General features: G+C 34.7%; 1 protein-coding gene, 1 non-coding gene and 1 pseudogene across 2 annotated transcripts; 2 read left to right on the forward strand and 1 right to left on the reverse strand.

The window, feature by feature from the left end:
• Positions 1-7,671: 7,671 nt before the first annotated feature.
• Positions 7,672-10,560, reverse strand: LOC147382414 (uncharacterized; annotated as a pseudogene).
• A 16,509-nt stretch (positions 10,561-27,069) lies between these two features.
• Positions 27,070-52,718, forward strand: LOC147382415 (protein CYTOSOLIC ABA RECEPTOR KINASE 5-like). The gene is made up of 8 exons (XM_086427344.1): positions 27,070-27,393; positions 27,950-28,079; positions 30,404-30,657; positions 30,831-30,957; positions 31,041-31,314; positions 48,247-48,379; positions 52,175-52,261; positions 52,337-52,718. The coding sequence occupies exons 2-8, from the start codon at positions 27,998-28,000 to the stop codon at positions 52,460-52,462; spliced, it is 1,083 nt and encodes a 360-aa protein (XP_086283470.1). The 5' UTR covers positions 27,070-27,393; positions 27,950-27,997; the 3' UTR covers positions 52,463-52,718.
• LOC147382416 (small nucleolar RNA Z43) lies at positions 31,433-31,533 on the forward strand. Its single transcript, XR_015174121.1, has one exon. It is a non-coding gene; the product is annotated as a small nucleolar RNA Z43 (small nucleolar RNA).
• Positions 52,719-72,089: the final 19,371 nt, after the last annotated feature.

Here is a 72,089-nt window from a genome sequence, read left to right on the forward strand (position 1 = left end):
CTATTGCTCGAGAGAAAAAGAGAGAATCAATCAAACCCCTTAAACCCCAAAATTCAATAAATTAGTTCATCATCAAAAATCCAAATCGAATTCATCGTCATAAACCTTGTTCTAACAAATATCAACATTGCCAACTCTGTTAAACCTCTTCACATCTCCGAGATCATTGAAGTTCTCAATCTCAGTTCCAACTACTGATCTATATAGAAAATGTAAAGCCAAAGTAAGAACCCAGATCATAGCTTCTTTTATATGGGGAATCTTCAGTCTAAAATTTTGGGACAACTCAAACAGGGCTAGAGATATGGAGTGAGGGTTTCAATGGAGAGAAGATTGATCTTGCAGAGTGAGAGAGAAGAGTTGAGTTAAAAGAAAATCGGAGAAGAGAAACTCACCGTGAGATTAATGACAGATGGTGAGGACTCGATCACAGGAGGACAGCAGCAGTGACCCCTCTTTGTTAGCCAAGTATGAGAAGAGAAAGGGTTAGGGTACTGTTTTGAGGACAAATGGCATGGGATTTGTTTAATTCATGTGGGTTAAAATTGTCTTTTCACTATATTTTTTGTTAGATTGCTCCCCGCTAGAGAGAATTGGCGAAGCACTTCTTTTGAGTTTTTCATCAATGAGTAATTTTTGCTCTTGCGTGAAGTAGAAGTCGAGAATTGAAATCAATCCAAATGACCGCCCTGCTCGCTTTTGTCTCCGTGGAGGAGCAAAAGCTGAGAAAACTTGTATCCAAACGCATACTTAGTACCCAAGTTTGAGAATAGGGGGATGCTCTATTTACTGTTGAGACGGAGTGTACTCGCCTATCTAATGCTCCTATCATTGATGATGATGAGTAGCTGCTTGTGAAGTAGAGAGGGAGTCTTCAAAAAGAAATTTTGGGACTTTACTTCTTTTTATTAAGCTTATTTTTTATTTATTTATTTTTTTACTGTATAGGACTTAGGAAATTATGACATTAATAAAATTTCCTTCTTTCCTTATACAAGAATATTTTTTTTGTTAATGTGGTTGAACCTGAAATAACTTTACAGACTGCCTACGTACCCAAAATGGGATCAAACTATAACGTAGTTCAGATGGATAATGCTCTAAGTTTTGCCTAGATCGCCCTCTTGGATTTTCAATCTAGCGAGCTTTTTCAAAAAAAAAATTGAACTTTTCACAGTTTCAACTCATGCGGGTCAAGAGTATCATGTAGTTTAAACTTGTACGATAATGAGCATTGTCAAACAATTTAGGTTCGTGCCGAGGAGTATTGTTAAACAGTTTAAGCTCATGCTGGGGAATATTATCAAACAGTTTAGGTTCGTCTTAGGGAGTATCATTCTTTTAAGCATAGTATCATTTAAGCATAGTAGTGCCATTGATGCCTCGTATCACTTTTCATCTTAAAGCTCTAGATGATCAAAGAACTCCTTTAACAAGGCGATTTCCTATAGCTTCATAGTGATTAGATCATCTTTTTTAATGGATGTCCCTCTATCGTCATGAGTGACCATGAACATTTCTTCGATGTGGTCTGGCAAAGTGTTGGCACGAGTGAGTTCGTTGGTATTGAACTATAGTTCATCGCTAGCACATCTCTCGACAAAGATTTTCTTCAAAAGACGACAATTTGACGTGGGGTGTCCTGACCAACGGTGAAACTTATAGTATTGAGGGCTAACCTACTCCATCGACGTTGCCTCTTGACTGATGAACGACATTCTGACTGCGCCGTCCTTAATCCATGCTACAAGGGAAATCAGGTATCACTTATTCTTTCCTATTGTTTTCCTTTCTAAGGAAATTACACTCCCATGTATTTGTTCTCTTCTGTTGCTTGTTTAACACATAAACTTGGTGTTTGAATCTTTTCTCTATCATTTCCCATTCTATTGACTTCTAAAATTTAAGCACAAGTGCTTTCTCTTACGACATTGGGACTAAGGTAACGGTTCTCTTGACTGTTTCATGCAATTAAGAGAAACTGACTAGCCTTAAATTCTCGGTAAGGTCCTGATAGGGAAACAATATCCCCATGATGCACATCTCGACTAGTCATGATTTGGCAATTTGCTTGTAGCAATCCATAACGCCCTTTGCGGAATCTCCTCACATAGACATTCAAGTGTTATTTCTCCTCTTGGCACATCTGACTGAGGTCGACACCCATAACTTGTTAGCAGACAATGAAAAACTTCTGATGAAAACGTCTGCCAACTGCCTCCATGACTGGACTGATTTGGTCAACAAGTGATTGTACAAAGTGTACATTTTCCCAGTCAAAGATTTTGAGAACCATTGCAACTGTAGTTGTCGTCTACAGCATAGCCCCCAAACGTTTCCAAGAATGATGACACATGTTCCCTTACATTTCCTTTCCCATCATACATAGGGAATATTAGTATTGCATATCCCTTTGGGTACGACTTCTGCTAAAGTGTGCTTAGGTATGGGGAATCGTAGTCATAAGAGTACTTTTCTTCCTTCTACGCTATTTCCCATTCTAACAGTTGTGTCAGCTCTGTGACCATCACAAATCCTTGTGACTATGTCAGCAGGGTAACTTGCCACGCATGTGCTATTTGCCCGTTGGGCGACGCAAGCACTTTTGTTCCGTGTGTAGTCGTTGACGTGGACACCCCTTGCATCTCCTACTTCGCTTAGAACAGTAGGTTGTTGCGAAGTGCTCGATGCTTGTGGCAATCTCCTTGGAAATTAGAGTATTTTCACGTTGGCTCTTGTTATTCCTTATAGCAGTTCCCCCAGAGGCCCCAATGTTGTCAGGAGAAATTTCAATGTAGTCTCCAACTGTTCATGAGTCGTAGCTTTAGCTGTGTTGGCCATAATGTTATCATGGTCTTCATCTCTCTCCGCATTAGTCATACTTTGTGATGGGTCACCTCGATTCCTATGACATACCATTCCCGTATTCCATCCTCAATGGAGTCGCCAAATGTTCACGTGAAGAATTGTCCATAGATAAGGACTTAGAATACGTGGCTAGATTTGGGGGTTGGTTAGGACTAGGAGACAGTGAAACCAAACACATGGCCCTCAATGCACGTCTGTCCGGGAATGGAAACAAGATTGTATGTTTGTTTCAACCACAAATGAGAGTGGTAAGGCTAGGTGATGGCGAGGGAGAGACAAAGATAGAGAAAGAGATCTTGAGTGAGTTTGGGCAGAGTACCAACTCTAGAGCTTGAGATGTTTGTCCCATCAATGGGACTGCTTGGTTTAAATAGAGGATCCTTCCCTCTTTCTGCTTGCTTGAGCAATGGGTACCAGCTTGGACGTCAATGGTAGGTAGGATATGTCATTGTTTGGGGTTGACTTGCTTTGATAGAGTTGTCAACCTTGGACAATGGATCTTCCTTTACGCTGTGTTTGGATTGAGAAAAAGGAAGGGAAGACAAACTCATGAAGGGAAGAGAAGACTAGTTTCTCTTCACCCTGTTTGGATTGAAAGAGAAGAGAAGAGAAATAATCAAATTTCTCCTATCTGGTTAGGATTCATTAGAGAAGAGAAGAGAAATTATTCTTGTTAAATGACTATTATACCCTTCATAGTCTAAAGAGTAAAGTTCTATTTGTACAATGATACAAAATATAAACACTTAAACTCATTTATAAAGAATATGATAAATATTCAACTTCTAATCAAATATCATACCAAGAATTTATTTTAGTCCAAATGACTATTATACCCTTCATAGTCTACAAATAACCATTGCACTTAAATTGATAGCAACTTTCTTTATTTACGAAAATTTATTTAAGGGACTCACAGAAGGATTTTTTACTGTCAAACTCACCACTATTTACTGACGGGTACACTTTTTATTTACTATTGAACTCAATGCTTTTTTAATTACTATCAAGTTCATCGTTAATCCACCCATTTCCAATTTTTGAGTTTTTTCGACTAAAGAACCAAGCCAGTTCTAATTTACCTCTTGAGGATAAGAAAGGAATAAAAAATCGACTATGGCATTACTATTACAGCAATCCTCGGTGCCAATGTCACTCTCATCGATAATATATTTATCATAATGGTTGTCACAATACTAATTAGATAGACATGCTATAAAGACGTTGCACTTTGGACTTTTTCCATATTGGAGATGCATCGACACTTACACATCCAAATATACATCCTAACATTAGAGATAGTGCTATCATCTTTTTTTAGTGATTTTCTATTATGAAAGACTTCCAAGAATGCTGGCAATCTATCCTCCATAAACTAATTTATTAAGATGCAACCATGGTTTGATATAAGAAATCTACAGTTATTATGGTGAATAAAAATGTTTTCTTTTACTCCGTATATATTTCTTTCCTTAGTTTCAGTTATAATTTTTTTTGAGTTAAATATACTAAAAATAGCAGGATAGTAGGCCCCTGAGAGCTATGTTGGACACTGATACACATGTCAGTTCCCTTGGTAGCAGGACAATCAAATGAAATGATATCACTGATTCATTGAGAATGCCAGCAAAATGCTTCAAAATAGAAGTCATACAAATTGATCAATGTTACATAACCAAAAAACATTCTAGGCATTAGATGCTTGTGCACGTCTTGCACAAGCCCATTCTTGATCCCAAGGGCTAAAGTGTTTAAATTAGACAAGTTGGTTCAACTTGGTTGATTTGACCAGTTACCAAAGATGCCAAAAACAAATAGCTAATGCAACTAAGATAAAACCTGACCCATTGCATAAATATTTTCCAACACGGCGATAAATGAAAAAAATGAGAGACAAGGTATTATCGTCAAGTTGTTATTTTTTATCATCATAACAAGCTCCAAAAGCTAGATTTCTTTTAAGAGGTCTCTGTAAAACTATTGTTTCACATAAAGTGTTCTCAGTAAACAAAATACAACATATAGGGACTTTGAACATCCAATTTGGTATTGTCCAACCAATTACTTGGCTTTTATTGAGGGGGACCCATAACAGTTATCAACACCAAAAACACCATTTGAGGAAAAATCGATTTTGAGGGGAGTTGTCCTACTCGACTATTTGGTGTGACATCTTCATTTGTGTAATAACTAAAATCTATCTCCCCATATAAACAAGCAAACTACCATTTGATAAGTTTTAGTCTGCCAAAATGTCATTTTGGCTCACATCTTCTGCCAAAGCAAACTACCAGTATTGTTCTAATAATGGTAGCACATCTGACACGATATAATATTTTGTATCCATCTCTCCATATCATCGTAAGCCATAATTTAAGATTTTGTCCCAACTACACCATTTTGAACCATACTAACCAAACACAATTAACTTCATTAAAAACCATCACAATATGTTGACCATGAACAACTTTTGGGGCAGCAAAAAATTACCTAACATACTCATGACCCCATGAACCAATATTTCCCTTTGAACCCAACAATCTATATTTAAGGCTCTCCTGCTAAAGTCAACAAATGAAAACTATCTCTCTAATTGGTTTGACAACAAAAAATATATACAATTTTTCTTTTGTAGATATGATAATTGAAGATAAGAAGAATAAATAAATTAAAAAGGAACCTTGAATGAAAAAAAAAGAAGAAAAAAAGTCTCAATTATTAGATAAAAGTAAGTTATCACCAAATTGAGTTTCTACACAAAGATAATAATAATAAGAGATGGACTCTAAGAAGTAAACTTTTGTACCCTTTCTCCTTCTACAGACGTAGTCAAGACCAAGACTGAAAGTATGTTCGTAAGGTATCTCTGCAATTCAAATAAAAAAGTGGATCAAATAAATGGAAGAATAATCCAAATAAGTTTATAACCAACCCATGTAGTTAAACAATCCAAATTTACCTTAACTATATTTTGTACTTCCCTTCCTTGTCGTCCCTTGGAAATGGCTTACATACAAGCAATAAAGAAAAAGTTGGTGATAGTTAATATCGAGAGAGTACAAAATGTACAATGAAAAAGTATGGAAAGTACTAACACATTTAAAATAATGAGAAACACATGTTTTGTTTTGCCTACTAACACTTGTGTCCAATACAAATCTTTTTCTTAGAGTTACAACTTCATTTAGGCTATCTCTTGCTCGTTCAGGCCCATCTGGAATATATTGACTAATATACAAAGGATAAACCTTTAGTATCTGAGACACGGCTTGAATGAATTAGACCATAATTCAACTGAATACCAGAAATTTAAAATAAAATCAACATTAATTAAGTCATATCTCTAAAATTTTCTCAAAATATTAATCAAGTTATATCACAAAAAACATCACCAAAGTATTAAACAAGTCACATCACAAAAGCATCTCCAAAGTATTAATCAAGTTACATCACAAAAAGTGTTAACAAACTAAATCAAGAATCTCTAGCACTATTTAACATTGTCATCAAGTATTGCATACGCCTCTCAGTCGGGTTACCAAAAAACGCCCTCATTATTCTTGATTTTTCGATGAGAAAAGAGTAGGTACGATCAAGTAAGTCTGAATCAATTTCTAACCTTACCAACTCATAAAAAATTTTCTCCTTTGAGTAAACGCATGCTCGAGTCCTCTGAAGAATCTCATTTTTCACCTTTAAGAATTTCATTTCCTTTTTTTATTGCAAATGCAATCTCTTTCATTGAATCCTCAATTCCCGCATAATCTGTTGAAGATAATGCCTTTCTCTTCTTGGATTGTGAGAAACTTGCAGACTTGTTAGAAACTGATTCATAAGGAGTTGTTGGTCGACCTTCTTCATGCATATCTTATGAACCTTCAAAGCCCTCCAAATAGATATCATCATTTATCACTATATGATCAATATCATCAATAAGCGTTTTATCATGCCCACTCGCTTCCATCCCCCCACCTGTCTACATCTCATAATTTAATCGCTTCACTTTTTCGAATGCAATTTCAGCACATTTTCCTATTACTCTATCATTTTCAAAGAGTTTTGTTAGTTTTTCATAGTGAGGTAAAGGTGTATTCATCAACTTCTTTGCTTCAGGTTTTGCCTACAACAATAAAGAAAAAAAAACTTCAAAACATTATGGCATATTAATAAGCAAATTAAAGTGACATAGTTTAAATTAGTAATAAAATTTAACCTCAATTAAAGCATTCCAAACTTCAGGCTCATCATCCATCATCTTTATCTCTTGATTCCATGCAAAACCACTTAGGCCAGTCTTGAAAATATCATAGCACTCATTGAAGTTTTTTTTTAATTATTTTCATGTGGTTCTTCTTGAGTTGCTTATTAAATTCATACCCAAGCCTTTCATTCAATTCAAACACAATTATGTCGTATGCCATAATTGTGAAAGTCCCATTAACTTTGTTTCCATTGTCATTTTGGTGAACAAACGCGTCTATGAGAACTGCATCCATTTGCTCATTCCATTTTCAAGCTTGTTCCTTATCTGTTTTGTAATACCTGCTTAATAAATAATTATATTAATTAAAACATAATTTGTAACATAGTGAGTTATTGTGCAAACAAGATAATACATTTAAAACGAATATTTAATATTAAATAAGTTCCTAGTCAAAATTTTAACCAATACTTGAACATAGTCTTACAATACAATCATCCAACTATAATTTTGCATGTAAAGAAAAAAAAATAAAAAATCACACTTGATTCAGTAGATAATCACTTCATATGGTAACTATTATGTTATCCCTTAAAATTGCTCTAGTCTAGAGTCTTCATCATCATTCTCTCGAAAATGAACACTTCTTGAGATTCAGACTCATTCATGATTTCTCTATTTACTTCAACAATAAGACGCTCATCAGGATCAACACCCATTAAGAAATTTTAGAGAATACAATATGCTAAAATTATCTTTGATTACTTGTCAATTGAGTAAGTAGGTTCTATCGTACTTCTTAAAATAGAAAATCTTTTCTTCAATACTCCAAAACATCTTTCAATTGCATTGCATAAGGATGCATGTCGATGATTAAATAACTCTAGAGGATTTTGTGGCGTATGTGTAGAATATTCTTTCAAGTGGTAATGCACACCTCTGTAAGGTATCATAAGTCCACTCCTAAGCATATATCCAGCATCAACAAGGTAATATTTACCTATTAAGATTGAAAGTCATTACTACAATGGTATTTTTAATTAGATAAAAGAAATATATATTAATAGTTAAATAGATTACCGTTAGGAATTTTTAAATTATCTTATTTTGTTAGTGCATTTTTAATTATCCTTAGATTCGATGCAGTCCCTTTCCATTCAGGTAAGACGTATGTGAATTTTAAGTCAAAACTACATGCTGCCAATACATTTTGTGTTGGATATTCCTTCATTCCACGATATCTTGGTGCATATGTATTAGAAACTTTCACATGAATATGTGTTCCTGAAAGCGTCATCGATCCGCAGTGTGCGTGGATCCGCTTTTGACTCTTGAGGTTTGGGAGTCGCCACCTAGTTATTATGGTCTAGGAACCAAACTGACTCTAACATGGATAAAAAGAACTAATCTACCATAAAAAATCTGAATTCGGGGATCAAGTTACGGGGTTGGAAGGTGTTAGGCACCAACCCCGCCCGGCCAAAGCCGGTCTCTACTAACTTCCCAAATATCACATTGCTAAAACCTAGATAAAAATAAATAAGAATAAAAATTCACCTTTCCGATGGCAAGGACTTGGTTCCCTCAGATCTGACAAAAGAGCTCCTTGTACCGTGCTCCCTTGCTTCGTTCTGTCTCCGGATTTGACTTCGGATCTCCTAGATCAAGGTATCTCCTTGTTTCTGAATCTGAACTCTTCAAGTTTGTTGCGGATTTGGGGGTGTTTTTGGAGGGCTTTTAAGTGTTTTCTAGACTAAAATTGAAGGAGGGATGTTAGGTAAGGAGTTGGGGCTCCAAAACCAAGGTTTATGGGAGGCTAGGGGGGCTTTTAGACCTACTTCTCTTAGGGTTTATGATTTGATACGAAAATAGGGTGTGAGCACCTCTATTTATAGATGTTTTTAGGGGGTTGATTTGGATAGAGTTAATATTTAATTAGAGATCTTTTAATTAGAGTTGTGTTTTAGTTAGACTTGTTTTAGGTAGAATTATGTTTTAATTAGAATTGTTTTAGGTAGAATTATTTTTAAGTTAGAACTCTATTAGATAGAATTGTTTTTAAGTTAGAATTCTATTATGACTTTTGGTCTTATTTGATTGACTTTTAATGTTTTGACTTTAGTCTTAATTGATTGACTTTTAATATTTTGACTTCAGTCTTGCTTAATTGACTTTAATTTTGACTTTAATCTCACTTGATTGACTTTAATACTTTGACTACAGTCTTGCTTGATTAACTTTAAATTTTTAGAGAACCCTCCTCTAAAATATATTTAATTCTTTGGACCCCCAAATGGAGGGGTCCTTAAAGAAATATCCCACGAACCCTCAACAATTTTGCCTGAGAGTCCGATTAATCGATTTTTAAGGTTCAAAATTTTAAATTAATTTCATTAATGTTTAAATTTAATTATTTAATATTTTATTTATTAATTTCGGAATTTTTTATCATGAAAATTGTGAAATTATCGTTTTGCCCCCGGAGAGGACTTTTCACGTTTTAAGTCGGTTTTTTATGTTCCAGGATGTTTTAGAATCGATTTTTCGTAAGAAATTCAATGGAAATATTAGTTTGTGTCATTTATGAAGTTTTTTTGTGTGAAATGATTGTAAACTTTATGAGGGGCATTTTCATAATTTTGTCAAATTCTGTTAAAATTGGCGAAATGATTTATTTGTTTTTGATTTGTTATTTTATGTGTTTGAGAGAGTTTTTCTAAGCGTAACGTAGGCTCTAGGGTTGTTTTGATGTTAGGGGTATTTTGGTAATTTGGTCAATTTTTAGTGATTTTTATCGTGAAGTTTCTTTTTGGTCTGCAAGATGATGGTTTCTATGTTTCTGGGTCGTATCTTCCTAGCGTAGCGTGGTTTCTAAGGTTTTGTCAGTTCGAGATACCTCATCTGGATTTCTGAAACACATCTGGTAACAAAATAAAGCAATGGAATACACATCCATCATTGGGAATCATTGCAATCGGGTTGAAGAGTTGATTAATCAGGCGAGTGCAAAAATGGGGTGTCTACAGTTCCATAAAATGCATCTATGCAATTCTCATATTAATGTAATATATCAAATTCTATTACAAAAATAATATTTTTACTATATAAATGAAATTTATATAAAAAGAAGTAATAATTATGTTTACCTTAAAGTATGGGTAGAATCTACGATTGTTGAATATTTCTAGAGAAACTTCTGATCCATCAGGTTGTTTAAGATAGAGTTTAGCTAATGATACTATGGTTCGTAGAACACGATGAAAATGACAACTTATAGTCTTACTAGAACGACGGAAAAAAAATGAAATGGTGCGGTTCCTTACATTTTGTGACAATATGTGAAGAAATTTGGTAACTTGATCTTTAACTGTAGCTTGTCGAGTGTGAGTAAATCGACTAGATGTTTGAAGCAGATTGCATAAATTTTCAAAAGCTTTAGGCCCCATCCGTATAATATCACGACATTTTTCATTAGTCCGAAGTTCGTTCATCAATTATTGTCTCACATACTCTCTTTCTAAATTGTTCGACATTATATAGTGATTTACATAATTTCTAGACTTAGACTACTTAACTAAATAGGCAGCCACAAGACAAACCATGTGTGCAGTCATACGACGCTTTCGATCCCATTCCACAATAATTTTTTCTAAATTTGACAACGATGAAAAAAATCTTCATAAAACAAATCATTCAATTCTTCCTCTCTATCCATCTAAATACTACAATAATTACAATAGTAATTATAACAACTATGTAGTAACTAACCGTACACATATATGTCTACATTATAACACGAGAAATTTTTTAATCCATATAGGTGAGGTGAACAGGTACAATCTATATGTTTATGCCCCTTTTTTAATGAAAATTAAAACATGGTATACAATCAAAGAGAACCCAAAGAAAAAAAATCAAAATTCGATAACACCATCACAAAGGAGATCCCTTACACCAAAGGTTGTTAAATTTGATAATGCAAAGTATTGGACTATTGGATGGGTTTAGTCGATTATGGTAAAACCATCATTTAAAGGAGAAGAGATTTTATATTTAGTAATAAAAAAGTAGCAAGCCTTTTTACTAATAGAGGGTATGAAATTAGCAAGAATAGGAGTCGAAATAAGAACCAATTTATTGGATGAATTTTCTAATACACGTTCAATGAAATATATAAATAAAAAAGAAAACTGACCTTTGTTGCTCTTTCGGAGATATTTTCAATAGGAAGTTGAGATATAGGGGATTCCTTGAACTTCAATTAGTTGTACACGATAACACCACAAAGAGCTATAAAAAAAGTTAAATGTACATGTGAACCATTAAAAATGGTACAAAGGTGGGGGTTTTACAAAGAAATTCAACACAAAAACAAGTACCGATTGCATAACCAATAGTATTCAATTAAATAATTATTAACTTAAGAAATATAATTATTGAAAGGACAATCAATATACAGTTTTTCAAAATACCAACAACCAGGATGGTGACTACCTTAGTGTCATAATATTACAATAGAGCTGTTATTGGCACCCTAACTTTTACTTATTACATTCCAATTAAAAATAAACAAAATAAGTGAATGGTTGAGAAGATTAGGATGCCAATATAAGGTTTTTTTTTGTTGCTAGATTTGTTTTTACTCAATTCAGTTCCTTCCACACAAAAAAAAAAAAAAAATGAATATGTTCCTTCCACAAAACCAATGAATATGTTTTATGTTATTCGTATTTATGGAAAATTCAATTTTGGATTTAACAAACAACATTTACTGCTTTTCATTTTTTGTTTGTTTGTTTGTTTTGGTTGTCTGAAATATGAATGACAATTCAATCACTAGTCAGATTGTGCAAATTTATTCAATTGTTGGTAAGGTCTATGAAGTTTTGGTTCTCAGAGTAAATGTAACAATAGTGTTTATAAGACCACACATTATAAGTACCAAGTCTCTTATGTCTATTGTGAGAGTCAGGTACTTACTGTGTTACTTTTTCTTATATTACACTATAACACTTGATAAAATTTCTTCAAGATCTACCATATTGATTGCACATGGTGATGCAATGATATTTATGGATAATGGAACATTAGTCAAAAAAGGAAATATATCATAACAGAAATTATAGGAATTTTAAGGGTTTTATTACAATCAAAAGACTTGATAGCTATACATATGTAAAGGTGGGACTTCACCCAAAATTATATAGGTCCAACATTATCTTTACACCATCAATCTATTATATTATTTCTTGGGTGGTATCACAATGATGGGCAACAACGATCATGAATACCTTTTCTCGAAGACATTCAGGTAAGGACTCTATGGTGTAAAAATTATTTGAGTCAATATCATTGCTAATGAGTCATGCCAACTTTTAATTCTGCTGCAAATACAGGTGCAATGCAATTTTGATAAACTTAATGTCACATAATTGGTAGTAAATGACGTTCTACCATGGGTTGCTGAAAGCAAGTAATTAGCAATTTTCACATCATAAAAATAGAATCCTAGTAATAAGTGTTTCTATAGAGATTGACGATTGACCAAAATCATTGGTGATTTTCATAAATCATAATGCATAAAGAAAATTTTCAAAATACAATGAAGTCTAGATCTTTGTTACATTTTTCAGATTCTATAGAGATATTTTAGTCTAAATTCACATTAATCACAATCCTTATTTTAGGTAAAAAAAACTAGAAAATGAAGTACAAAAGTAAAGGCATGTTTATTAAGATCCATATAGATTTACCTCAGAATGACTTGGATAGAATTTCAAATATATACCTAAAACAAGTTTGAACCCAATCTAAATGATGAGTTGATCTTCAATCCTTGACAGTTTGGAAGGACTGCAAACACACAAATAAAGATAATTTTAAATATTAATGAACAAATTGAGTTGATATGTAACACCCCGTATTTTTAACTCGTATCTCGAGGAGATCTGATAGTATTTATTTAAAGAATATTTTAGAAAGGAAACTTAGAGTCAAGTACCCGGATTATGCTATGTTCATTTTTATTGAAGATCGACTTCGCCATTAGATTCAAAACGATCAAAATATATACTTTAGCCTATAAGCAAGCTTGAATTCAAGTTCAGACAGAAAAGTTGACAAATCCTCGAATTTCGCATTACGTAGGACCTCAAAATAGTAGAATTTTTTTAGAGTGAGAATCAGGAAGATTCGACCACACCATTAGGACCGCAACGAAAAATTATTCAAAACGGTATACTCGTTTGTCATTTTTCGAGTTCAGATAGTCAAGTTACGGTCGAAACTAGAAATAATAAGGAAATTACAAGTATGCCCTCACCCTTGTTATAAAAGAAAATTTATTTTCTTTTAAATCACTTTCTTTCTTCTCCAAAGCACCCAAACTCAGATTTTTCTTAAATCTAAGGTTTCTCTTCTCTTCTCCTCAAGATCCGTTAAGAACGAAGGACCGTTAAACTTCGACGAAGAAAACAAAGTTGTCGGCTACGACAATAGCTAAAACCTCACCCTCCTTGTTACCCATTCTCATTTGTTTTCCCCATCCTCCATCAAAATTCAGCCGTGTGGTTCGAGTGAATCTTAACACATCTTCATCGAGAGTTCCATCGAGTAAGAGTTAGATCCACCATTCATTGTGGAAGCAAATGAGTGTCGTCGTCAAAGGGGTTGCAAACCCTAGCTCACTTTGCATCAAACTCAATTCAACACCAACTCCTTCACCACCAACCTTGATCATTGGGCAAGTTTATCACCTTTGGCGTCTACAAACAAGTAGGGAACTTTCAATTCCTATTGGTAACTTTAGAGTTATGAAAATGTGCATTTAGGTTGTTTCCATAAAACTTATTGTTTGTTTTAAATCATGGAAATCCTTGTTTGAATTGAAATTCATGCTAGAAATATGGATTTGATGTGTTTTATCTATGTTTTTGATGTTGAATTCGTGGGTGGGTTGAAAGGTTTGAGGAATGGAACAAAAATCCAAAAAAGGGATCGAAAAATCCAAAAATCGCGAGTGAGGTTCAGGCTGTAGGCAGGAAGGGTCGGTGCCACCAACACCTGCCGAAGGCATTCTGTCGGTCCCACCGACAGAATGAGGTTTCTGCCACCAACGAAACCAAGAAGCCGTCGAAAATTTTGTTCTGTCGGCAGATTTCGTCGGTCCCACCGACACTTGCCGATGAGTATTTTGTCGGTTCTGCCACCGACAACTACCGACTGAAACAATTCTCTTCAGAACTGTGTTCTGACTCTTAGCTTGACCTCCTCACCCCTTATACACTATTTCTCACCCTTCATTTCATTAAAAACATTTAAGTAAATGTTCCATTTACTTTAAGTTCTTTAATGAAATTAAGGTTTTACCCACCATTTCGGAACAATGGGAATGGGTTTAAGATCAAAATCTCAAAAGATCAAAATCCGAATTTTGGTTTCAAGAATAAAACGTAATTTTTGACATTTTCGGCAAGTTTTCAAAATGAAATAACTTTCGCGTTCCTTTGAATTAGATTACAAAAACTATATGGTGTCGAATCTCATGATCGAGACTTTCATTTCGAAAAATCCATTTTCTATTTCGCGAACTTTGAAAAATTGAGTTTCCGACACTTAGCCAAATTTTCATCAGCTTTCCTTGTTTTTAACAGCTTTGGTCTCGTGCATCGTCGGGACCTTACTTTTGAATAAACTTTGATGGTTTTCAATGGAAAAATCAAAAGAATGACTTTGAAAGATTGAAAATAGATGATTGATTTGAAAATATGAAAAGTGAGAAGGTTGAGAGAATGAAAAAAGGGAATGAACGGTAAAATGTCAGAATCACGCCCGAGGGGTGATGTCTGTATTTGACATTGTATGTTGTATGTAGGTTGGTGAAAGGATATCTAGGTTATTAATGAAAGGATTGCATGTTTATTTCCGATTATGTTAGAGCGTGCGCTGAGGACTGTTGTTTATTTTTAGGCCGGGTGACCACAGTTGCATGGTAGGAACTGGATATCCGTTCTCAACCCTATTTTGTTAATTTCTCTTTTGTTTTAAATGAAAAATAATATATATATATATATATGTAACTATTTTGTGAGTTGTTAAAGGGTCTGTGAATGTCTGAAGGGATAATGTGTCACATCATCCAGAGGGGTGCACTATCCTGACATGTACGGTAGGGACCACCAAGCTCATACGTGGTATGGGACACGTATGAGAGTGGAGTCACAACTGGAATCCGGATTCATTCCTCTCTTATCTTTATAAGTGAACGTGTATTGTAAAGGTGGTCTTATACGAGTGGAGTGTCTTTTGGGAATCACATCCACGCCTGATAGGCATATACGAAGATGATTGGTCAGTGATCACTAACAATCTAGTAGTAGTCGAACGTTCTGACACATCGAAAAGAGACCCATTGTTTACGGTCACGTCAAACGGCCAGCCTGAGCCAAATAAATGGTCACCCGTGTGGTAAGTGCAGCAACCGACTACAAAATCAGGAACTAAAAGTCAGATTTATGTTGTAACATCATGTCCCGACTGGGAGCGATCCAGTCGTGAATCCCAACGTTCAAATTCCAGTACTTCACCACTTGTATTATGTATCTATTGTTATATTTTGAACTATAAACTGAAAAGCATGTTTGTTATTTTAATGTTGCCAACTGTATTTGCATAAAATGGAATTTGTATAATGAGTATGGAATATTGATACTATGTGTTACTTTTAAATTGTTTAGTTGCTCATCCCTGACTATATGTACCAGTTAAATCATAGTTTCTATTGTAAAACTTGCATGTTTTGAAATAATGTAGTATGATTATTCGATCACGTTAGGTGAGGTTACTAGTAGGAATTGTTTGTGGACATATTGGGTAACCCTTGTTACTCACCCTTTCCTTCCATTTTTTTTTAGTTGTAGAGCCTATGCTTGGGGAGGCGAGTGTTGAGCCATCCGCCGATGAGCATCTAGTTGGTCAGATCGATGACCAGTGTCCCTTATCCAGTGAGTGTCATGACTATTTCTACTAAAAGTCTGTTCGTCCTAGGAGAGGTCTATGTTTTTTGGTCAAGTGATAGGGCTATGTTAGAGTGAAGATAGACTTTGTAATCCTGTATAACTTTATACTTTTTTGCGCAACTCTGATCTTGCCTCTTTTGTTGTTTATAAAATCTATTGTCTTTCGTTCTTTAGTCATTGTGGATTCGTTGCTTTATTTAGTCATTGTGGATTCGTTGCTTTATACAAGATTGTTTGGTATTGTTTATCAGGTTTGAGTTCCGTGAAACGCTAACATAAACAGAGGAGACCATGCCGAAATTTCGAGGCGCCACCTAGTGCCTCGAGGCAGTTTTGAGATTTGTGTTAGCGTTTGGCAGGGCGCAACATGATAAACATGAAATAGAAACCGAACTAGAAATCTAACAAGATGTTGAACATAGACCAAATTGTATACAAACAAATATTTAACTGAAGGTTCAAGACTAATAAATAGAGATTAAGACAATCAAGTTATATCTAGATTATCACTACACAAAATAGATATAATTAACGTTTAACGGTTGGAAGGTTAAAGAAATTAGATATATATATATATATATATATATAATACTAAATATGGAAAATATTAGGTTCTATAAGAATTTAAAAAACTGCATCAACCCCAAAAAAGAAAATTTCAAGGAAACACACAACTAAAAAAACATCTTTAAAAAAAACCCAATAATTTTGTAACAAATCCCTTATCCCCATTACTTTACCTTACATCTTAAAGAAAATTAAAAAAAAAAACAAAAAACAAAAAACAAAAAAAAAAAGAGGCATGTTATGTTGTAGAGTTTGGGTATGTAAAAAAATGATTAACTAATTTTAAGAGATAGTATTCCTCTTAAGTAAATGAAAATATGTGAGTGTTGATACAACAACTTGGGTTCAAACACTGATTTCACCTGTTAATTACTGATCACAAATCTCGTTTACCTAACAAATAAAACAAAAATCAAATAAATGTATACTTCACTTTTATAATAAAATAGAAAATCAAATAAGATGTCATCCAAGTTAATGATGAGGGAATTATCGTTCTTTAAAGTCCTTCGATTTTTGTATTATAAGGAAGAAGTTCTAAATACACTAGAAGTTACACTATTTTTTTCTCTAAAGTATGCTTCATTTTATGGTGGTAAGACCCTGACTTAGTCCCCACCACTGCTTATACTCATCCAAGAACAAAAAATAAAAATAAATAATAATAATAATAATAATAATAATTACAAAAGTATGAGATAATCAGACATGTGACTGGAATGCCTAACTTATATGTGCAAACAGTAACTAAGGCAAGAAGACAGCCAACAGTCCTATGGTAACTTTGTGCCTCCAAATAAAAGCTCAGGTACAACAAGTTCGGCTCTCCTTTCACCTGTTTAATCCAAAAAATAATAAATATTAGCATTAGAAGCTACCAACCAAATGAAAACAAGATAGAATGACACCTAGAATTCCACTATAATCGCAGAACTTGAATTTGATTAAAAAATAATTCGAACCTAACTAGAAACAAAAATTGATTAACACCTAGAATATCGAAAATAAAAAAAAATTTGTAAAAAAAACATATCTAAAAATATGAAGTGGAGAAAGAGATCTTACAATGAATTTAAACTTGAAATTGGATTAATTTCTTTTAGGCACTACAACAAATAAGAAAAGTATTTTTCTGAATACACTATAAATAACTTGAATTGTCTCCTAACTTATCAATCATTCTAAAGCAAGTCCATAATGCATCTAAAGCAAATAAGTAACACGAAAATAAGTAGAATGTCAAATCTAAAAAGCATTGATGAGCTCGAAGTTCACATAGTTAATATGTGTTGGTTGGGTTTCATGATCTGAGTCTGAAGTGTAGAATCTATAAAAAAATCTATAAAAAGTTTAAAATTCTATTTTATTAGCTATAAAATTCCTCCCAAAATTAGTGAATTTTTTTTTAGATTTCATCAATTGTAGAGAGCCTTCACTGATACCAAATCAACAATCTATTTTATTAAGCAAAACCAGAATCTCTAAACTTTCAACTACAAATTTCCAACCACCAAACACTCATAAACTTCCAAAATTTACAGAAAAGAAATTCTAATCCAAATCAACAAACACATTTTTAAGCACAACCTAGATTACCAAACACAATTTTGGACTAAACCCACAACCTCAAAGTGGGTTTGTAATCCGTCAAACCAACTTAGCTATGGGTCTAGGCCTGAATTAGCCAAATAATTTCATAGTGCCAATACATGTTGGACCTATCTTTATGAATCCAAATCCATGAACAATTCACACTCTAGTTGTTCTAATGTAGAATCCAATTGCAGAAAAATATAGCTATCTAGAAAAGTATATCCAATATCAAATTTTCTTGATTTTCAAGAAAAAATAGATCTGGGTTTTCAAAAGAATTACCTTCTTGATGACCTTGAGATCGAAGATGATGATTTCCCACTGTTAAAAAAAAATCAGAAGGTGTGATGATTTTTGAAAAAAGAAGAAGAAAAGGAAGGTGTGTGGTGTTGAAGAGAGAAATGTGTGCCATTGAAGAAGGTCTCTTGAAGAAAACCAGAAAAATGAGAAAGAGAGAGGATACCTCAAGTCGTCTCCTACTCGAGTTTAACTCCTTCATTCTACATCTCTAGGATTTTTGAAATCAGATTAAATTTATTTTTGAGGGTTTTTGAAAAAAGAAGAAGAAGCGAAATGTGTGTGACGTTGAAGAGGGCTTCTTGAAGAAGAGAAATGTGTGTGACATTGAAGAGGGTTTCTTGAAGAAAATCAGAAGAATGAGATACAGCGGTCGTCTCCTACTCGAGTTCGAGTTCGGCTCCGTCGTTCTGTACACCTCTAGGGTTTCTGAAATCAGGTTAATTTGTTTTATTACTTGGGGTATAAGTAGTAATAAATGGTTTGTCAATATAAATAAATTTTGGAAATTAAAAAAAAAATGAGGGCAAATTTTGAATATAAAATGTGCTCTCTTTCCTCGTCTCTCCATTTTTGGAGGGAACAAAATTTTCAATTTTTTCCCTTCCCTTCATTTTTCTTCTTCTCTCTCTTCACTTAATAATCCAAACAGGAGAAAGGAAGAGAAAATAACAAATTTTCTCTTCCCTTCCCTTCTCTCAATCCTAACACAACGTTAAGGTTGACAAAAAGGGATGTCAGCCTTATCACAACGATAGGTTCCCTAGGGACTAATAGAGGGAAAGGAAGGTGTTAGCCTTGCCGACAATCCCATCAAGAGGGTTGTTAGCCTGACTGACATCCTTCAGGAGATTGTGATCCCTAGGCGCTGTCACCCACAGTCCTTGACACTGGCTTGCTCCTTGTTTCATGACCACCAAACCTACACCTTGAAGCTCCCCCCTTTTTGTGACTTTATGCCTTGCCTTAGGCGTAACACATTGCCATGTCATGGGTCCGAAAGGGCATCTTGTGGCGTCTGTTATAGCGTTGACACTTGCTAATGGGGTTGATCCCTTGTACGTGTGCCATGTTGGCACCAACTATTATCCTCGAGATATGTGGTTAAGAACACCTATTAATAAATATTTTTATAACGATTTTTGTATTATATTTATATTATAGTTATTATAAAAGTCAAATTAAAATAATTTTTTTTATATTTTCATATGCCACTCAAATAATGTAAAATAATTTTCTGTGAAAATTTTCATGATGTCCTCAAAGGGTGAAAAATGATTTAACAAAACAAATCATTTGCCTGCAACGAAACACTCTCTTAGGTGCTATTTGTTAAAGCTGAACAAATAAGTACTGAATGATAATAAGTGCTGAAACTGTATAAACGTTGAATTTAAGTGCTGAAATTATTGTTTGTTTATTGATCTGAATTGTGCTGAACTAATTCAAATTAAGCGCTGTGATCATATAAAACTGTTTGTTACTTAATGCTGAAAACTGGTAAATTGACTATATTACCCTTTCAACCGTTGTAATCACAGAATACTGTCTGTTTGACTATTTTAACTGTTACTTTATATCACACATAATAAAAAAACATATATGTAAAAGATAATCTAGTCAGTTATTTTAAATTACAAACACAATTCATTGTACCCAAATTTTGAATTACATATAATTCTATTCATCTTTTTTTAGATCTAATTTTTCTTTCAAATTCTTGCATAGTTGTACAATGTTTGTCTAAATTTCCTCAATCGCTCTATTTTTGCATTCAACTTTTGTTTTATCTTCCTTCACGTTTGTTGATGAAACAATATTCGGTTCCTCGTACCACGCGAATAAGCCACAACCATTGTGTACTGCCTATAATAAAAATAACATAAAAATTAAATGTATTAATTCATTATATGACATTAAATTAAATTATTTTTTGTGTTATACCACCATTAACTAATATCTTACCGTTGATTTATGACAAAAATAAAATCTCCGTCCTTTGTTACCATTTTTGTTGGATGTAGTTGTTAATAGCTTGCATGGTCCACATCCACATTTACACCATCTCAATTCATCCAACCAAATCCAAAATCCACATCCCTTGTTATTTCCAATCTAAAATAGACAAACAAATAAATATTATATTTTAGATAATAACATGTGATTTCAAATGAAATGTCATATAAAAAAATTATAAAATTACCGCATTTGAACATTTTATATATAAACGATCTAGATTTCTTGAAGTTCTTGATATACAAACTTGGCAATGGCCTTCACCACACGCACATGAGATTTTACATCCATCTAAATGAACAATACAATATTATAAATAAAACAAGTAATAAGCATAGAAATAAACATGAAAATAAACATACATCGACATAAATTTAAATGTTTGCAAGGACTTGTATTCTAATAACAAACAAACTAGAAAATAAAGATACATTCACAGCAAACAAAATGTTTAAACATAAATTCAAGTAACATAATTCACTTAAAATACAAATTCACATATCACATAAATTCAAGGATTTGCATTGATAAGTTGATTCGCAATTTGGTCGCGTAAATCAATCATGAACGCCCGTTCATTTTGCCCATAGAAATGATTGATCTCATGAAGCTCATCTCCATCGTCAGCCATATTTAGAGGAACATCATCATTTTCAAATTGTTCAAATAGCTCATCCGTCATTGAAATCCTACGAAGGAAATTGTGAATTGCCATAGATGCAATCACTATATTCCTTTGTATTGGAAAAGTAAATGGCGCCATCCTTTTTAAAATTAGGAAACGTGCTTTTAGAACTCCGAAAGACCTCTCTATTACATTCCTCAACATGGCATGTGAATGATTGAATATCTCTTATTTACCCCTGGCTCTCCCATGATGAAAATCAGGCAACCAATATCGAATGTTACGATATGGTGCCATAAATCCACGTGTATGCGTATAAGCAGCATCAACAAGATAATATTTATCTACATAAAAAAAAATCACAATAAGCTTATAAAATGTAATGACTAATCCCTAATATAAAATAAATAAAGATTATTTTTACCAGGTGGATGTATTGAAAATCTATTTGTAGGGTCAGAAATTGTCTCCATTAAGATCCATGAATCATATGCCACTCATTCCCAGTCGGCTTGGACGTACGTGAAAATCATATAAAAATTACAAATAGCCATAACATTTTGATAGCATTTGGATTTTCCTCTTCCTCTATAAGGTATTTGTTTATCTGCTGGAATACACGTGTGGATGAGTGTTCTATCTAACGCACCAATTGCCCCATTCATAATTTAATAACATCAATGTTAGTTATTTAATGATATATATATATATATATATATATATATATATATATAGATAATTATTATGTAATCCTTTATGTAAAATATACCTTGAATATTTGTCTAAGACGTCTGTAACTTCTAATTTCCTCCATAGATCCGTCAAGAGATGAAACAGTAATCATTTTTTTTGAAAAGTGTAATATTGCAATTAACACTTTATGAAAGTATTTGTTGATGGTTTGAAATGAATGTTGGAATCGATTTTTAACTAATCGATACCTACTATTATGACCTATTACAATAAAAAACATTGCAATCATCTCTGATACTCTAACATGTCTACTATCTTGAAGCCATCCTCGATCTTCAAATAAATGACAAAGGCTAATGAATGCACTCTTCTCCATCCTCAATAATTCATAATAATTTGAAGAAGGTCTATCTAGAAGTTCCTTCATAAATTCTGCACTAGATAGTAGTGATACATTCGCAGGTTCATGTGTGATAGATAATTGTTTCAGACTTTCCAATAATAACATCAGTATTACTAATAATATTTTCCTTCTTTATGGTGTCATAAGCATTGGATGCATAGCTGTTTCCAAATAAGAATACAAACTATAATAAGAACACAATACACCAACAAAATTTTATAATAAAAATATATCCATCCACCAACAAAATATTATATAAGTAAAAAACATCTATCAGAATAATGTTCATACCAAGGTCATTTATAAAAGTAATACATAACTCATACTCATAAAAAACATTGTACTATATAATAATGTTGATACAAAGATCATTCATAAAAGTAACATAGTTCATTTAAACAAAACTCTTTAACCAAGACAACTGCTCATCTTCATCATCCAGCACCATCCATGTTTCACGATACTCTTTCGATCTGATAAACGTGTTGAGCGTAAGATTATAAAGATGACTCCCTTTCTCCAAATTAGTCATTTGTTTCAATATCTTAATACACTCGGTAACAGACGGCGCATTGTCAGGTTCTTTTCCAAGTACAGTGATAAGGGATTGTACAGTACTTTGTAGCTCAGCAAAATCATTATTTTTTCGATGCTTACTGGTTGAAGAACTACGAACAAATTCTTGATGATCTTGACTTGTATCTTGGATATTTGGAGCAGTAGGTATGGTCATTTCCTCTTCCTCGTTAAATGCATCCAAATTTTGTGCACTATCATCTTCCAAATTTGTAGATGCAACAGAATCTACAGGCAATATTGTACGATGTGGACCCCATCCACTGTTTCCATTTGCCAAGGTACACTAAAAAAAAATAACCAACTTCTTTACATCCTTCAATGAATTCGTACGAAATTGTTTCGCAATAGGGTATTTCTGTGACATGAAATATATTTAGCCTAATTAAAATGTTTCATCCACAATTTGAAATAAAAATAGAAAAAAAATAGTTTTAAAATTTGCCTTAATGAAGTCGTCCCATTTATCATCTGGCCAATTGAAGGTATTCGTCTCAGCGTTGTATCCATGACCAGTGGTGGTTGTAAGTTTTACCCAAATATCGTAGAGCTTTTTTAGATAATTCAATTCATTCTTTAGTTGTCGTTGAGTCAACTCTTCTTTTGTAATATTTTTTATCTCAGTAATTATCCTTATCCAACAATGGGATTTCAAGCTCCCTCCTGACTTCCCACCTTGATTGACTTCTTCAATGCATAGATTGATAAACAAATTCTTAAGCTCGTTGTCCAATTTGCTCTTTTTTCTTTAGGAGGCATATCTAGTCAATAACAAATATTTCAAATGTTTGATTAAACAAAAAAAATCGCATTAAAAGCAATAATGATAGAAACATGAAGTGCTTCCAACAAGTATAAACCTCTCTGTGAATAAAGGTCTTACACATAACAAGAAATAGATGTGAAATGAACCAAAAATTGAGAATCACTTAATTGACTAACAAAGGTAAGACTCAAAATAAGTTGAGGAATATAATAAATATCTGAATAAGTCAGATGTGAGTTAGCAATTAAACCAACACCCTTTTGCTTGTAAAAGCTACAATCATTTATACCAACAACCTTCGATCTATGTGAACTCTAATTCTACGAATGCGATGATGATATAGAAAGAATTGCCATAACTGCCAAATATTACAAATTCTTGTTGATAAACAATTCCCACTCATCTTATTACTATTACTACTACATCTTTAGAGTGTCTCAACACCTGACCGATTTAGAAGTCGACCATATTTACAATTGAGGGGTCAAGATTTCATCAGATCCTCCACCCAACGTTTAAAATATCGTATCAATTGAATGTTCTGCCAATGAAAAAATAGATATGATATCGGCTGATACATTCGATATTTTAAACCATGCCTCCACCTACTTCCTTGAACATTTCAATATATTTACCCAAAATTGAAATTAGAGTACATACTCCACTGCTTTCTATAGTCTATACAGTGGGGGACCTATTACCTTTTGTGTATATAGATTTATGTTGACTCCAGAGTTCCATTGATTTACAACACCTTCAAGAACTTATCATCTCATCATCCCTTTTTCAACGAATTAGAGATCTTTCTAGATTGCAAAGCTTCCTAATTTAAGGCACTATGTTGAATTTAATAACTACTAATATGACCTTTGCCAACCAAAATGTCCATCCTCAACTAGAGCAATTTTACACGACCTCAATTCTTGAAAAACTTAAGATATATTTCAACCCTATTACATTCCCTGCTGATTCCCATAATTAATTAATCTATTTTTCCTTTTGTTTTAATGCGAAACATTGATTTTTTCTGGTTCACATTTAACATCAGAAGGACCCTTAACCTTCAAAAAACAAAGCCCATTACTCCCCAAATGCATAATCTTAACTCACCAACCAAAATCCAAATTACACATCACTATATATAAATAAGGCAAAAACAAAGTCCACCCATGAACCAAATTAAATACAAAATATCTGAAACTCCATCACAAACAAATCAACAAAACCCCCAAAATGTCAAGCCTCTATAAACTCACCAAAGCATAACAAAGTTTCAAGACCAAAGTGCACCAAAATCAACTTTAGCTAAACAAATATTTCACAATTCATGTTCTAATCTTCCCCCCAAAAAAACTCCCAAATGCACGAAAATTTTGAGACCCAAATTTAAAATTGGGCAAATAACAACCTTGCATCAACAAATTCGTCAACACACACTCTCACTGTCTCCCCAAATGCACCCAACTCATCAACCCAAATCCAAAAATTTGAATCCCAACATACCAAAAAACAGATTAAACAATATGTTGAAAGTCAAAATCAAAAACTCAAACAAGAACCCATCTTGGATATATATTTTTTAAACCTAAAAACCTATAAAGCATCAAATTCAACAACCTAAACCCATAAAATCCAACAATCCTCCCCCTACCCACAAAATAAATAAATAATAATAACAATAAATTAATTAAAAAATAAATAAAAGAAAAATGATAAAACAGAAAAAATTATTTTTTGAAGGTTAAGGGTCCTTCTGATGTTAAATGTGAACCAGAAAAAATCAATGTTGCGCATTAAAACAAAAGGAAAAATAGATTAATTAATGATGGGAATCAGCAGGGAATGTAATAGGGTTGAAATATATCATGGGTTTTTCAAGATTTTTCAAGTTAGTTGAAAACTCAATATATCTTCACTGAGAAGATATGAGACAAAAGGAGATTCAGTTAAAGCTCTTGTAGTAAGTAGTCATGCTTCAATGAGTAGTTCATCAACATGGGTTGTTATTCAATGTTCTTATAAATATTGAGCTTATACAGATGGCAGGTATATCTGTTGTGGGTCATAACAACTATGGCGTGTTCCCATTGAGAGGTAAGCTGCTCAATGTAAGGGAAGCAAGCCATAAGCAGATAATGGAGAATGCTGAAATCCAGCACATAAAGCAGATTCTTGGATTGCAACATGGGAAGGATTATGACAATGTAAAGTCGCTAAGATATGGTCATTTGATGATAATGGCCGATCATGTTTGATGTCTTTTTTCCAATTATTTATTAAAATTATGCTTTTGGATTGCTTCATTCATTGGTAATGGAAATAATTCAATTTTGGTCATCGTGCAAGATCACGACGGTTCCCACATCAAGGGTCTACTTATTAACTTCATTCACTCATTCTGGCCATCACTGCTCAAAATTCCATCCTTCCTTGTGGAATTTATTACACCAATTGTGAAAGTTGTATGCAAAGTTTAGTTAATTTGAAGAATTATTTAAAAACTTAAAGAAAAAATATGTATCTAATTACGCCTAATTGTCCTTGTAGGCAACTAACAAAAATGGAAGGGTCCTATCCTTCTATTCCATGCTAGAGTATGAATCATGGAAAGAAAGCTTGGGGGGGTACTGCTAATGGCTAGTCTATCAAGTACTATAAGGTTTGCTGGTTTGATTACTCTTAAGTATGACAATCTAAAATCACGTTTACATACTAGAGTTTGTCTTCTTTGGGATTTAGGAGGTGAAAGAGGAAAAACTGTATGAGAGCTTGTTTTGAGGTGCTTTCTTATGGATCAAATGTTTCATCTCGAAGGAGGAGGATGCTACAGCTAAGAAATTTCAGAAAATTAACAACCAAAATCATCACAACAGATCAGTTCTCCAAGAACCAGATAGGAAAAAGGGTTTTTGTTGAATGTACCTAACGATTGCAGAGAGCTTCTGTATGCGAGCTTGTTTTCGACGATGAACCTCTAACAACAATGAATCTCGATCGACGACGGCGATGAATCTTGTTCGGCGATGGCGATGAACTTCGTTAGGCGGCGGCGATGAACTTCGTTCGGCGGCAAAGATGGGCTGTTGTTCAATGCTGGTTCTCTTATTTGTAGAGAAGAGATTAGGGATTTAAGGATATTCTGCTGTAATTTTTTTTTAAATTTAGAAGGGCATATTTGTCCGTCCGAATATGTAACGGTGCTGAGCGCAAATAGCATTCAGCGTTAAGTGAAAAAAATTCGCTGAAAATTTTGATATATTTTTCAGTATATTTCACTGATTTTTTATTATAAACAAACGCACTGCTTTCAGAAGATTGTTGATGCTGAATTGTGTTCAGCATTAAGCACTTATTTCTGCGTTGAACAAACGCCCCCTTAGATATTCTCCCACGGAACAATGATAATGATATGCGCGAAGAGATCAAGTTTACCTACAGAATCAGTTTTCCTTCCCAAAAATAAGGTGAAGAAGAAGCAAAGAAGGATAACCGATTGCCTAAGTCTCCTACATTCTGGTCCACATGTCATTCTATGATTCGTGCATTTGATTTTGCGTCCAACGTCGTTACACCATGATTATCCAGAATTATTCTCTGTAAACCAGCGAGAGAGAGAGAGAGAGAGAGAGAGAGAGACAGAGAGAGCGTTGATCCAACAGACTCTCCTTTGCCTACCTGTCTTCTCTCCACCAAAACCTTCCTTTTTACCTGCTTTTCTCCCATTTTTGGCGATAGAGACTCTAACAGAAGCCCTAGAAAGAAATAAACCAGGTAATCTCTCTCGCTATATATATAAGTTTTTAAATTAATTTCGATTGTTTAGTTCCACTATTTCTCAATCGAACGATTGATCTTCGTTATAGGGTTTGTTATCGTGTTTTCTGATCCTCTCGAACCTTTATTTTTTTTTGTTCAAAATTCTTTTTCGGATATGTTCTTTTCTTGCTAATTAAGGATTTATAAAGGGAACTTTCCGACATTCTCATCGCTTTTTTTTGTTGATCAAGGATTTTCTTTGTTCTATATAAATAATCAAATTGCTTAGAGATCGCTTGCAAGTAAATAAATTTCAATTTGGTTGATTTTTAATCTTTCCGTGTCTGAGAAATGGAGGATGACATCCAACGACATGGTTTATTGGTGAGATTTATATATGTATTTTGGTCTTTCAAATGTTTGTGAAACGTTTCTCTTTTATGTTAATTGATTTTAATATTAATTAATTTGAGTATGTTTTGGTTTGTTAATATCTTTGTTGTTATTGTTAATTTCATTTAAAATGAAATATTGTAAGTTTTTGTGAGAGAATTTGTTTTGGTTTAAACAGGAAATTGCACCTTCTGCTGGACCCATTGATATAAGGAAGAGAGATAGGATGCGTCGGTGGTTCTGTTGTAGTTGTCAAGTAGAAGAATCTTACCATCCAAATGAAGTTGAACCCCTGAACCATGCATATGGTGTGTTTTTTATTGCCTTCGATTAACTTCCCTTATTATTTAAGATGTGTGTTAATTCTTTGGTGATTTACATATGAATTGGGGTGCTGTTAGCACAAGTTGGCGTGGCAATAAAATCTCTCTTATTTAAATCCCGCTTTTTACCTACTCAAATTCAGATATTGAGTTGGATGCCGAGGTTATGAAGGGTCTTTTTGCATGCATAGAGAGATTGATTCTTACACAAAATGAGATTGATGCATCGGTGCCTATTTTTTTACTACTTCATTCTATGGTCATTGAGATTTGTTTTGTTTGAATCCTTGGAGGTTTGGAGATATGGGGCTGATAGACAGGGACAATGCTAACAACTCATAGAATTTATTGAAAAATATTATTTAATAATTTTCAATAATAGTTGAAGGCCAACTACTAGGAATAGATAATGTGTCAAAGTCATATAAACAATATAAAATAGTGTGCAGGAAAATCATATAAAAATAATTGTTGAAAACAAAATATTATAATTAAGTTGAGATATATTTGAAGAAATTGGTTTCGGTGTGTCCGACTTGCATGTCATAGTCGTTTCCAATTGGTTCTAGTCTTATTATTCTTTGAATCAAGGAAACAATGTTTTGCATTGAATGATTCATTGTTGAAGTGGCCTCAACCAAGACCCATTGTGTATACATCAGAGAATTATTAAGCTTAAATCTTGGTTGGGTTCCCCCCCCCCCCCCCCCCCCCCCCCCTACTGAGTTTTATTGTTATGTAATTTAATATAAATATATATATATATATATAGATATACATAAATATATATATTTATTTTGTATTTTTATCAAATGTGATAAATTATTTAGTCTGGTCATGAATATGGGAGTGACGAAGGTCTTGTAGCAGGTTTTAGCATATTGTTTTGAATTTGAGGAAGTTTCAATTCTTGGTTTAAATTTGGATCTTATGCTATGGTTGTAGTAGAAAGGTCCAAAAGCATATTAGATTCCTAAAGTTGTCAGCTTCTTTATTTTATTGTTTTACTTCATATTTTTTTTCCAAGAGGAATTTCCAATGAATGAAAGAGGCATCACAACAATGAAGGAACTGATGTTGTGGATTAGTAAACCTTAGATCAGTTTGATCCCTGCTAGAAACATTAGTGTGACTTTAAAGAAAGCAATATGTATAATTTATGGGTGAAGGCCATTGAAGGGAAAAAATGGCCTTTAGTACTTAGCTTTTGTGATGTGAAAGAAGTTCCAATACTGATACATTTGGTAATTTTTTTTTATGTTGCATGTTATTCTTGTTAATGGTTTGCAGTCTTGTAAAAAATGCACCATGTGGCAGATTATTTTGGACCCATTCACAATTGTTTGGTCCACTTTTTAGTGGACATACATACCAAAAAGCAACTTGATTGGCAATTGCTAGCCATTGGATTTGAGCATGACAAGAAAAGCTCAAGCCTGGCTATTCAAAACTTATGAGGAAAAATTGTTAAATCCAATGGCTGGCAATCATCAATCACGGTTATTTTTGGTATTTAGGTTCATCAATGGGTGAGGCAAACATCCATAACTTTTTGGGTCTGAAATAGTGTTCCCCACCTTGTGCATCTTAAGCAATCCATAATTCCAATGCAAGCGTGATCTTTTTTTATTTGGTGCATTGCAGTTGATTAGTAGGATTTAGGGGATTAAGGGAGTTACAAAGATTTTTTTTTTGTGTGCTGTTCAAGTGTTTTAGTAGGTTTTATTATTCTACAACATCTGGTTTTGCTCAGGGTATTGGTGAAGATTTGTTACTCAATTAAAGTTAGAGAAAATCAGAAGAACTTAAACATTCAAGTGTATGGCTATTTAACTTCCCTTAAATAAGTGAAATTCATTTTTATCAAGCACTTTTTGTAAAAATTGAAATGTTCTATTTAATTTGTACAAAGTCATTAGTACCCCATTCTTTCCATTAATGGTGATCTTTGTTACGTGGGTTTGTTGAGGCCTCAATTTAGTTGTGTGTCCTTATGTGTGGACACAAATTCAAGCGCAAACTTAATTTCAACTCGGAAAAGATGAAAGAAAGATAAGGATCATTGTTTAAAGTTTTGTACTGTTTTGGAATGTTTCATCTGTGGCATTCCGGCTTCGGCTGACATGACCGAAACATTGACCCCGAAACATTCAATGTTTTGTGAATGTCTCGGATGGTGATGATCTTAAAAAAGGTTGAGTGGTTCCTTATGTAATATCAGATATTTCTTGGATGGAGTTTAGATGATCATATCTTATCTTTGTATTCTTTTTATACTTTTCATAACTTACCTATTTGGTACATTTCAGGGAACCAAAAAGGCTCAAAGCAGTCTCCTCAAGCCAATAATGAAGTGCAAAAGGAACCACCACCTATCGAAGTTCCTGCATTGGTTTTGGATGAACTAAAAGAAAAGACTGAAAATTTTGGCTCAAAGTCTTTGATTGGTGAAGGGTCTTATGGAAGAGTATATTATGCAACCCTAAACAGCGGAAAAGCTGTGGCTATAAAAAAGCTTGATGTTTCGTCTGAACCAGAGTCCAATTTTGAGTTCTTGACCCAGGTATGTCTGAAAATTTCACAAGTAATTATTCTACTATCTAATTAATTGTCTTCAAGCATGTATAATAAGGTTAAAAAAAGATGATTTGCTTCGTTGTTATTTGTTTACTTCTCCTGTCATATTACTTAATAAAAAAAGTCATATTACTTAATAATTTTTTTTTCTCCTGTCAGGTTTCCATGGTGTCAAGAGTGAAGCATGAAAATTTTGTTGAGTTGCTTGGTTACTGCGTGGAAGGCAATCTTCGTTTCTTAGCATATGAGTTTGCAACCATGGGTTCTCTACATGATATCCTGCATGGTATGCCATTTAGAAGGCCATTTTGAACCACTTTATTAGTATTTTTCTCTTTTTGGTATGCCAACTTGGTTTTGTAAGTTTAGGTAGAAAAGGAGTCCAAGGAGCACAACCAGGTCCTGTGCTTGAATGGATGCAGCGTGTGAGAATTGCTGTTGATGCAGCTAGGGGATTGGAGTTTTTGCATGAGAAGGTTCAACCTTCTATAATACACAGGGACATCAGATCAAGCAATGTGCTCCTATTTGAAGATTTTAAAGCCAAAATTGCAGACTTCAACCTTTCAAATCAGGCTCCTGACATGGCCGCTCGTCTTCATTCTACTCGGGTTTTGGGGACCTTTGGTTATCATGCACCAGAGTAATCATTCTTAAACTCATATTTTGTTCATGGTTATGTTTATCCATAATTAGTTTAATAGGTTGATCTTTTACTTGGTTTTGTTGTGCATTTTTGTGCTTGCATGTTGTTACTTTTGGGACGATGACGATGGTATTCGGTGATAGTTCTCGCTTGTCGTAATTGGCAGAGTCTGCTTTGCTGACCACGCTGATATATCACCTTCCATATTCCGAGTCCCCCCTTGAGGATTTACTTTCTGTTCGAACAAATGATTGTGCACGTTTGGATCTTATTTTAGTATTATACCATCTGTGAAAATTGGTCTGGGACTGCACAGATCTTTCAATCTTTTCCATTCTCTTCTATAGATTGGTTTGGAAGTTTAGTCTTAGGGTTTGTGAAGGATTTCTAAGGAAATAGAGTTGCAAGAACTGTTCTCAGGCTAGGATTATGATGGAAAGGGGATTAAGGATAAAATGGATTAGGAAAGTTGCTGGATTTTCTTAGTGAAAAGAGAGGATTGATGATATTTTTGTAACCCCAAGGGGTTGGCCTAGTGGCAAGCTGAGCTTTGATAAAAGCTCCCCAAGAAGGGTAGGTGATGCAGGACCATGAATGTTACCATAGGATGATGAATCCGAGATCAGACTTAATTAATATAAGCAATGTAAACGTAAATCATGAGCTCATACATTCATAGATATGCAAGAGAATCCAAGCGATAATAAAAAAACCATTCTAAGGTTTGTCACAATCCCATAGTAATAGTAATTCAAGTACTAATAATAGGTTACAATGGAAAACAAGTCTTCCTCTAGCATAGGGTTTCGGTTAGATACTCAAAATAGATTTTTAAGTTCAATCTTAATGCAGAAATAGTCAAATAAGTAGTGCTGATTTGTTGAGAAGCAAGTTAACAAGGTTTGGAGATTTTGTAGGCTAAAATAACAGAAGGTGATTAGGTTTTGGGTGGTTGCTAAGGTTCTGGATGACATATATGTGTTGAAAAAAAAGAGGTTTAAAGTGGCTTGGAATAATGTGGTTCGAGTAGGGAAGGGTTAGGTTAGGTTTTTATGGGTATTAGGGTTACGTTTCAATGGATGAAGGAATTTTGATGGGGTTTTGGGATGTAGAATGAATTGACTAGCGTTTAAGGATGATGTAAATGTTCAAAACAAGAAAAATTAAAAGAGAAAGTGGGAAAGAAGATGTTAAGGAAATAGTAAATACCTAACTCGATAGAGAAGAAGAATGCTATCTTAGAGTCACTCCAAAATAATTTCTCACCACACCCATTTTTGGGAATATCATTATTAGAGAAAATTATAACAATAAACATTTATTTATAATGTTCTTTAAACCCTAAATCTAATCTCAACTATTTGCCTAACATAATAAGATCCAATGGTTGTAAATAAAACTTAAAAAATTGAAGAAAAACAAAATAAAAAATACTATGTACGTCCCAATCCCGTAACTTTATTTTCATTGACTCATTAAAAAATCATTATAAAGTTATCAAATTGCCCCTAAACACCTATACTAACACCATAGGCTAATAGACCATGAAAATAATCCCAAATAGTAACGTTAAAATAAACTCCTAAACATAAACTAAATAAAAACATGACATATAATGACCCAATGAGAAGGGTCTATGAAATGGTGCTCATCCATAAATTTCACGTCCATACTCCGTCCATCCACAACGACTCTGAATGTTTTTTCCTCTTTTGGAACACTTTGAAGGTTATGCTTGTGATGTCCTCATTAGTAGGTCAGGCGTTCGGAATCTCACGAAGCAATGAATTCCTTTGGGCCACCCTCTAGGGTCCATTTGACCCTCAAATCAACTAGTTGCACATAGGACTTCCGTGGGGGTGTGTGAGTGACCGTGGGATTAATCTTTACTCGAAAGGTGGGGATACCCACGATAAGCAAAAAAAAATGATATTTTTGTAATATAATCACCATCACCCACTATCACCATCACCACCACCATCATTAGCCTTATCCCAGCCATTTGGGTTATCAACATAATGTTTCTTCGTTGGACTTAGGTGTGTAGGTCTCTACCATGCTTGACCTTTAGGGAAGACCTCAAGTAGAATATGAAGGAATGGTCAAGGTGTGGGAACATGCTATTGCTTGAATAGTCTCGGCTCCCTTTTATCCAAAACTCTTCTACTCTAGTGTTGCCTAGCTTTAGTGGATCCTTTTGTAGAAAAAGGAGGGAGAAAGGGAAGGGATCCTTTTGTAGGGCGATGCCGACTTGTGAATCTTGGTGGTCTGTTTTCTCTTACTCAGGTTTACATATGAAACAAAGGAAGAGAACTGGGGTTTGGTTGGTTCTAGTTTGAGGGAAATGTTGTCCTATGTGTGAGCATTTTGGAATCTATGTTGAGAGTTATGTGTGAGCATTTTGTTGTGAACATATTCTCTACTGATGTTGCTTTGGGCCTCTTATGTACACTTCACGAGAATGATCTTCTAGGATTTTTTGAACACATGATTGAGAAAATGATTGTTTAGATATTATGGAATGTGAGTTCTTAGTCACATAGATGGGGAAACATAGTGGGTGAGGTGGATGGTACTCCCACGACCTAGTTATTAGTTGGTGTGAGTCCTAGTTAGTACTTTGCTAAAGGGAGAGCCACGAGACCATCTGGAGATGTCTAGGGTTTATGAGTAAGCAGGGAAGTTTTTAAGTCATTCAAGTAGTTGTCTTTGTAGAGAGGGAGTATATCAAAAGGTATATCACACATTCAATTTGTTGATGATACTCTCCTCTTTGTAGGAGTTTTTGTAGATAAACTTAGGGGATGTTTGGCTAAGATTCTAGAGTCTGATTTTGGCTCATAATCAGATTCTAGAATCCGATGCATCGTTTGGTTCGGATTATCGACCTGATTTTTTCATAATCAGGAACCAAAATCATGGAGAATCAGAAATAGTTATCAGACAGTTTCTCCAAATTATCTCAGACTATCCACTTATGACGATCTTGATATACATCTTGCAATAATAATAATAATATAATTAATAACTGATAATAATAATATCAATAAAATTATAATTAATTATAATAGTAGTAGTAATAATAACAAAAACAACAACAACAACAATAATAAGAATATATAATTATTTATAATTATAGTTAATAACAATAGCAACAATAACAACAATAATAAAAGTACAAAATCCTCATAATTTTTTGGGTAAGCTTAACATGCTCATAACGTATAATTCACTTGAAAACTAATAAAAAATGATTTAAATTTCCTGTTTTTCAAGTCTTTCCAAAAATCTTTGATATATTCTCTCAAAAATCCATAATCTTCAATGTCTGGGACACGTATTTTTACTCTCATTTTCAATCTCACGAAGTTTAGTTGGATAATTTTTTTCCACAAGATCAGTTTTCAGAAACAATGTTAGCCAAACAAGAATTTGGATTATGGAAATCAGTTTCTATAATCTGATTTTGACAATCCATAATTAGAATTGATAATCAGGTTTTACAATTTGAGCGAAATGCGCCGTGTATTTTGACAGACTCATATGTTGTTTTGAGGTTTCTTTCGGTTTTGATCATTAATATGTAGGAAAAACAAGGTTATGGAGGTGGGTTCTTTATAAATTTAGGTTATTTTGCATATAGTTTGGGCTGTGACCTTCATTGTCTCCCCTTGATTTACCTTGGCCTTCCCACTGGGGTGAGCTATAGATTTAAGGCTCCTTGGGACCTCGCTATCAAGGGTTTTGATGGAAAGTTTGCTTCTTGAAAATTTAGGTACATGTCCCTTTTCTCTATTCCGAGTAATGTGGTGAAATGGTTGGTAATGGAGAAGAAATTTTTAGGGACTGTTGTTAATGATGAGTCTTTTGGTCGAGTGTAAACCCATTTCCTTACCTAAGAAGATGGTTGAGAATCAAGGTTTCTAGGGGTATTTGCTTTTCTTTGGAGGAGTGGATCATGGGGTTTGGAGCATAACTCTCTAATATCTAGAGGAGGGTCAATACAATGAAAGGAACTTTTATTGGGAAAGTGGTGATCTCCTTTATCCTTATGGATGTAATGTTCAAAGAGGAAATGGGGGGTTGAATTTTGAGCACCTTGAAAGTATCTACTTCAAGGATATGTTTTTGGGAAGCTAGTGTTGCGAATCTCCTCTTAGAAATTGTTTCCTAATTCCTTCCCCCTCTTGCGGTTCCCCCTCCTCTCTTTTGGAGGTGCCATCGAAGGAGTTCTTGACAAGTGAGGGGGATAATTTCTTTTGGAATTTGGTCTTAGAAATAGCTCAAATGATTGATAGATGAACTTTTTTACTGGTCTTCTTCATTTGCATAGTACCCTCATATTTACTTTGAACAAAGGCAAGCGATTGTGGTTTAGAATGGTAACTGTATTTCTCATTGACATCTTTCTACTACTCTTCATTCATATCCTATTTCATCTTTTCATGCATCCTTCAAGACTTGGACTATAGCCATGCCTAACAAACCCATAAAGTCAGTGAGTTTCCTTTGCTAGGCAATGTGATTGAAATATAATTGATCTTACTCTGTTCTTACATTTTAACATTGGTTTTTTGGATATGGAAAAAGCTCATTATTAGGGTTTAGAGGTGTCTTTACTTGGAAGTGTGCTTGTGTCTTGATGTAGGGACAATGGTACAAGTAGGCGATACCACTCTTTATTTCTGAAATCTTGGATAAAGTTGTGGATATGAGACTCATCTAATATGTTGATACCATATTTCAGTTTTTTAGCCTTTGTTTTTTCCTTTTTAGTTTTCCCCCTTTCATAATTAGTATTTTAGCAAATAATTTCAACATTTTGGCAAAATGAATGAGAAGTTAAAAAGAATGAATATGCCGAAGATGCTGCTGGTTGACCATAAGGTTTTTGAACTGAGAGAAAGATGGGCAAATAATCAGAAGGTGGTAGAGTTAACTGAGAGAGGTAAGTTTCGTAACTTCACTGTGTCCTTGGGGAGGGAGCGGTTGGAGTGGTTTGTGAAGAGTTTGGAAGATGCTGGTGTTAGAAGGAAGGTTATTCCTTGGAGTGTGAAATTCTCGCAAGACCTTGGTGCTGTTCTGCGACAGGAATTCAAAAGTTAACTTTTTGAAGTTGTAAGAGTTTTTTGATCAAAAGACAGACGGCATTGTTTATTCTAGAAGGAATTGGGGGTAAAGGGTGGAAGAATCTCTTATTGGAGATCAATTTACTGTTGGATGTAGTGAATATGGTGGGTGGGGAGTTGGAGGAGAGAGTTACGAGGTCCAAGTCTTTGGAGAAGATTGGGGGAGCGATGAAGTTTGTTGGAGGCGAAAACTCAAAACATAAGGTTAACAGGGTTTTCTCATCGCAACGGAAAACTAGAAGTCGACTCAAATCTTCCTGCGGGTCCAACAAGCAGAGTGGGTGTGAGTTTTGGAGATTTGAGGTGGGCGGTTGTTTGCGAAGCTAAAGATAAATCAATATCTTGGGATTCTTTTCAAAGGACGATTGTGGAGTTGTTAAAGAATTCGAAGATTCCCAAAGTGCCTTTGCGCTTTTTTATTTATCCTTGGGGTGAGGATCATAGACTTCTGATAGCAAGTTCTAAAGAAGTGGCATATTTTTTACGTAGAAGGAAGAAAACTCATGTGAAACATTGTTTAAACACTTTCCCATCTTGGTTTGCTAAAATTGATAGACTTGAGTCTTCTTGGAAGACATAAGGCTCGTGTTTTAATGCGGTGGGCCTTCCCTTCCACATGTGGAGTGAGTGTTGGAAGTGGATCCCGTTTTGAATTTAAAAAATCTGTTGTATGATAGGGCGAAGGCGAGGGTTTTTTGTGATTGGTTTAAGTATGATTTTAGGACCCTTTTGGAAAATGGAAGGTATTATTGTTTAGAAGAGAAAGAGAGATTTAGAGGAGAAGTATTGAGAGAGACTCAATAGAAAAATCTATTTTATGAGCCTCCTCTTTTATATTTATATAAGGGAATTAGGGCTACACTAAATGGGACGTGTGGAATTGGAAAAGATCAGTTTGCCCTCACACGTCCTATACATACCAATAACACTACCCCTCAAGTTGGAAAGTCCAACTTGGAACAAAAAATTAAAGGAAATAAACTAAAGAAAAGAAAATAAAAGAACCTAAAGAAAAAAATAACACCCCCTCAAGTTGGAGCATAAATATCAAGTAAATTTAGCTTGGAGCAAATAAGACTAAGGCGACTACAGTTAAGTGCCTTAGTGAACATATCTGCCAACTGATCTTTAGACTTCACGAACGGTGAACATATTTGCCGACATAAAATCTTGTCTATGATAAAGTAACAATCTGTCACTATGTGCTTTGTTCACTAGTGAAACACTGGATTGGAAGCAATATGAATTGCAACATGATTATCATAATATAATCGCATAGGAGTAGCTATCTTAACACCCAATTCTTTGAGAAAATTCTTAACCCATGTCAATTCACATCTCAGAAGAACCATTGCTCTATATTTTGCCTCTGTACTAAACCTTGTAACCACATTTTGCTTTTTTACTTCTCAAAGAAACCAAGTTTCCTCTTAAGAAAGTGCAATACCTAGATGTAGACCACCTATCAGATGGAGAACCTGCCCAGTCAACATCATAATACACCTCTAAGTCCAAATGATCTTTGGACTTATATCACAAACCATATCCTGGAGATCGTTTAAGAAATCGAAGGATTTGAACAGCCACATCTTGGTGTTTCTATAAACTGACTCACTACACTTACTGCAATAGAAATATCTGGACGAGTGATAGTCAACTAATTGAGTTTACCAACTAGTCTTTTGTATTTTCTTAGATCATCAAACAATTCTCCTCTGTCTACTATCAACTTTGAATTATGGTCCATTGGGGTGTCCATAGGTTTACTTCCCAACATACCTGTCTCATCAAGCAAATAAAAAACTTTGTTGAATAACTCTGTTTTATTAGTTTTTTTTAGGTTTTTTGTCATTTTTAGTCTTTTCAACTTATTAGACTATGTAATCTCTTTAAAGCCTAATTATGGTTGAGTAATTAATCACTTTTTGAATTCTCTCAATTCAATTTGGTATCAGAGCCTACATGCATTACCCCCCTCCTTGCTACAAACCCCATCTTCCCCTTCCTCTCTTAAATCCACCTTTGACACCTCTCGTCTTACATTAAAACATCACCCCTATGGGGTTTTTTTTTGCTCCATACCTTAATCGCACCATGCGATAGGGTCGTTAGAACATCTTGAAGTCCTATGACAACAGTAGAGGTGTTTTTTTTATTTATTTATGTTTTTGGTGGCTTTTAGGCCAAACGATGGCCTTTAGACCATCCATAGAGATCTACTGCAACAACTCCTTGGCTGTTTGCTAAAAAAAATTGAGACAGGTGTTGTTTGGGGGTTTCGATCACAGTAGTGGTATTGTTTATCACAATAGTGGTGCTATTTGGGGGCTGCAATCATAGTAGGATGCTGTTTTGGGGCTGTGCTCACAATAGGGTGCTGTTTTGGGTCTGTGCTCACAGCAGTATTGCTGTTTGAAGATTGCAACAACAGCAAGTTGTTGTTTGAAGCTTACGATAGCAACAAAACTACTCCTAGGTGCCCTACGATTGTGTTAATGACTTCTCTGGTCACCTACAACTGTGTTTGATCACCTTTTACGCCTCTTACGATGTGTATTACCACCTTTAGGGTGCTACGATCAGTTTCTTTTTGTGAGTCGTCCCTTCTTCTTATTTGAACTCTTTTCAAACTAAAACACATCGACTCTTTGATGGCCTCAGAGACGTCTTCTTCCTCGATCACTGGTAATAGTGATGGATCGGGTAGTTTTTCCTCCCATTTGACCGACTTTCCAGGCATCCACATTATCACATTGAAATTAATGGTCCTAATTATCTTCTTTGGTCACGATCGGTTGAAATGTTTATTGGTAAAAAATGGAAAGTCGGTTATCTCACAGAGACGGAAAAACAACCTGCACCGACTGACACTACTTACCCTCAATGGTTTGCTAATGACTCTATGGTCTGTTTTGCGCTGGTTACATCTATGCAACCATACATTGCGGATGGTTTTCTGTTCTCCAAGACTGCAAAACAGATATGGGATTTCGCAAAGAGTATTTACTCGCAACGTCAAAACAATGACCGGATCTTTAACTTGAGTGTTAGATTTCCTGCCTTTTGCAAAGTGACTCTTCAATTACCACCTATATATCACAGTTACGTGCTCGATGAGAAGAATTGACCTTCTATTCCACGTCCTATGTTTGGAATGACTTTCTTGATGAGGCATTATATGCGTCGATTCTGGATAAGAATTGAGTTTTTCAGTTTCTAATTGGTCTCTAGGATGAGTTTAAGTATGTGAGAGTTCATTTATTGGGTATAGATCATTTTTCGTCCATACACGTCAGTTGTATAAGTGTGATCATTGTGGAAAGTTAAGTCACGTGAAGGCTCGTTGCTATGAGCATCATGGTCGTCTTAATCAACAACTTCAATTGTCTCAATGATCTTTCGCTTATGTAGTCTCTTAGTCCACTACTGATCCGACACTCCCTTCAGCTATTACCTCCTCGGATTCGGTATCTATGTCCCAGGTTGAGCTTGACAAGTTCAGGAAATTCTTCAATCAGATGGAGACTTCATCTCAGTCGGTCTTTACTTTCGCTTGCTCAGGTACCTTTGCATCTGCATACAATGTTTCCACCACTTCCTCATCATGGATCATTGATTCTGGTGTCTCAGTTAACATGACCGGTATGGCCTCCCTATTCAAAACCTATAGTGTTTGTTCTGGTCATCGCAAGGTTCGCCTTGCTAATGGTTCTGTCTTCTATAGCTGGTCAAGGTCATTTTTCTGTTACACCTTTATCCTTAACTAATACACTGCATGTTCCTCAACTTACTATTAATCTTATCTCTGTTAGTAGTTACCAAGCATTTGAATTGCAGTGTAACTTTTTATTCCCCTCATTGTGTTTTTTAGGATCTGGGGTTGAAGAGGACAATTGACATTGAAGGTGAAGTGAATGACTTGTATATCTTGGGTGCACCTGTTTCACCTAGTACTCATTCTGTTTCTTAGCTTAGTAGTAGTTGTCAGTTTAATAAGGCACTTATAATCCGTTGGCACTTACGTTTAGGCCATATTTCCTTTGGATATTTGAAATACATGTTCCCTACTTTATTTAATAATAACAATTTCTTTGATTTTTCTTGTGAAACTTGTTAATTAGCTAAACATGTTCGTTCTCATTATCCTATTAGTATGAATACTACTACACCTACTCTGTTTGACCTAATTCACTCTAATGTGTGGGGTCTTTTCCCCGTCACATCCACTCTTGATTTTTGCTATTTTGTCATGTTTATTGGTGACTATAATCGTACCACTTGGGTCTATCTTATGAAACACAACAGTGAAGTATATGAGATCTTCAAGGAATTTCTTGTTATGATTCATACCCAGTTTGGTTGTATCATCAAGACTTTCCGTTCTGATCATGATACAAAGTACACCTATAGTGAGGTATTGAAGATTTGTTTAGAGTCTGGCATTGAGCATCAAATGTCCAATGTTAAGACTCCTCAGTAGAATGATCGATCAGAAAGGAAAATCCACCATATTTTGGAGTTAGCCCATGACCTCTCTATTGGTATGAACGTGCCATAATCCTATTGGGCCGATGCAGTTTTTACTGTTGTTTACCTTATTAATCGGACCCTTTCCCGGATTCTTTAGTTTGTCACTTTCTTTTCTCAACTCTATCCAGATCATCCCTTGTTTCCACTTCCTCTGCATGTGTTTGGGTGTGTCAGTTTTGTTCAAATTCTTGTCCAAACTTGCTCTAAACTTAATTCTAAGGCCGTAAAATATATATTTTTAGATTATTCCTCTACCCAGAAAAGATACCGCTGTTATCATCTTCCTTCTCGAAGGCATTTCATTTCTTGGGATGTCTCTTTCTTTGAGCATACCTCATACTGCATTAGGTCAGTTGGCATTCAGTCTGAGTGGTTTCCTTTAGATTCCCCTGATAATGAGCCCTCTCCTTTGTTATTTCCTTTTCCCATGCCTGTTTCTCCTTCTCCATCTTTTGTTAGTTCGTCACCTCCTCAATTGCAAGTTTATTCTCAGCAATCATGCAATACTACTATCACTTTTATGCCAGACCAGCTTGCTTTCTTGCCTCCAGCTTCGCTTCCTATTGTCCTTTGTGATGATTGTCCTATCGTCACTCGCAAAGGTAAGCTCATTTGTACTTATCCCGTTTTTTATTTTGTATCTGATTCCGCTTTCTCACCCTCCTATAAGAGTTTTCTTGCTTGTGTGTCTACTGTTTCTGTTCCTAATACTGTTGCAGATGCTATTGCAAATCCTGAGAGGCAAGTAGCTATGATTGATGAATTGAATGCTCTTGAAAAAACTCAAACTTGGCAACTTGTTCCTCTTCCACTGGAAAGGAAGGCTATGAGATGCTGTTGGGTGTTCACCACTAAGCATAATCCTCATGGTTCTATTGCTCTGTATTAGGCTCGTCTGGTGGCCAAAGGATATGCTCAGACTTATGGGATTGATTAGCAAGAGATATTTGCTCCTGTTGGCAAGATGAACACCATTCGTGTTTTCTTTTCTATTGCTGCTATATGAGGGTGGTCCCTCTTTTAGTTAGATGTTAAGAACGTATTTCTTAATGGTGATCTTCAGGAAGAAGTTTATATGGTCCAACCTTCTGGTTTTCTTGCATTTACTTCACTGAATCTCCCAAACCAAGCTCGTGGAGACTGTTTTAGGCCATAAATGACATTTTTCAACTTACACACCATGTCAGACTCCCCCTTAGTAACAAAATCAGGAGGTTGCTTCATGTACACATCTTCCTCCAATTCACCATTCAAAAATGCATTCTTTACATTCAGTTGACATAAGGGCTACTGAAAGTGGGCAGCAAGGGAGATGACAATTCGAACAAAAGTCATTTTTTCCATAAGAGAAAGTTTTTGAGTTGTCCACACCGTAAGTCTGAGTATAGCCTTTGGCTACGATGTGGGCCTTCAACCAGACCCATCAGGCAAATACTTCACCACATACACCCAACGACAACCAACAGTGCACATACCGACAGGTAAGGATACTAACTCCCAAGTACTATTGTGATGAGGAGCATCCATCTCAACCTCCATGGCCTGTCTCCAACCTAAATGAGACAAAACATCCTATACACCACTAGGAATAGACACAAAAGAAAGAGCAGAAACAAAATCACGATACGAAGCAGACAAATGAGATAAAGAAACAAACTTAGAAATGGGATGCTTAGTACAATGACGAGTGCTTTTCTTTTGTGCAATAGGAAAATCAAAATCAGAAGTACTAGATACCTAATCTGCAGACTATGAAGATGATGGTAAGGTGTCTGCATTTAGAGGAGGATGGAGATCTGAAGTTGTTATTTGCTTTCTGTGAACATAAGTGAGTGGAAATGGAACAGTGGGAGAGAAATCAATCATAGGAAGAGGAAGATCTAATAGAAAATCATATTGTATTGGATTTGTAAAATATGATACATAATAAAAAAATGTAACATCTGCATTGACATAAACACGATAGGTTGAAGGATCATAGCAACGATAACCTTTCTGAGTACGAGAATAACCTAAAAATACACACTTCACCGAACGTGGATCAAACTTATCAAAACTAGGAGACGACTGATGAACAAGCAAAACACAACCAAAGGTCCCTGGAGGTAAAGAAAATAAATGACTCGAAGGAAACAAAACAGAATGAGGAGACTGACCATCAAGAACAAACATAGGCATTCGATTAATCAAATAACGTGTTGTAAGAATCACATCCCCCCAGTAAGGTTTGAGAACTTGCATCTGAAATATTAGAGAACGTGCAACTTCAAGAAGGTGCTGGTTTTTACATTCAACAACACCATTTTATTGAGGGATGCGTGTACAAGAAGTTTGATGAATAATACCAAAGGATAAAAGATAGTCATTCAAAGGTCTAGAATCATATTCTTTAGCATTATCACTACGAAACAACTTGATTTGCACACCAAACTGAGTTTGAATTTCAGTATGAAACAATTTAACAATAGAAAATTACTCAGAACGATCTTTGATTAAATAAAGCCATATCATTATTGAAAAATCATCTACAAAAGTAATAAAATACCGAAACCCACAACAGGAAACAATCCTATAAGGACCCCAAATATCATAATGAATTAGATTAAACTGACTCGATACTCTAATAACAGACCTAGATGGATAAGAAACACGATGATGTTTAGCTAACTGACATGTCTCACAATCTAAAACAGAAATATGACTCAAAGTGGGAACCATCTTTTTTAAAGAGCGGAGTGAAGGATGACCAAGTCGACAATTCCATTGTTGCGGAGTGATAGTGGCATGGAGAGCAGGTGAACCTCCACCACCATACAAGTTGTGGGTACTAGCTCAAGTTGGTTGGTGGTTAACGCGGCTAGAATTGGAGTTTCAGTAGGCTTGATGATTGGGGAGGATGGGCAGGAAGGGGCGGCCCTCCGTAGTGCTTATTTTTCTCTATAACAAAAAGTGGACGAAAAATTTGTTGTTGAGGAGGAGAGTTTGGATGACGATGAAGAATTTTTGGATCTGGAATTCGTCAACAAAGTTGGGATGGAGGGTATATCTAGTTTTCAGAGATTTCGGTAGGGGAGTAGAGCGAGGGGATTGTGAAGAAGAAGAATTCGATATTAAAAAAGGAACTTGTTGATTTGGAAAGGAATCTAGTTGAATTTCCAATGAAAGCCTCCCCTGGAGGGAGATCAAGGCGTAAAAGAATAGTTGTAGATGACGACTAAAATATTTTCCTAGAATGTGAGAGGCTTAAACGATAATAAGAAACATATTGTGGTTAAATTGATGAGTAGAAGTGCTAAGCCACAAGTGGTGACCTTACATGAAACAAAATTGGAGGGGTTTAATGGGAAGTTGGTAGGAGAGTTGTGGGCTTCTAGGGATATCGGTTGGTGTTTTGCTCCAACAGTGGTTCAACAGAAGGGATTGTGGTTCTTTGGGACAAGAATTTTATTGAGGTGGAGGAATTTCTTGTAGGAGCTTTTTTGCTATCGGTGTTGTGTAAACATGTGGGTGAAGTTTTTTGGTGAGTGTTTTCTGGTGTCTATGGTCCAAATCTTGATAGAGATCGCAATCAATTTTTTTTGTTTGAAAGGTAAATGCAACTTATATTAAAATGTGGTCGAGGAGACCAACGAAACAAGTACAAAAGGGAGAAAATGGACCAAGCCCAAACAGCTAGGACAATCTACATACCCAATCTCATCTCCCCATGAAGTCGTCAAAGAAGACTCCTTTAAACTCTGCAAAAAATTTATACCAAGAAATAAAAAACCTTTAATAGATACAAAAATGTCCTTTAAGGATACTTTTAATTCCCGTCAAATACTCAATGATTTCTTTCTTTCCACACCCCCCTAGCAAACTGCGAATGGGATAATGAGTAGGCTTATTGGGACCGGCCTTGGTGTATTGATGGTGATTTTAATGTTATTAGATTCTCCCATGAGAAGCTAGCGGGGCAAGAGTCTCGACAAAGATGAGGAGATTCAGAAGGTTCGTGGAAGACATTGGGTAAGTAGATATTCCCCTGTGTGGGTATCAATTTACTTGGTCCAATAATCAGTTGAATTTGGTAATGGATAGATTAGAGATATTCTTGGTTACTGGTGGTTGGAAGGAGAATTTCCCAAGCATGGTTCAAGAAGCTGTCCCCAATCCGGCTTCAGACCATTGTCCCATTTTTCTTCTTGCAGGAGAGTTTACTTTGAGACCGACCCCTTTTTGTTTTGAAAATATGTGGTTGTTATACACTTATGCTTTGGCTTTACAGAGTTGATTGGGGGTTGGTGGGCTGAGTTGCATTTTTAGGGAAGTCCGGAAGTGTGTTCCGTAAGAAGCCGAAAGTGATCAAGGAAAAGCTCAAGGAGTGGAATAAGCAAGAATTAAGAAGGGTGGAGTTGAAGAAAAAAAAGATTTTGGTGGAATTGGAAGAGTTTTCAATCCTTAGTAGTGATGGAAGAGATTTGTTGGAAATAGAAATTGAGAATCAGATGGTTAAAGGAAGGAGACACCACTACAAAATTCTTTCATAGGACGACAGTGCATCATCAACAAAAAAAATTTCGTCTCTAGATTGAAAGTGAATGAAAAGTGGTCGAGTGGAGAGGATGAAATTAGAGATGGTGCGGCCAAGTTTTATGAGACTCTTTACATGGAGGAGTTTGATGTGAGACCCAAGTTAGATGGTTTGCATTTTGATAGATTATCTTCTGAGCAGAGGCTATGGCTAGAAAGCCCGTTTACTGAGGAGAAGGCCAGACTAACGATTGCTGGCTTATGCAAGGACAAAGTGCCGGGTCTAGATGGGTTTTCCTTGGCTTTCTTTCAGGTGTGTTGGGATGTTCTGAAAGAGGATTTGATGGCCGTATTGGTAGATTTTTATTATTTGGGTTTTTTGGATCATAATTTGAATAGGCTTTGATTAGAAAAAAAAAGGAGTGTATGGTCGATAAACTTGGTTGAGGCCACTTACAAAATAATTTCCAAGCTTTTGGCTAACATGATGAAGGTTGTTCTTTGCAGTGTGATGGATTGGGCCTTGTCAAGGGGCGTTCTTCAAAGGGGGACAGATTTTAGATTCTGTTTTAGTTGCTAATGAATGCATTGATTCAAGTATCAAGTCGGCAAAACCGGGTGTGGTATGCAAGTTGGATTTGGAAAAAACGTATGACCATGTGAGTTGGAGTTGCCTAAGTTCCCTCTTGGGACGTATGGGTTTTAGGGAGAGGTGGATAGAGTGGGTGATGAAATGCATGTTCTCGCCTACATTCTCAGTACTGATCAATGGTTCTCTGGCTAGGTACTTTAAGAGTTCCAGGGGATGGAGAGAGGGAGACCCTTTGTGGCCATCCCTTTTTCTAATCATTGAGGAGGTGCTAGGTAGGATCATCGGGAGAGCAATGGAAAATGGTAATCTTAGAGGTTTTGCAGTGCAAGAGGGTGGGCATGTGGTGTCGCATCTTCCATTCGTGGATGACACGCTTATCTTTCTTTATGCAGATCTGTCTCAGATCAGATATCTTGGGGGTGTCCTATGTTGTTTTGAGGTGGTTACTGGAATACCTGTCAATGTTCATACAAGTAAGGTGTATGCTGTGGGTCAAGTGCAGGAGGTGGGTGTGTTAGCGGCTAATCTGGGTTGCGTTATTGGTGTGTTTCGTTCTTTGTATCTGGGTCTTCCTTTGGGAGCTCTTTATAATAGCAAATCTATGTGGGACCCGGTGATTGAGAGGGTGAAAAGAAGGTTGAGGACGTGTCATAATGTGTACCTCTCAAAAGGGGATAAGCTAACATTGATTAGGAGTTTGTTGTATAGTTTGCCAGGTTATTATCTTTCATTGTTCTCAGTTCCAAGGAGTGAGGAGATTCGGTTAGATAAGTTGTTTCAAAATTTTCTGTAGCATGATAAGGATGGGAAAATGAAGTTTCACTTGGTAAGTTGAGATCGGGTTTGTGTTGAAAGGAAGTGGGGTGGTCTTGGGTTTAAGAAAAGTGGGCTTAATGAACTAGGTGTTGTTTGGAAAATGGATTTGGAGATTTGGGGAGGAAAGGGGGGTTTATGGCGCAAAGTGATTTTGGAAAATTTTGGGGAAGATGGGTTAGGTTGGGAAAGCAAGGAGCCTAAAAAGGCGTATGAGTGTGGGATGTGGAGGGGAATCATGAAGGTGCTTCCGCAATTCAAAAAGAGAGTTCGATTCAAGGTAGGGAGGGGTGACAGAGTTAGACTTTGGGAGGACGTGTGGTGCAGCGATTGAACGTTGAAAGATCAATTCCCTGGGTTGTATTCTATTTTGAGGACAAAATTATTCTATTTTGGAGTGTGGGGGTCAAAATGTGGGGGGTTGGGATCTTGGTTTTCGAAGGGCACTTAATGATTGGGAGATTCCAAAGGTGGCTACTCTTTTACATCAGGTATCAGGGACTTTGAATGGCCTAGGAAGGGAAGATGGAAGGATCTGAGTTGGGGGAAGGGAGGGGTTATTTACAGTTAGTAATCTCTATCATCAGTTGACCTCGTCTGGTCAGTCACATCCTTTTCCTCATGTTGCTATCTGGGGTCCTTGAGTTCCTCTGAGAGTTTCTTTCTTTGTTTGGGCAGCTGCATGGGGGAGAATTCTCACTGCTGATCAGCTTAGAAGGAGAGGGTTCTGTGGTCCAGCCATGTGTTTTTTATGCCTTAGAGACGGTGAATCAGTGGATCATTTATTGCTCCTTTGTTATTTAGCAAGAGAAGTTTGGTCTGACTTTCTTAAGTTGTTTGGTGTGTCTTCATCCGTCGAAGAGGTCTTTGAGAATTAGCCGCAGTTGGGTTTTCCTGTCCTAAATTGTAGGAGTGTTCTCTGGAGCTTGTTACCGTATGCAATTGTTTTGAGAATTTGGAAAGAACGTAATGGGAGAATCTTTGAAGACAAAGAATGCTCCTTGGAGGTTATTATTAATTATATCTTGTATTTGTTGTTTTATTGGAACAAATCTTTCAAGGAACTTAGAGGGGTTTACTTTGAAGATTTTGTGTTTAGATGGGTCGTCGTTTGTAATTTGGCGTTGGTTTCTTAGGTGTTTTCCTTGGTTTATTTGACAAACAAAACAGGAAATCACAAGAAAAAAAAAAACTATAAATACAATGGGAAATGAGAGACTAGTAATTTAGAAGCATCTATGCAATATCTGCTGGTACAATATCGATATCTTATTGTATCGATATGGTTATTTAGGTCATATTGAACTATCCGGGTATCATAATTAATGAGACTGACACATAAAAGTTAAACAGGTATGCAATGACTGGTCATTTGACGCAAAAGAGTGATGTATATAGCTTTGGTGTTGTTCTTCTAGAACTTCTCACTGGCAGGAAACCCGTTGATCATACTATGCCTCGTGGGCAGCAGAGTCTTGTCACTTGGGTGAGCTTTTCTACTGTGCCTGTATTATTATTACCTGTCCATTGATTATCTTGATTTATGATGTATTCTATATTGTTGAGCTAGTGATTTTGATAACGGAGTTAGTCTAATGATTAGTCATCATTATTATCGAACTCATTATGAAAGATGCAAAAGAATGAAAAACACACACATGCATGCACACATACATATTAGAAAAAAGAGTGACACAACAGAATGGAAAAACATGTTTAAGAACAAAGCACTAGTACTTACAGAAGAGAACATACTAGTCAAACAAAAAAAAAAAAAAATTTATAGGAGAACATAGACAATAAATAGAAGGATTCCATTGAATCTCCTTCACGTTGTTTGGAAACCAAGATTAGGGAAGCCTAAGCTTTTTTAAAAATCTGTTTTGGGGTTCTGCATTTCTTATTTATCCAACAAACAGGTTTTAAGGTCAAATTCAAAAGAAACCCTCATAAATAAAGGTAATGAGACCATGATTTCTATTGAAGAAACTGGATTTAACAAACTGGGTTTACCCCCAAATCGAAAATCTGACAACCTTAAGACTATTTTGTCTCGGATCTTTAGCTGCAAATAAATATCATGAAACACTTGGCATTTTAGAGACGAGAATTTAAGAAACCCAATGGTTTTGTAGGGCATCCAAATATTTATCCTAATGTTTCATTCAGTTCATCTTAGGGCATCCTTTGGAAACTAGTGGTTGCTGTGGAGTCTGATTACAATGGGAAGTAGGCAAGGTTTGCCGAGGTGTACTATTGCAATAATTCCCTCTTGCAGTGAAAAAGGGGTGAGGGTTCCTTGAACCAGACTGGATGAGTTTGAGTGAAAAGTTAGTCAATGAATGTAGGATTCATCTCGTCTTGGAAGGTGGGGACTTCTACAAGTATAATTTAGAGTTAGTAAATAGAATGAAAAACAGAAATCAGATAGCTTGTTTGTAAGAGACATTGTTAAAGTTTTTGGGCTAAGGAAATTGATTGCTACAAATTCTGGCACACGGGCAATGTTATAAACAAAATGGTGCAGGTATGGTAGTAGGAGATAATTAACATAATTATTATGCACCTTAAGTTGGGTTAGGAGGAAACATTAAGGAATACTTTTGGGAAGACATGGATGAGCTAATTGAATTCATTATGTAGAGTAGCTATTTATGGGAGACTTAAATGGTTATGTAGGAAAAAGAAGTAAACGATATAGTAGGGTGCATGGAGGTCTTGGAGTTAGTGAAAGAAATGAAATAGAAAATGGGACCAATAAGGATGAACATGTATTTAAAAAATAAGGATGTACATTTGGTTACCTTTAAGAGTTTAACCAATAATGGCTATGGATAGTGTAATGGAGGAACAAGATTCGTTTAGTCCAAATCTTTTGGGTAAGGCTTTGACAATGATGACGATGATTAATAGTGGACCAATAAAAGCTATATATGGTTTTTTTTTTGAGGAGAAATGAACGATATGTAAAGGTTGTTCTAGGAGAAAGTGTTGCCACACGACGTAGGCTTATTGGTTTTAGACATTCACATTAAGAAATGGAAGAGAGTGGATGAAAATAAAGTACATAAATGAATAAGGTAGTGAAAATCTAAAAGAAAAAAAAAAAGAATATTGTCTTTTGTAATCAATTGATAAAAAAATAAATGTGGAACTTAGTGATAGATATGATAGTAATGTTGGATGAAGTAGCCACATGTATTATAAGAGTAGTAAAAGAAGTTCTTGTTGAATCTAAAGGAAAAAAGTTATACCACAGAAGGGAGCTTGGTGCTAGAATGATGAGTTTGAGATGGTAACTAGAGAAAAAAATGATCTATCACGAATCTTGGAAAGTTACTAAAATCTCAAAAAAGATAGAAGTATACAAAGATGCTGAAAAAGAGGCATATAAAATGGTAATTGAAGCTACAAAAGGGCATGGATGATTTATATAATGGGTTAGGGAGTGAGGAGGGTGAGAGCAATGTGAGAAGAACATACATGCTTAGACTGGGATGAGATACACAAGAGGCTAGAGGACTCATGTACTTTAGTAGAATTATGGTATCGATAGTGAAACAAAATTAGTAAAGATGAAGTTAGCGAAGGACCAGATTTATTTTTGCAGAAGTACGAAAATTCATGAGAAGTACAGGATTGCCTTGGTTAATTGAGTTATTTAATAATATGTCGAATTCCAAGGAAATATTGGATGGAGAAAATGGTACAATAGTACTACGTGTTTGTAGGAGAAATAAAGCTGGACCAACAATCGGGGCGTCAAACTTTTGAGTCATACAATGAAATTATGAGGAGTGATTAAATAAATATTAAGATAAGAAACAATGATATAAAAAAACTAAATTGGTTTTTTTGCGCGGGGGGACGACCATTGATTTCTTCTTAGACAGATGATGGTGACATATAAAGAAAAGAGGAAGGATCTCTACTTGGTTTTTGGACTTACAGAAATATGTAATGGAGTATCTAGAGAGTTAATTTGGTGGGTATTAGGAAAGAAAAGAGTTATATGACTATAACTAGTGTGAGAACAAATTGTGACGTGACAAATGAGTTTGTATTTGTTTGCTATAATTATTTTCACTCTAGAGTGGGCCCTTTGGTGTCTGTTATTTCAGATGACACCGACAATGCTAGTTGATGAGAGACTCTAGGGAGTGAGTCAACTATGGTTTTCAATATTGGTTTCCCTTCTTGTCTTGTACAAGAATGTTACTTAGATAACTCATGGTATCTCGGAAAGGACAATCATTTTTTTTGTTGTTGCAAATCTTTGACTTGGTCAAGGCATACCATCTTGTTCACGAATGATACCAAGATGACTCAGGTGAGTCACCTCGATATCGGACGATTTTCAAAACCATCGAGTCAACATGAAACTAAGTTTGGATAGCTGCTCTTGAGTCCAAGGCTTTAGAATAAGTAGGACAAACTGGCAAAGTATACGGAATGCAACTTATTAATGACACACACAAAGAGGAAGGTTCAGTAAAAGATTGATGGCCAAGACACTCTTAGAAGTAACCATTTTTTCTAATCTTGGTTTTATGTACCATCTGTAAGGGTAGTGAGATAGAGGAATCTACTTAGAGAATTAAGTTGGATGGTTAAAGTGGAGTGTACTTATGGAGTGCTATGTTACACATGCCAATCCAATTAAATGAAAATATTTATTTAACTCTAACAAGATTATCCACACTTTATGAAGCTGAATGTTGGACAGTCATTGATTTGAGCTTAGCCGATTACGAGTGGAAAGACTATTACAGGTAAAATTAGACCTGAACTTTGTGAAAATTTCGGAGTAGCCACAAATAAGTCATAAACTAAAGAATATTTGGTGTGATGTGCGATAAAAAACTATGGCAGCCTCGCGTTGGTAGGAATGTATTTGGTTCTAAAATGTGAGGAAAATTGAAAAAACTGTGGAGTGAAGTAATGAGAGGAGATCTGGACTCTTGAATTAACGGAAAACATGACTAAATAGAACTTGAATTTAGGACTAGGTTTTGATGATGATTAAATTTTCATTTTGAGACCCACACTTAATTAGGGATAGGAAACTTTCTGAGCAGAGTACTATGGTCCATTAGTGTGGGGGTCCTTCGAAGATCGGAGTCAGGCGGTGGGAAGAATGGGGCTATTTTTCTTTGTTTTTTTTATATATAATAAAATACCATTTCTCCTAAATTAAAGATAATAATGAAAGATTCGAAAAAAAAAAAGAAGAAGATGAATGTAATAAAGGATCCAGCTAATGTTCTCTATTTTTTGATAGGCAACTCCAAGACTGAGTGAAGACAAGGTTAAGCAATGTGTAGATCCAAGGCTAAAAGGGGAGTACCCTCCAAAAGCTGTAGCTAAGGTCACTCTCTCTCTCTCTCTCTCTCTCTCTCTCTCTCTTGTTAAATTGATATACTGATTGTGTCTATTGATACAGATGGCCGCTGTGGCAGCATTATGTGTGCAGTATGAATCTGATTTCCGGCCAAACATGAGCATCGTTGTGAAGGCCCTCCAACCACTTCTCAATCAGAGGACTTCAGCCCCAGCTCCCGCGGTTTAAGACAAAGTGTAACGCCCTCTCACGGGTTGGATCTTCTGACCGCTGCATCTTATTTATGGTTTACTTTTCTTTTCTGGCAGATTACGCCAGCTCAATTTATTTATATTTTTCTTTATCAGTCCCATTGTGATTGGATCGACCTATTGTAGGTCTCTGATACATGCTACCTGTTCTTTCTTGGCTTCGCACCATGTCAAAGTCACGAACATAATTGATTGTGGTGAAGGCATTCATTTTTGAGTCCTCTTTCTTTTGATATCTGGCCTTTTTTTTTTTCCCTCTTATTTTTCCTTAAATGGATCGGCATTGATGCAATAGGTTATTGGTCAAGTTTGCTTACGCACCGAGAAACAAAACAGTTGATTGGTTGATAGCACGAGGTTGTTGAGAGTTGGGTAATGCTATCTAACTCCTCTCGCTTTCCCACGTCGATCAGTTTTTTGTCGGTGAATTAGACTTTCAACCCTTGTGGTTTTGCATAATTCTATGTCAACTTGCTAACGTTTTGACAATTACACTTACCCCCTTATAGTTACCTGAGGGGCTTGCTTACCCTCCTTCCATCTAGTTGCCGTCAACCAAATATATTCCTGTGAAAGAAAAATGGATTCATGCATAAGAGTGAATGCTTAAGAGGGGGCATTTTTAATTTTTATTATTAAAAAAGATAAAATGAGAGGGTAAAATAGTAAAATAACATCTGAAATTTAACCATCAGTGAAAGGGGAGGTTAGTGTAATTATTAAAATGTTAGGGGGTCAACATGGATTTATGCAAAACTACCCGGCGTCAAAGTGTAACTTACCTTATTTTTTAGGGTGATTTTGACATATCCCCCTAGTTTTTGATAAATATTAGAGATGCCCCCCCACATTTTCAATTTGATGAGTTAGATCCCTTGACTATTGTCTTTAACGAGAGACCAACAATAGATCATGCTTCGAGAGAATAACTACTTTTCAAAAGACAGAAATATCCATCTAATTAAGTCATGGCCATGTTTGGGAGGAAAAGAAATTGTCAAAAGATTAAAATACCCTTACAATTAAAATTCAATAAAACAATTAAGATCTATAATATCAAAATTAGTATGGGATGTCGTATTTAGGGTGCAAGATTGAAAGTCTTGAGTTTTTATTTTTAGAAAGCTTGTTGTCATCTTCAACCTCTCTTTTTTTTTTATAAATACTAAAACCCTAGAGAAAATTGATCATAATTTATTTATTTTTTGCATGAATCACATAATATAGAAGAGGTAAGATCGTTTTACTGTCTTATTTGAAATAAATGTAATCTCAAAATCATAATCATGGTTATAAATCTCAAGTTTTTGTATTTTTTTTGAAAAAAAAAAAGGTTATTTTTCACTTGGGATTTTAATTTAAAATTTGAAAGTTCATTACTCATGCATTTTTTAGGCCTTTTTAAAATTATTTATTAAATTTGATGCAACATGAAATTATAACCTGCAAAGGACGTTAATTTCAAAAGAAAATAAAATAAAATAGGTTTGAGAAGATGAATATACTATTAAAAAACACATTCCTTACTAAGTTAGTAAGGAAATCTCCTTAACCCATCTTGTCGCATAAAAAAACATGATTTGATGCCACATGGTTTGTACATAATAGAATTCTAAGAACTTTAAAAAGAAAATTTTCACAAAAAAAAAAAAAAAATTTATTTTTTATCATAAATTTTAATTTTAAATTTGGAAGGTCCGTAGCAGTCTATTTTCAACACTATTGATATGCCCAAAAATATAATTTTTTTAGTTAGTTTTTTTCGTTTAAATCAAAGTTTTTCCATGAAATCTAGAATGTTATGATGTTGGAATGCCAATGTGATGATTCACGTGGGCCCAACAACCCTTGGTAAGATTTGAAATCTTACTAGGTAGTCACAATAGCGTACACTACCATCTATGTGTTTTAATTGTGTTCTAATTCAGAAACTAAACTTAGTTTATATTAAAAAAAATGTTATTGTAATTGTTTGGCATTGGATGGTTGTATGCAATTGTAAAAGTACCTCACAAATTAATAAGGGCAACCCACACTATAGCCGAATTGTTTTGTTTTATGTGGGTTAAAAGTTTCGGAATAAGCTGATTTTTAGTGAAGATGATCTCCAGACCATAGAGATCATCCTAACAAAAAAATCAACTACTTCTAAAACTTTTAACCCATATAAAACAAATTTTTTTTGGCTACAGTGTGGGTTGCCCTTATTAATTCGTGGGGTGCTTTTATAATTATCCTAATTAAAAAGAATCATTATTTCATTCTATGTTTCAGATTCTTGTAGATGTACTAGGTGATGTTTAAATTATTTTGTTTCTTTTAGATGTTCTTATTTTTTTTTTATTATAATTGACATTTTTTCAATGAGGGTATTTCAATGAATTTAAAAGGTATTGATTCAGGGATGAATTTAGTGTGAGGTATTTCAAAGTGTTTGACAAGTACTTATTCACTTATACGCCATCTTTTGTTAGTCTCTCATTAATGACAATGGTCAAGGGATCTATGTCATCAATTTAAAAAAGTGGGGAGTATCTCTAATATTCATCAAAATGTAGGGGGGATATGTCAAAATCACTCTATTTTTTTTTGGGTTTGTCATACTCGAAGTGTTGTCACTTGTCACAAAGATTTTGGGTCCGTCATCATTCAATTTTTTGATATTCCCTTTTACTATTTTAATTTACATCCTTTTGGGTCTTCTTCTGACTTAATTATTACTTCAACAATTTGCATATTCCTTTTATTAGTTCAATGAATTTGCTTAGCCCATTAAATATGAGTTGGGTTAGGGCCTTATAGTGCCTAACCTAACCTGGTCCTCAACCCGATCCGCTACTAAATCACTTAGAAATATTTATAATATATTTAATTAAATGAATATTTTTCTAGTAAAAGTAAAATGTGTTGTCTATGTATAATAATTTAAATATAAACGTTATAGGTTAATAAGACATAGACCGATAATGGTATAGGACTAGTCTAGGTGGAGCCCGTCTCTTTAGGATTGGGTTAGGACTCAACTAATCCTGGCCCGAACCTGCCCATTGAGTTGAACTGACCAAATTTTGACTAAACCACGAGTCTATATATTCACATAAAAGCATAGTCACAAAATTTTCCGTATTTTTTCAAAAAATATTCTCCAATTTAGGGATTAGCTGATTAAATCGACTATTCCTCAATTAATCATATAATATGGTAATATTTTTACACTTTCAAAATTTTATTTTTTCACCATTCAAACATCAAGAAGAAGACATAGCTTTATAGAGAGGTAGAAAATGACAGTTTTTTTTTTTGTTGTTGTTGTAAAAAATCAAAAAACATATTTTATTTAATTACCGAAATTTTTAAGACCTTTTTACGAAACTTTCCTGAATTTGTTTGATTTAAACCTCCAACTAAAAATTACCTAATTTGAACTTTGTTACTATGGTTAAAAGAATATAAAAGAAGATAGTCTACAACTTGTGTTGTGGGTTTTCATTTCAAACTTTCACTTAAAAGATGAAAAAAGAAGATACTCCACAACTTTCGTTCTTGTTTTTATTTTCAAAATTTCTATTTCATCGTACCAACAAGGAATAACATGGAAAGAAGGATGTTGCACTCATCTAAAGTGTTTGGCCCTTTTAAACAAAAAAAAAACAAAAAAAAAAACCAAAAACAAAAAAGACAAACAAAAAAAAAAAAAACAAAAAGGAATATATCTGATAGAGACTTTTCCCAAAAAAAAAGGTGGAATGTCCCTATTAAAGGTGATATTTAAAAAAAAAAAATTGGTTCTTATATACAGTAAATTATGTATGTAGGAGGGATGTGGTAAACTATTCGTTAACATGCTTAGTTAGTCAGGCTAGACTGATTCTTTTTCAATTCGTGTGTTATTGATCACAATATAACGGGACCACCTAAGGTTTAATCGATTTTTTCCCCTATCATTTTTAAGACAAAATTGAAAAAGAGAAGATTATTCTTTTTGAGTGGAATGGTTTTGACTAATGAGAGATACATAATAAAGCTCAACCATACATATCGAATGGGAAAGATCATTCGGATAACAATTATCTCATAAATCTTTAGAGGATTCAATCGTCACCGAAAAATCTCTTGGATTGGACACTACGGTCAAACAAGATAAAATATTGGATGGAGGAAAATGGCCAATAATAGTAATATATGAGTTTCGAGAAGACATAAAGTTGCAACCAACAATCGGGGCATCAAACTTATGAGTCATACAATAAAATTAGGGAAAATTACTTAAAGGAGGGACTTCTTTGTAAATAATTCCTAAGTTTTCAACGTTAGCTAAACATGAAATTTAGTAAACTTTTTTCTTTCTAAATGGTCCTTGAAGACCATTTTCGCCAAAATAATTTTGTCGAACTACCCAAACCTCCAAACTCACCACTATTTTAATAAAAAATCTCTATTTTCGACATCCAATCGGTGTGTAAGAGCCACCATTTGCATCGGAGAAGGTTAAAGAAGCACAAATTTTCTTTTTTGGAGGGCGTTTGATTGATTTGTTTGAAGTTGTATGTTTGATTTAGGTTTTTGAATTTTTTTTAGCCTAAAAAATCAAATCTTTATAATTTATTTTAGTTTGAAAAGAAAAATAGAGTTTGATTTTGTCATATATATATATATATATATATATATATATTAATTTTTTCATCATTTTCTTTTCAAAGAAGATGAATGTTTGTTTTTTACAACGTCTCGTTCAGTTTTAATTATGTCGAGTTTAATAGTATTAATAGTATGAACATGATAGTAATTAAATTACCATCAAGTTCTGCTATGTGACAACTCTCGTCAGCTAAGATATAAGAATATGTAGTCTATAGGGACGAAAAAGGATCCATACCCAATAAATGAACCCTCATATACTCAAGCTCATCTCAGAGACCGACTAGAAACTAAAAAACTCAATTCTTATCTAGAATCGATGCCTCATCAAGAAGGTACTTCCAAGCATAAAATGTGGAATAGAAGGTCAACTCTTCCCGTTGAGCATGTAGCTGTGATATATAAGTGGTAATTGAAGAGTCACGTTGCGAAAGATGGGAAATCTCACGCTTTCAGTTAAAGATCCAGACATTTTTTTGACATTGTGAGTAGATACTCTTTGCGAAATCTCATATCTATTTTACTATCTTAGAGAACATAAAACAAATCACAATATGTGATTGCATAGATGTCACCAATTAAGAACGGACTATAGAGTCATTAGCAAACTATTGGGGGTAAGTAGTGTTAGTCGGTGCAGCTTGTTTGTCCATCCCTGTGAGATAATCGATCTTTCCTTTTCCATCAATAAACATTTCAACTAATCATGCCCAACGAAGATAATTAGGAGCATCTAATTTCAAGGTAGTAATTTGGATGATTGGAAAGTCGATTGAATAAAAGGGAAGATCGCCCAATACATCACTATTACCAGTGATCGAGGAAGAAAACATCTCAGAGGCCATTTAATAATTGATGTGTTCTAGTTTGAATAGAGTTTAAATAAGAAGAGGGGATGACTCACAAGGAGAAATTGATTCCAACAACTTAAAAGTAGCAATACATTATCATAAGAGGTGTAGAAGGTGATCAAACATGATTGTAAGTGATCAGAAAAGTCATTAACATAATCGTAGGGCACCTAAGAGTAGTTCTGTCGTTGCCGTAAGCTTCAAACAACAACTTGCTATTGTTGCAACCTTCAAACAACAACACTGCTGTGAGCATAGCCAAAAAACAACACTCTACTATTTTGAAACCCACAAACAACACTACTACTGTGATCAAAATCCCCAAACAACACCGCTGCTATGATCGAAACCCCTTAAACAACACGTTCCTCGATTTTTTTAGTAAATAGGCAATGAACTGTTGTCGTAGGTCTCTATGGATGGTCTAAGGGCCATCGTTTGGCCTAAAAGCCACTAAAATATAAAAAAAATTACACTTCTACTATTTTCGTAGGACTTCAAGAAGTTTTAATGACCCTATCACATGGTTCGATTAGGGTATGAAGCAAAAAAACCCCGTAGGGGTGATGTTTTAATCTAAGACGAGAGGTGTTCAAGATGGATTTAAGAGAGGGGGAGGGGGAGGGGGAGGGGGAGGGGGACATTGAGGTTTGTAGTAAGGAAGGGGGGCGATGGAGGTAGGCTTTGATATCAAATTGAATTGAGAGAGCTCAAAAAGTGATTAATTACTCAACCCTAATTAGATTTTAAAGGGATTACATAGTCTAATAAGTGGAAAAGACTAAAAGAGAAAAAATACCTAAAAAAACTAATAAAATAGAATTATTCAAGAGTATGGGACATTGGATTTATGGCGTAAGATTGAAAGTCTTGAGTTTTCATTTTTAGAAAGCTTGTTATCATCTTCAACCTTTCCTTTTGATAAATACTAAAACCCTAGAGAAAATCAATCATTATCTATTCATTCTTTGCATGAATCGCACAATGTATAAGAGGTAAGATTGTTTCACTGTCTTATTTCAAGTAAAGGTAATCTCAAAATTATGATCATGGTTGCAAATCTCAAGTTTTTGCATTTTTTTTTGATAAAAAAAGTTAATTTTCACCTAGCATTTTAATTTAAAATTTGAAAGTTCATTACCCATTGCTTTTTAGGCCTTCTTAAAATTATTTATTAAATTTGATGCAGTTATGAAATTGTAGCCTACAAAGGACGTTAACTTCAAGAAAATAAAAGAAGTTAATACGGAAATCTCCTTACCCCATCTTGTGGCATCCAAAAACATGATTTGATGCCACATGGTTGTACATAACATAATTCTAAGAACTTTGAAAGGAAAATTAAAAAAAAAAAAACATATTTTTAATCATAAATTTTAATTTTAAATTTGCAAGGTTTGTAGCAGTCTATTTTCAAAACCATCGATCAGCCCAAAAAGATCAATTTTTTAGTTAGGTTTTTTTTAATCAAAGTTTTCCATGAAATCTAGAGTGTTGTGGTATTGGAATGCCAATGTGGTGATTCAAGTGGGCCCAACTACCCTTGGTAATATTTAAAATCTTACTAGGTAGTCACATTAGCCTACACTACAATTTATTTGTTTTAATTGTGCGTATGTTTTAATTGTGTTCTTATTTTTTTTACAATAATTGACATTTTTTCAATGAGGGTATTTCAATAAATTTAAAAGTCATTGATTCACAAATGAATTTAGTGTGAGGTACTTCAAAGAGTTTGTGTATTTAAGTCGTTTGACAAGTACTTATTCACTTAAACACCATCTTTTGTTGGTCCCTCATTAATAACAATGGCATTGATCTTGGTAGCTACACCACCCACGGAATTTAAAGAACCTAAAGGAGCATGAGTCATATATTCCACAGAACACTGTTCTTGCTAAGGTTTTATGTCTTTTTTCAGCCTACTCAAGTCCCAAAAACGCATAGTTTCTCCTTCAAAAATGACTTCTTTAGGCGGGCAACGCATTAGATATTTTCCTAAACCGATAGGTCCTTGAGGGGATCCCACGTTAGCCCCAAGACGTTGGTCTGCTTCACCGGCAACTAAGGATCGGAATGGCACTCCTAGTTGCATAAACCTTGAAGAGGGGAAGTAGCTCCCTGCCTAGAACTCCTATTCATGAACCCGCGGGTCAAGGGATCTATGTCATCAATTTGAAACTGTAGGGGGATATGTCAAGGACGCCCTATTTTTTTGGGTCTGTCATACTTGAAGTGTTGTCACTTGTCACAAAGATTTTGGGTTCATCATCATTCAATTTTTTGGTATCCCCTTTTACTATTTTCATTTACATTCTTTTGGGTCTTCTTCTCAATCAATTATTACTTCAACAACTTGCATATTCCTTTTATTAGTTCAATGAATTTGCCTAGACCATTTTAATCCGTTGGATTGGTGATTTTGATTCATTGGAGCAAAAAATTTCTCCTTATTGGCTCATTACATGATGAATCATTTTTGAAAAGCTTCAACTGATATCCTCTTGTGATTTTGACCTGATCCATCATAGCTAAATCCTGTACACCTAGGAGGTTTGGTAGCTACTTTTAGGGGTGTCAATTGAGGCCATCGTAGCCAGGCATGCCTTAGAAAATAAGGGTTGGGGCCTTCCTATTAAGCCCGTAAAAGTAGAGTCGGGCTCAATAATTTTCAGCCCATTAAATCTGAGTCGGGTTAGGGCCTTATAGTCCCTAACCTAAGCTGGCCCCGACCCGAATCCTCTACCAAATCTCTTAGAAATATTTATAATATATTTAATTAAACGAATACTTTTCTAGCAAAAGTAAAATGTGTTGTCTACGGATAATAATTTAACTATCATCTATAAACGTTATACGTTAATAAGACATAGATTGATAATGGTATAAGACTAGTCTAGGTGGAGCCCATCTCTTTAGGGCTGGGTTAGGGATCAACCAAGCCTGTCTCGAACCGCCCATTGAGTTGGATTGACCGAATTTTTGAGAAAACCACTAGTTTATATATTCACATAAAAGCATATTTAAACAATTTTCTGTATTTAAAAAAAAAAATATTCTCATTCCTCAATTATTCATATAATTGGTAACATTTTTACACCTTCAAAATTTTATTTTTTCACCATTCAAACATCAAGAAGAAGACATAGCTTTTTAGAGAGGTAGAAAATGACAGTTTTTTTTTTTGTTTTTTTTGTTTTTTTTGTTTTTGTTTTTGTTTTTATTTTTGTTTTTGTTTTTGTAAAAACCCAAAAACATATTTTGTTTAATCATTGAATTTTTTTAGATCTTTTAAGGAACCTTTCTAGAATTCATTTGATTTAAACCTCGAACTAAAAATTACCGAATTTGAACTTTGTTAATATGCTTTAAAGGATATAAAAGAAGATAGTCAAGAACTTGTCTTGTGGATTTGCAAATCAAACTTTCACTTAAAAGATGATAAAAGAATATACTCAACAACTTTTGTTCTTCTTTTCATTTTAAAAATTTTTATTTCATCATACCAACAACGAATAACATGGATGGAAGGATTTTGCACTCATCTGAAGTGTTTGACCTTTAAAAAAAAACAAAAACAAAAAGGAATATATCTGATAGACTTTTCCAAAAAAAAAAAAAGGGGAATATTCCTATCAAAGGTGATATTAAAAAGAAAGACTTTCCTTACAAACGTAGTACGATTTCAAATCTTACTTCGAGTCATTGGGCCCAATGGCACAACCTTCTAGATTTTAAGGAAAAACTCAGATTTATTTTTTTCTCGCGAAAAAAAATATTTTTTTACCTTGATCCAAGTTGCTGAACATGGATAACTATCGAACTTCCAAAACTTAAAATTAAAATTCAAGAGTGAAACATTAAGTTTTTTTTTTTTTTTTAATTTCTTTTTAAAAGTTCTTAGAATTCCGTCTTCTACAATCCTGTGGCATCGTATCATGTTTTTGATGCAAACAAGTAAGCTTATGACCCTTAGTAAGATTTGAAAATGAAGCTTATTTCATTCATTGCACCCACTGATTGATGGTGGAGAAGGTAGGGCACTAACCATGATAGGAAGGCATGTCCCAAGAAAATGTTTCATTTACAGACAGAAGACATTCATGATAAATGGAATAGGTCCAATCCAACATATCAAGATAAAGCTAATAAAAGACAACAACAAGCGGAGGTGATAGATATGTTCTTATATACAGTAAATTACGTATATACGAGGGATGTGATTAGCTATTCATTAACAAGCTTAGTTAGTCAGGTTAGACTGAATTTTTTTTCGTGTGTTAAAATTTGATCCCCATATAACGGGACCACCTAAGGTTTGAGACGATTTTTTTCCCTATCATTTTTGATACAAAATTAAAAAAGACAAGATTATTCTTTTTGAGTGGAATGGTTTGGGCTAATGAGAGGTACATAATAAAGCTCAACCATACATATCGAATGGGAAAGATCATTCGGATAACAGTTATCGCATAGCTCTTTGGAGGATTCAATCTTCACCAAAAAAATCCCTTGGATTGGACATTACGATTAAACAAGATAAAATATTGGATGGAGGAAAATGTACAATAGTAGTAATATAAAAGTTTCGAGGAGACATAAAGTTGCAACAACAATTAGGGCATCAAACTTACGAGTTATACAATAAAATTAGGGAAAATTACTTAAAGGACCCTCACAGAGAAACTTCTTTTTAAATAATCCCTAAGTTTTTAGTGTTAGCTGAACATGACATTTAGTAAACTTTTCTCTCTAAATGGTACTTGAAGACCATTTTCACCAAATCAATTTTGTTGAACTACCTGAACTACCCTTACCTCCAAACTCACCACTATTTTAATAAAAAATTTCTACTTACGACATCCAATCGGGGCGTAAGAGCCACCATTTGCATTGGAGAAAGTCAAAGAAGCTCGAATTTGATTTTTTGGAGGGATTTTTATCGATCTATTTGAAGATGTATTTTGATTTACGTTCTTGTTGGGTTTTTGAATCATTTCTAGCATAAAAATCTAATATTTGTGGTTTATGGTTCATTTTGGTTTGAAAAGAAAAATATAGTTTAATTTTATCATATATATTAATCTTTTCGTCATTTTCTTTTCGAAAAAGGCGAATGATTGTTTTTTTTATAACGTCTAGTTTATTTTTTTATTACTATTAAGTTCATTTTTAATTATGCCAAGTTTAGTAGTATTAATAGTATAAACTCGATGGTAATTACATTACCATTGAGTTCAAGTATACGACGACACTCATCAGTTATGACATAAGAATACGTAGTCTGTAAGGATGAAAAATGATCCATGCCCAATAAATGAACTGTCATATACTCAAATTTGTCTTGGAGATCGACTAAAAACTATAAAACTCAAATCTTATCAAGAATCGGTGCATATAATGCCTCATCAAGAGGGTCCTTCCAAGTAAAGGACGAGGAACATAAGGTCAACTCTTCCCATTGAGCATGTAGTTGGGATATATAGGTGGTGATTGAAGAGTCACTTTTCGAAAGGAAGTGGGAAATCTTATGCTCTAAGTAAAAGATCCGAACATTGTTTTGATATTACGAGTAGATACTTTTTACGGAATCCCATATCTGTTTTGCGGTGTCGGAGAACATAAAATCAGTTACAATGTGTGATTGCATGGATGTAACCAGCCAATAACAGATCATAGAGTCATTAACAAACCATTGGGGTTAAGTAGTATCAGTCGGTGTAAGTTGTTCGTCCGTCCTTATAAGATAACCGATATTTTCTTTTCCACCAATAAACATTTTAACTGATTGTGTACAAAGAAGATAATTAAGATCATCTAATTTCAAGGTGGTAATTTGTATATTTGTAATATCGGTTGAATAAGACGGAAGATCGCCCTATCCATCACTTTTACAGGTGATTGGGGAAAAGGACTACTTGGAGGCCATCAAAGTGTCAATATGCTTTGGTTTGAAGAGAGTTCAAGTAAGAAGAGGGGACGACTCATAAAGAAAAATCGTTCGCAACACCCTAAATGTAACAATAAACGATCGTAAGAGGCGTGAAAGGTGATCAAACACGGCTATAGGTGACCAGAAAAATCATTAATGTAATTGTAAGGCACCTAAGAGTAGTTATGTTGTTGCCGTAAGCTTCAAACAACAACTTGCAGTTGTTGCAACCTTCAAACAATGGCATTACTGTAAGCACAACCCCAAAACAGCACTCTGCTGTGAGCATCACCCTAAAACAACACCCTGCTGTGATCGAAACCCCCAAATAGTACAAACGTTGTGGTCGAAACCCCTAAATACCACTTCACTGGACTTGTTTTAGCAGACATGCAATGAGATGTTGTCTCATGTCTCTATGGATGGTCTAAGGGCCATCGTTTGGCCTAAAAGCCACCAAAAAATAATAATAAAACACTTATATTATTTTTGTAGGGCTTCATGAAGTTCTAACGATCCTATCACATGGTACGATTAGGGTATAAAGGAAAAATCCCCGTAGGGGTGACGTTTTAATTTAAGATGAGAGGTGTTGAAGATGGATTTAAAAGAGAATGGGGATGATGAGGTTTGTAGCAAGGAAATTGGGGGGGGGGGGGGGGGAGGGGGAAGGCGATGGAGGTAGGCTTTGATACCAAATTAAATTGAGAGAACTCAAAAACATATTAATTACCCAACCCTAATTTGACTTTAAAGGGATTATATAGTCTAATAAGTGGAAAAGATTAAAAAGGATAAAAGATCTAAAAAAACTAATAAAATAGAGTTATTCAATAGTATGGGAAGTTGGATTTAGGGTATACGATTTAAAGTCTTGAGTTTTCATTTTTAGAAAGCTTGTTATCATCTTCAACTTCTCCTTTTGATAAATACTAAAATCCTAGAGATAATCAATAGTCATCCATTCATTCTTTGCATGAATCGTACAAAATAAAAGAGGTAAGATCGCTTCAGTATCTTATTTCAAGTAAAGGTAATCTCAAAATTATGATCATAGTTGCAAATCTCAAGTTTTGGCATCTTTTTGGAAAAAAAAAAAGAAGTAATTGTTCACTTGGGATCTTAATTTATAATTTGAAAGTTCATTACCCATGCCTTTTTTTATTCATTTTTAAAATTATTTATTAAATCTAATGCAACCATGAAAATGTAGTTTTCAAAGGATGTTAACTTCAAAAAAAAAAAAAAAAAAAGGTTGGAGAATATGAATGTGGTATGAAAAACACTTTCCTTACTAAGTTAGTAAGGAAATCTCCTTACCCCATCTTGTGGCATCCAAAAACATGATTTGATGCCACATGGTTGTACATAATAAAATTCTAAGAACTTAGAAAAGAAAATTAAAAAAAAACTTATTTTTAACCATAAATTTTAATTTTAATTTTGGAAGGTCTGTATCAATCTATTTTCAACACCATTATCAGCCCATAAAGATCAATTTTCTAGTTTGTGTTTTTTTTTTAATCAAAGTTTTTCCATGAAATCTAGAGTGTTGTGGTGTTGGAATGCCAATGTGGTGATTCACGTGGGCCCAACAATCCTTGGTAATATTTGAAATCTTACTAAGTAGTGACAGGGATTAGCTGATTAAGCGACTATTCAACAATTAATAATATAATATGATAACATTTTTTTAGTTTCAAAATTTTATTTTTTCAGCATTCAATCATCAAGAAGAAGACATAGCTTTTTCAAGAGATAGAAATTAATAGTTAAAAAAAATCCAAAAACTTTTTTTTTTTAATCACAAAAATTTTTACGACCTTTTTCCGAAATCTTCTTGAATTTATTTGATTTAAGCCTAGATCTAAAAATTATCGAACTTGAACTTTGTTACTATGTTTACAAGGATATAAAAGAAGATACTCAACAACTTGTGTTGTGGGTTTGCATTTTAAACTTTCACTAAAAAGATGAGGAAAGAAGATACTCAACAACTTTTGCTCTTATTTTCATTTTCAAAATTTCTATTTCATCATACCAATAATGAATAACATGGAAGGAAGGATTTTGCACTCATCTGAAGTGGTTGGCCCATTTAAACAAAAAAAAAACAAAAAAACAAAAAAGAATATATCTGATAGAGAATTTTCCCATAAAAACATAGTTGGAATGTCCCTCTCAATGGTGATATTTAAAAAAAAAAAAATACTTTCCTTACTAACTTAGCAAGATTTCAAATATGGCTAAGAGACATTGGACCCAATGACACAATCTTGTAGATTTTACGGACCAATTCAGATTTATTTTTTTTCTCTCAAAAATCATTATATTTTGAGCTTGATCCAAGTTGCTAAAAATGGATAACTGCTGAACTTCCAAAACTTAAGATTAAAATTCAAGAGTGAAACATTAAGTTTTTTTTTTTTTTAAATTTCATTTTAAAATTTCTTAGAATTCTTTCCTCTACAATTCTATGGCATCGTATCATGTTTTTGATGCAAACATGTAAGCCCATGACCCTTAGTAAGATTTGAAAAGGAAGCTTATTTCATTGATTGCACCCATTGATTGATGGTGGAGCAGGTAGGGCACTAACCATGATAGACAAGCAAATGTTTCATTTACAGACAGAAGACATTCATGATAAATAGAATAGGTCCAATCCAACAGATCAAGATAAAGCTGATAAAAGACAACAACAAGCGGAAGCGATAGATATGTTCTTATATACAGTAAATTATGTATATACGAGGGATATGATTAGCTATTCATTATGTTAAGATTCGTTGAGACTTGGCCAACTATAATTTTAGAAATAATCTTTACTGCTTATATTTAGGAAATTGTAATCCCTTCATTCAAGGGAATTAGTTGAGATTTTATTTTCTTTCCTTGCTGTTCAGATTATGATTTGATCCTATATATGTGTATATATTGTAGCCTTTTAACATAGAAACAAAATAACAAAGACACAGCTTTCTCAATTCTTATTTTGTCATGGTATCAGAGCAATGATCTTATTGCTTCTTTAAATTTCCGCATACTCTGATTAAACATGTCTACAACTGCGATTGATTCAGCAGATCCTTTATTTCTTCACCCTTCTAATCATCCCGGCATGATTCTTGTTTCAAAGGTCTTAGATGGAACAAATTATGCTATGTCAAAACGATCAATGCTGATCAGCCTTAGTGCCAAAAACAAATTGGGATTCATCAAAGGAACTATCATCACTCCAGATGAAGAGGATCCCAAATACTCTTTATGGCAGCGTTGCAATGATATGGTACTCTCTTGGATATTCAATTCTCTAAGTCAGGACCTTACAAATAGTGTTCTTTATGCTGAAACTCCCTCAGAAATTTGGACAGATTTTCAAGAACGATTCTCTCAAGGTGATTTTTCTCATCATTATCAAACTCAACGATCTATTGTTGAACAGAAACAAAATCAAGAATCCATTTTTTCTTACTATACAAAGATGAAAATGTTGTAGGATGAGCTAACCACTTGTAGCCCCTCAATCACATGCACATGTAGAGGACAAAAAGATCTAAAAGAAAATAAAGAAAGAATTTGGCTTGGTCAATTTCTTATGGGACTCAATGAGACATACTCTACTGTAGACACCCCATTTTCGCATCCGCCTGATTAATCAACTCGTCAACCCGATCGCAATGATTCCCAATGATGGATGTGTATTCCATTGCTTTATTTGGTTACCAGATGTGTTTCAGAAATCCGGATGAGGTATCTCGAACTGACAAAACCTTAGAAACCACGCTACGCTAGGAAAATACGACTCCAAAAACATAGAAATCATCATCTTGCAGACTCAAAAAGAAGCTTCACGATAAAAATCACTAAAAATTGACCAAATTACCAAAATACCCCTAACCTCAAAACAACCCTAGAGCCTACGTTACGCTTAGGAAAACTCTCTCAAACACATAAAACAACAAATCGAAACTAAATAAATCATAAATCATAAGAGAAGTAGGTCTAAAAGCCCCCTAGCCTCCCATAAACCCTAGTTTTGGAGCCCCAACTCCTTACCTAACATCCCCCTTCAATTTTAGTCTAGAAAACACCTAAAATCTCTCCAAAAACACCCCTAAATCCGCAACAAACTTGAAGAGTTCAGATTCAGAAACAAGGAGATACCTTGATCTAGGAGATCCGAAGTCAAATCCGGAGACAGAACGAAGCAAGGGAGTACAGTACAAGGAGCTCTTTTTGTCAGATCTGAGGGAGCAAAATCCTTGCTATCGGAAAGGTATGAAGTTTTTTTTATTTTTATTTTTATCTAGGTTTTTAGCAATGTGATATATTTGGGAAGTTAGTAGAGACCGGCTTTGACCGGGCGGGGTTGGTGCCTAACACCTTCCAACCCCGTAACATGATCCCCGAATTCAGATTTTTTGTGGTAGATTAGTTCTTTTTGTCCATGTTAGAGTCAATTTGGTTCCTAGACCACAATAACTAGGTGGCGACTCCCAAACCTCAAGGGTCAAAAGCGGATCCGCGTACCCCGCGGATCGAGGGCGCTTTCAGTGGCGACTCTGCTGGGGACATTGAGGATCAAACTTGAAAAACCCCAAGTATGGGAGCATCGCTAAAATAACCTAGAGTGTTTTTTTTTAATTTTATTTATTTATATTATTTCTGTTTATTTGTTTATTCATGATTATAGTTGCATCTTTGTGTTTTGATTCGATTATTGAGCATGTATTTTTGAATATTAGAGATCTCGACATATTATTTTTATGGATCAATCAAGCATTATTTTTGTGGTTCAATTGAAGGCCGATCAAGAACAATCCTAAATCATTTGGGATTTCAAAAGGATGATTGCATTAAAGACGGAATGATAGTTATTAAATCATGTAGTTTTTTTTTTATTATTATTTAATTTTATTTTAAGAATCGATTCATTCTTTGATTTTTCTTTTCTTTTCTTATTTTTTTCATTTTTTTTCTATTTCTGCCCTTCGGCAATACGTTTTTTATATATATAAAATTAAAAAAAAAAAAACGTGCTGTTCATTGGCAGCAAAAGGAAAACCAACAAGATTTGGGTATTATTTTAGGTTCTGTCAGGCACTAGGGTGCCCCTAGTAAAAAGTCGCTTTTAATTTTCAAACACTTAATATGGTTAGTAATGGGTGGTATGCTGGTAGGTTTTTTTAATTTTTTCCTTTTTTCTATCTTCTTCTTCTTCAAGAGAAAGAAGATAGCAGGAAGAGAAACGTCCCTCCTCTCTCTCTCTTCTTCATCTCTCTCTCTCCTCTCGTACTGTCTTTCTTTTTCACCCTCTTCATCGTTTCACCCCTCCTTCGAAACCTTCAGCTGTACTGCTACAAAGAAAATCGTTCTTGAACCTCTCTATAGGCTCTGTTATTGGACTTAGATCTTCATTAGCTTTCTGTTAGATTTCGTCATTCAGTCTTACTTGCTCGATCGTTCGATTTCTGTTTTAAATACGTGGAGAGATGAAGTTTAGGAAAATTTTGAGCAATTAGATCGAACGAACATGGTCCGAATGGAGAAAGAAGTTTTGTCGTACAAGGAGTTGAAGAAGATATTGAAGCTGATCGAACCGAAAAGTAATGAGAGATCAAATAAACGGCTCAGATTGAGTCTGAGAAATTTTATCGATGTAAGAAACAGAGTGAAAGGGAAGAATTTATGTCGGTTGATGTTTTTTTTATTTTCGAAATTGCCTTAGAATTATAGTTGCTTTATTGAGAAATTGTTGGGTGGGGAAATAACCATAATACATATACTTCTCGGCATTTGGTCTGTAAAAGAATTAGTAGGCCACAAGATAATGGCTTCTCATGGTCTTGATGACGAGAAAGCTGTAGAACTCGCCAAGTCTGTGAATGAAGATGTCGTTCTGAACTATAGACAGGGACTTTTAAAAAAAAAAAAAAAAATTTTGCTCGTTGATTGTGGACAATTACTTCCTTGCTGGGTATGATATTGAGAGTATATTTTTGAGTTTACTACCAGATGCTTATGTATCCAAACTTGGAGACGTTTGGGTTCTGCTCTCCTTTGTTGTAACGCATTTGGTGGAATCCAATTTGCCAACTCTCCATAGTTTTTCTGTTTCCACCTATCTATTGTTTCTACATTACTTCCAGTATCGGTTCAATTAAATTTGATTCCATTGTTTTTTTTTAACAAAAAAAAGGTAAATCTAATAAAAAAATTTGGGTGGATTTCGAAAATCAACCATTAAGGAAATTTTGGGTTCAAATCATTGAGGTGAAAAATACTTTAAATCAATGAATTTCGATTGCGGACACGTGGGCTAATGCTGCATTTGGAATTCGGATTGGTTGAGTCAATTTCTACCGAAGAATGGCAAAAGGGCTTGAAGAATTTGAGGGAATCTATTTGTGATCTGTTGGTGCTTTAGATGACATTGAAAGCTATTTGGACTACAAAATTAACATAGCTAGTTGGTTGATTTCTTCATAAACTTCTATTGACACACCAATTTTTACCTAGCACATTACATCATGATTCTGTTTTTTATTACAAACATAGAAATTGGTGGCAATAGAGTTTCCTTAATGGATGTTTTTAGGTTTCTTCAATAATTAGTAATAGTTTTTTTTTTCTTTCTTTCTTGTTTTTTTTATTTATTTTTTTAAAAGAATTTCTTTCCTTTGCAAGAGTAAATTTGTTTTATCAAAAAAAAAAAAAAAAATCAGAATCATCTCATCTCCACAAAAATCATTATTCGTTAAAGTCTTGATTTTGTTTGGGTCACCCAAAGTGATTTTTGATTGGAACATAAAAATAAGATAAAAAAATTGTTTTGGTTCATGCTATGCCTCTTTCTGATTGATTGCCTATCTCAGTTGTCTTGATCTTAATTGATACATATGTGGGAGTTGCTTATTTTGACTCTAATCCTGGTGTGATGGATTTGTGCATTGTCTTGATTATTATCCTTATGATATCGATGTATGATGGTATGATCAAGCCCATGGGCCCATTTGTTTGAAAAAGGCCCCGGGCACACCCCACTCTGTTTTGCACACACCACATGCACGTTTACTATTTTGAGCACTTACACGTCCCATTTAGCCAACGTGGCACTAGTGCGTGGCCCGGTCTCTTCGGAGATGCGACGTCATTCATGAAACCCACAACTCCAGTCACGTACCTTAAGGTATATCAAACTGGGGGCATCAATACCATCTGATCAGGTGATTCTGAGAAGTATGTTGATGCACCCAGGCTGGGGCGACCTGAGCCTTTGACCTATTGTAAGCCACACAGTCACATGTCCCGATTGCCAACGTAGTACTAGTACGTGGTCGGTCCCCTCGTGGGATGCCAAACCATTTATGAAAGCTACAACTCTTGACTCGTACCCGTAGGTATAAAAGATAATCTAAGTATATTAATTGCACTTCTTGGTCAAAACCGGTGCCTAAGCAAGATCTTGCCCGCTGTACCCTACTGTACGAGGGGGATAGACTACGTCTATTCTAGACGAGAGGTATTTAAGTGGGCCCTTGCTCAGCATTGTGTGCCACCTCTCAACTGGAGATCAAACTGGCTGTTTTTAGCTTCAGAGAAGTGAATTGAGGTTTTAGATTATCACCTACATGGTATATCGAATCAAGTCACCACGTATCGAAAGGTATATAGGTGTGCTTGGGCAAGGGTGGCTAGATAAAAATGCATTGCACGTAGTAAGCTTAGAGTTTAGAAACCTTCCCAGTAGGTCACGACTCGAACTTATCGTGGGTGTTCCCGGATTGTTTATTGAATGAATGCCTATTGTTGGATGAATATTTGTGAGTGATATGAATGATGAGATCAAAGTGTATGATTGTCCTCAAGGATCAAAAATTTATTTTCAAAAATTAAAATAGGTGCACCAACCCAATAAAGAACCCATTCTTTTACAATGATGACCCAGTCCATCCCGATCCAACAATCATGATGGACCGGGCCAGTTAAATCAAAATGGAAATCGAATTATCAAAGAAGAAAATATTTTTCTGAAAAGATTATTTTTCAAAAGAAGTGTTTTCCAGAAAAAGTATTTTCCAAAAAATATTTTCCATAAGTATAAGATTTTCCAAAAGAAAATAAACTGATCTTTTACATGGACCTTGGAAAAGTACTAAAATCCCCTTTTCTGTTAAACC

The sequence above is a fragment of the Akebia trifoliata genome, chromosome 16, assembly GCF_017979445.1.
Source record: "Akebia trifoliata isolate Shusen 1 chromosome 16, ASM1797944v1, whole genome shotgun sequence".
In the NCBI taxonomy this organism is placed as follows: Eukaryota; Viridiplantae; Streptophyta; class Magnoliopsida; order Ranunculales; family Lardizabalaceae; genus Akebia; species Akebia trifoliata.

What these genes read in the sequence shown, in the direction of transcription:
- LOC147382415 (XM_086427344.1), top strand. Translation starts at nt 27,998, where the DNA reads ATGCGTCGGTGGTTCTGTTGTAGTTGTCAAGTAGAAGAATCTTACCAT. An exon ending in TCTACATGATATCCTGCATG is followed by an intron (nt 30,958 to 31,040) that starts GTATGCCATTTA and finishes TTGTAAGTTTAG; the next exon opens with GTAGAAAAGGAGTCCAAGGA. An exon ending in CTCCAAAAGCTGTAGCTAAG is followed by an intron (nt 52,262 to 52,336) that starts GTCACTCTCTCT and finishes CTATTGATACAG; the next exon opens with ATGGCCGCTGTGGCAGCATT.